Raw genomic sequence first — 72,089 nt, 5'->3', positions numbered from 1 at the left:
GGAGGGATTCGTCAGTGGAATGGATTGAGCCTTTTTATTCAGTAGGAAATGCAAGACATGGATATTCCCTGCGAATTGAAAAGTCAGTTTTTACATCATATTGCTTCCTGAATGGAAGGTAGATGATACTCTTTTTTTGGTATCTTGTGTACGTCCTGTACGTGAATATGAATACCAATTAAACTTAGATGCAATCGTCGAGAAGATTAAATGATCTAGTTAACCTGTTTAGCATGTCGATGAGGTGTTAGTAAGTCGTATGGTCTCTCTTTTGTGAGTCCAAGACAATGATCTTGCTCAAGTCTGGGTGGATGACAAGGAGGATCCAATGAAAACTGCAGAATATGTCACCATAGCAAATTAGTACTAGAATCGAGTTGCCCATAAAATGAGGACACCCTGGCACGCAAACACGTACTCGTAATTTTAGGGTAAGAGTATGAATTTCTTATATTGGTGGTGAAGCAGAGACTTCAATCAGTAGTCCTCGATGAAGTCTGGATTCTCCCTTATAAGTTTCTTGTTCACAAGCCCAGGATCGATGAATCCTACTTACTTATCTAAGTCTTGTCCACATGCTTGGATCTCCATTCTATGAAAGAGAGAAGTTAGCTATGCAATTTCACGGTACAAGATCATATAACATGAATTATATGCATAAGTCACTTACAGAGTCCACACGCCGATTATAGCCACGTCGAGGGCATCTGTCTTATACAATTCATACAAGTCCTTGAAATACACTGAGAAGGAGCCATCCCTGTTGAGGAATAATCATCTGTATATCTTACGGGGAACGCCTGAAAACCCTGTCTGGAATGCTCCAAGTACCATTGATGTAATCAGCGTATTTGAGTTGTAAGGTTTCTTTCTATATTTGGTTTGACCAAAGGTTTGGTCAACTCAAACGACCATGTAACATCCATCTTTTGGATATCCGCTCCCACAGTAAGCCATGCTAGTTCCTCTGCTGTTATTCTTGATTAAGCTAGGAAGTCCGCATTGCTTGGAGCATGCTTAATGATTGGGCCTAACTTGCTCTTAGACTACTTCTTACTGATGCGTTCATAGAAAGTCAGTGGCTTTCTTGAAGCCACCCCCATCTGTTTAACTTTGGCCACCATTTTCGTGAAAAATTTCACGGCATCTTCAGGCACAACAGGCTTCGGTGGAGGTGGTGGAGGATGGAAATGAGACGTGACACTGGCATCCACAATCTTTTTGGTTTCCTCAGCAGTGAGTGAATAGACATCTTTGGGTTCCACCAACTTCTTAGATGCCACCGACTTTTTAGATAATGTCGTCTGCTTGGATACTACGGAACCTGATCGTGTTTTCCAAGCTGGTGGCTGGGTTCTTGATGAGCTTCTTGAGCGGTAGAATTTTTTGAGGCGATGGCTGACGAGGTAGACTTCTTCTAGGAGATGGGTGAGGAGACGGAGATCTAAGAGGCGACGATGGCCCGAGATGTACTGGAGAGTAGAAGTTCTTGGGAGTTGTCCATGGTGGAAACACTATGTAGGTCTTCTCCCACGTGATGAATGTGTGCTCGTTCTCTCCTATAGTGTTCGCCCCCTCCTCTGCGAGGTAGTCCATCTCAACATGGCGGTACTGGTCAACTGCCTTGTCTTCTTTGATGATAGCGTAGCCCTCCGGTATCGGACGTCCGTGCAATTGTTCATGGGAGCCATGGGGATAAGCAACGCCGGAAGCCACCTTGATGGTAATGTTCCTAGTACCAATGTGTAGTTCACATGGTGTCCGTGCTGTGATGAGGTCCATAAGATAAGTGATGGAGTCAGCTCCCGGAACTCCCATAGACGCACAACTACTCTGATGACCACCGGGGCTGGAGCGCACACCATCAATAGACGCTTTCGGCCGTTCCTATTCGCTCACCATGGCACCCTATTGACGCATGAGGGCTTGGGACACTTCTTGTGCTTTTGTTTTTTTGTATGTTCCCTCTCCTTTTTTAGCGCTTGTTCAAGAATTTCCATCATCCTAGCTTGTTTTGGCGCTCGTTCTGCATTTTGCACTGCTTGGGATCTCTTTCGACTCTTGTAACAATTGATGTCACCTGGGAATCCAAATTACCAACCCATCACCCCAACGCCTCATGTGCGACCACCGTGCTCCTTGTTTCCCAGGGCCAAGGTGAGCTCGTCCCTATCCCTGTCTGGCTTGAAAGAGCCTTGTGAAGACTGCTCGTGGGCTTCCGGAAGCTATTTTTGCAAGATCTTGCGTCGCTTCCAGATCTTTGGAGGTTGTAAAGGATAAGCTTCCATCAGATGAGTAAGAAGCACCCCTCCCAAGAATGAAGTGTGTCGATTGTTTGCTCTAGCCCTCCGTCTCAGGTGTGACACCTCTCTCTCGCGGTTCATCTAGCTGTTGTTGCCACTGCCTTTCTTTCATCACGTACCCACGGCTGCCGACTCTGTGGGGGTACAGGTTCTTCTTCGAGTTTGCTTTGTTCACCTCAACCTCTGTGCTTCTTTCGACAACTTGTACTCCATAAAGGCTTGCCAATGATCTTCCAGTTGTGGCTATTTGCGTAAATCTGGCATTGTACCTTTCTGCACATACGTTCTGTCCAGTGTCCCCTTCTAATTTTTAAATGAAAGGCCCATAATCATTAGCGTCTTACGCTTAACTACTTCCATATCTATCTCTTTAGGGAAGTCGAACTTCTCTAATATCTTGGGCCACAAGATGTCATTCTTGATCAAATAAGAAACCACGTGCAGATCACCTTGTTCACCAGTCCACAATCTGTAGTTGATGGTACGTGATCCATAACAGCAATCCCATAGACTGACTTGTATGGCCCTAGAACTCTCTCTGGTGCAGTTGTCTCCCATGCTGGTGAGACCTCCGTGATCATCAATTATCCCGTAGGCATCTTTGAGGGACCTCAGACATGATGCCACTCCTAGGATTGCTCATTGTCGTGACCTTCCGGAGCATCATGCATCTGCGCATAAGCGAAAAAACTATTGAGAACCTATATGATAATATGTACAACAGATGCATTCATCTACTTATGAATTACATCATCGCCTCCACATGCGTCTATTTGGTCCTGGTTGAGGTAGAGGCTAGGGCTACCTTCTTCAATGTTTGATGGCTATTGGGGGTCGTTATCAAGGACCCCCGAAGGCCCTTGGCTTAATCAACCCAGCCTCCTAAAGGCTCGGCCTCTCTAAGCCTCCATCTTCCGAAGCCCTGGCCTTCCGGAGCTGTGCTTTCCGAAGGCTCAGCCCCCCAAAGGCTCGGTCTCCCAAAGCCTCCGCCTTTCGGAGCCCCGTCCTTCCTGAGCCCTGCCTCCCGAAGGCTCAGCCTTCCAAAGGCTCAGTCTCTAAGGCCTCGGCCTCCTGAGGCCCCGGCTTTCTGGAGTCCCATCTCTTGGAGGCTCAGCCTCCCAAAGGCTCGGTCTCCCAAGGCCTTGGCCTCCCACTGCCCGGGCCGGCTTCCAGGATGTTACTAGGTGAGTCATTAGGCCTCATGAAAGATCTGCCAAAAGGGAAGCACCGGTCGTACATTGCATGCGAGGAGGTGACCAGCATTAAATACCTTGGCTAGTGGACGCCGCCCTGACACCCCTGACAGTGCGGTGCCAGGAGGCAGTTGGCGACCGGCTCGCCCCCTTCTGGGGCAGGCACCACGATAATTACCATGGTGGATATTTATCTCCCCGATAGGGAAGAAGGTAGTTATTCGGAATAAGGCCCAGTAATTTGGTCAGATTCCGAATATTTGTACATTATGATAACTTGTACACTAAGCTACGCACAACCCTATAAATAGGAGGCCATGGTCCTCTGGGGAGGAAAAGCAAGATAGTAAAAAAAGGCACAAAAGGTGAAAACACACCAAGTCACGCTGTGATACTCCTCCCAGAGTGATACATTTTTCTACCATCAATACATAGTGGTGTTCCTTCCTCTTAAACTTTATCTCCAAGCTTAAGTCTCCTCCTTAGAAGAAACTCTCACAGTACTTGTTGGGGCAAGAAGAACTCTTGCTCCAACAGTGTGCCGTCTGTGGGGACTCGAACACAGAAGTGCTAAGAGAGGTAGGATGCCGCCCAAGAAGAAGACCACCAAGGCCGCATTGGCAGCGGCGACTCCTCAGTCACGCTTGCTATACGTAGCCAACACCGACAATGGCCCCCCAGCCGGGGGGAACGAGAACCTTACGGCCACCACCGACTCAACCATAACTACAATTGTGGGCGACACCAAAGGGTTCTCTACCCCGGAGACCCAGCAGCAGCGAGGTGAGGCCCGCATAGCGCCCCTAGGGGCTGCGGCCGGCACTGCCACCAAAAAAACCGTTTTGCCCGAGCAGCAATCACGCATGGTGGCGGTCCTGGCGCAGATGGAGGAGCTACGGATGGCCCTGCAGGTCGAATAGGAAGCTGCCCACACCTTCGCTGCCGCTCCCGGGACTGTCGGCACGTTTCTGACCCAGGCTCCACAAACAGACGAGCCCCTCGGCGCAAAGACCCAACCCGTTCGGTCCCCAGAGCCTCGGGGCCGGTGTTGTGAGAACCCCCTGCAGGACCACGACTCTCCCTTGCGGGCCGACCTACAGGCCATGCCCTTCCCAGAGGGTTTTCGGACCCTGAAGTTGCTCAAGTTTAAAGGCGATTCAGACCCCGACGAGTTCGCCCTATCCTACGCCCTAGCCATAGAGGCCAGTGGGGGCGGACCGGCCACCATGGCTAAATGCTTCCCCCTCGCCCTAGAAGGGGTGGCCATACGCTGGTTCTGGGCGCTGGACCCCAACACCATTCACGCCTGGTCCCAACTTCGAGACCTCTTCCGTAGCAACTTCCAGGGCACCTTCGTCGAACCAATAACCTCCAGCAACCTATTCACTATCACGCAGGGGCTAGACGAAACCCTCCGGGACTACTTTCGAAGGTTCTCCCAGACCAAAGCCCAGATTAGGGGTATATCAGACTCTTCGGTCATCGATGCTGCAACCTAGAGCCTGGCTGAAGGCCCCCTATATGATCGGCTGAATCGACGCCCAATACGCATGGTAGAAGTCCTCATGAGCAAGTTCGAGGAATATGTGCGTGCGGAGGAGGAAAAACTTCACCGGAGACACTCACAAGCTAGCGAGGCTTCCCGTGCCAATTCCAAGAGACCACGCTCGCAGGCTGGATCGTCACATGCCCCTGCTCCCCCAGCAAAAAGGAGCTTCGAGGAGGCCCTTACCATCGGGTCCCAAAGGAGGTGGCAACGACAACGCCAAAATGTTAGCAATATCAGCCCAAGCCGCGGGTCTCCGAGCCAAAGACACTCTAGGGGACACGGTTGTGGGCGCTCCGGAGGCCTCCCGGAGTGAAGCCACGCCCCAAACCGGCGTTCTAAGGAAGAATCCTGGTGCACTCTACACGGCGCGGGACGAGGACATAATACCGAGAACTACCGAACCCTCACCACATTCAAGAGGAGTACCTCGGGAGGCAGGCGGCCTTCGCCTCAACTGATGGGGCCCCCTAGGGGCGGCCTGAAGATCACAGGCCATCGGCCAATCGACAGGTCGACCATCTGGCCCTATAGAATCCTCCGCAGATGGCCCTACCTTCACCACCCCAGTCATCCCTAGAGCGGTACAGTGACAAAGGGGCGTGGGGTAAATAAATCGTCCTCACCATTACCGGTGGAGAGAGCTCCGGTTGCACTTCAAAATGACGCGGCGAGACTAGGCACGTGGGGTACACCACATCGGAGCGACTAGCATCCATTGACATGCCCTCGACTTGGCCGACGCCCCCATGACGTTTGCCGTTGACGACTCTGAAGGGGTAAAATTTCCCCACTCCGATGCCTTGGTCATCTCAGCCAACATCGCTGAAGTCGAGGTCTGAAGAATACTAGTCGATAGAGGCAGCTCAGTGGACCTCCTTTTCGTGCATGCCTTCGACCAGCTCCGAATCCCACGAAGCCGACTCTCACCAAGCAGCAGACCCCTCCAGGGATTCAATGGGGTCTCCCTCAATGCCCTAGGACAGATAGAACTCCTGATCATCTTCGGCGAAGGCTCTGCATGAGGTCATCACCTTCGACGTCGTGGATGTACCGTACGGCTACAATGCCATCCTTGGACAGGGAACTTTGAACAGATTCGGAGCCGTACCCCATCACAATTACCTCTACCTGAAGATGCCTGGACCCCAAGTGCTAATAACCGTCCACGACGACCAAGATCTGGCTAGATGCATTGAGTATGGGCACCCTGCTCCGCTGCCTAGTCTCCATATCCACACGATGACACAAGAGGACTCGAAGGACCCTCCGTCGGTGGATATGGGGACCAGCTTTATGTCCCCCTCCCGGGCACCGCTGCCCTCCGAGGCCACAACCGGAGGGGGACATAAAGCTGGTCCCCATACACCAAGACCAACCTAACTGGACCTTCCGAATAGGGGCAGACCTCACGTCTGGGCAAGAAGCCTAACTTCTGGCCGTCTTGCGCAGTAATCTCGACATCTTTGCATGGTCCCCACAGGACCTCCCAGGAGTTGACTGCAGCATCATCGAGCACTCGCTTCAGGTCAACCCGAAGGCAAGGCCCGTACGCTAGGGGCTTCGCAAGCTCTCTCCGAAGTGGGCAGAAGCCACAAAGGAAGAGGTCTAGAAGCTATTGAAAGCCGGTGTTATCCGAGAAGTCATCCACTATGATTGGCTCTCCAACATTGTCCTACTCAAGAAACATAGCGGAAATGGCGTATGTGCATAAATTTCATGTCATTAAACAAAGTATGCCCCCGGGATTTGTACCCCCTTCCCCGCATCGACCAGCTGGTGGATTCCACAGGCAGCTGTGAAATGCTGAGCTTCCTCGATGCCTACTCTAGGTACCACCAGGTGCGGTGGCAATGGAGGATGAGAACAAGACTAGCTTCATTACTCCCTTCGGAGTATACTGCTATGTCCGGATGCCCTTCGCTCTTCGAAACGCTGGGGCCACGTTCTCTCGCCTAGTACACAAGGTGCTGCAGCAGCACCATGGTCTGAGGTGAAATTGGTCCTGGTCCATAAAACGAAAGGTGCTGGGCAAGCGCAGAGAAGTTGTCTCCCACTTCCAGTTATTATGTCAATGGGGTTTGGACTTTTTCTTATTCTGCTTCCTGGCTAGCGACTCGACTGTAACTCCTCTCCATCCACTCCTTTCTTTATCACGAATAAAACCCCTTGTCGAAGCCCTTTATGATAAGCTTCCCTGGATCTGGGAATTGGGCCGCAACATCGAGGCCTACGTGGACGATATTGTGGTAAAAAGCCAACTAGAAGCCAACCATGTTGCCGACCTACAAGAAACATTCAACAGCATTCGAGCCGCTGGCATGCGGGTGAACCCAGAAAAATACGTATTTGGCACTAGGGGTGGAAAGATTCTAGGATATCTCGTCTCCCGAAGAGGCCTTGAGGCCAATCCGGGAAAGATTCGTTCCATCGTAGAAATGTCGCCTCCCACCAATCCAAAAGAAGTACAATGCCTAGCTGGCCGCCTCGCGGCCCTCAGCCGCTTTCTCGCAAAATCTGCTGAGCACAACCTCCCTTTCTTTAAAACGCAAAGGGGCTCCGAGCCATTTAGCTGGACGATGGACTGCTAGGCGGCGTTCAAGGCGCTAAAAGCACACCTTTCCCACCTCGAAACACTTGCGGTGCCCCTCCCTGACAAAGGACTACTCCTGTACCTATCCGTCTCTGCGTCCACTGTCAGCACCACCCTGGCACGGGAGGAAAAAAGTAATAGTCGCCCCACTCAAAGGGTTGTATACTACATCTCGGAGGCCTTAGCCGGGCCCAAGACACACTACATTGAGCTCGAAAAAATAGCCTACGCCCTGTTGATGGCCTCACGAAAGTTCCGGCACTAGTTCCTTGCCAACGACATCACTGTCCTAACCTCATACCCACTTGGCGACATGTTTCGCAACCGAGCGGCAACGGGACGCATCGAAAAGTGGGCAGTAGAGTTAGCCCCCTTCGTGGTTAGGTTTGTGGCCTGCACCACCATCAAATCCCAAATCTTGGCAGAATTCATCGCCAAATGAACCCCGGCACCCACCGAACCTAGCACTACACCCACCCAAGACATCTAGACCATCTACACTGACGGAGCATACTGCTCCATGGGCGCCAGAGCTAGCGTGGTCCTCATCTCTCCCACAGGCCAGCAGATACAATACGCTGCTTGCCTGGATTTCAAGACGACCAACAATATAGCCGAATACGAGGCTGTCCTCTTAGGCCTCCGAAAGGCCCAAGCCTTGGGAGCAGCCAGAGTCATCATCCGTTCTGACTCTCAGATCATCGCCGGTCACGTCAATAAGAACTTCCAAGTCTGGCATCCAGACATGACAACATACCTTGAGGCCATTCACAAGGCCGAGGCACACTTTCGTGGTGTATCAATACGAAGCATACCGTGGGCAGACAATAATCAGGTAGATGCCTTAGCAAAAGCCGCAGCCACGGGTAAAGACCCACCGATAGGCACCTTCTTCGAGACCCTACACTAGCCGACCGCCACAGCTCTTGACGAGACGGCTATTGCCATCCTCCCCATCAAAGCTGCGGACTGGAGGCTCCCCCTCCTATCCTTTGTGAGAGGAATAGAAGAACCAGATGACCCAATTGCACTCCACTACATCCAGCATCATGCCAGGGGCTACCATCTCATAAATGGCGCCCTTTACAAGACAGGTGTCTATGCTCCCCTCGTTCGATGCATTACTAAACAAGGAGCTGACCTCCTTTGGGAAATACACGAAGACCTTTGCGGCGATCACTGGCGCCTCGTGCCCTAGCTGGTAAGGCACTCCGCTAGGGGCTCCATTGGCCTACGATCATGTCCGCTGCAGAAGAACTCGTCTGCACCTGCCAAGGATGTTAATGGATGAGACACCGAAGCCACCGACCTCCAACCCCCTTGCAACCAATCGCCCCTGTCTGGTCCATGGCTCGTTGGGGTATCGACCTCATTGGTCCATTTCCCCATGCCAAAGGAAACCTTCAGTATGCAGTGGTAGCATTGGAGTACTTCTCCAAATGGGTCGAGCCTGAACCCCTCACTGCAATCACATCAAAAAATGTCTAGAAATTCTTCTAGAAGAACATAATCTACCACTTCGGCGTCCCACGATAGCTCACGATGGACAACGACACACAATTCGACTCTGGGCCTTTTAGATAGTTCTACCACGACCTCGACATCGAATTATGCTTCGCAACAGTTCGACACCCTTAGTCCAATGGAGCCATCGAAAGGGCCAACGACAACATCCTATCTTGTCTAAACCGCCGCCTCATCGGCTTAGCTCGAGGCCTATGGGTCGATGAACTTCCCAAGGTTTTATGGTCCCTCCGCACCACTATCACGCGGGCCACCAGTTCCACACCCTTCTGCCTCCTGTACGGAGACGAGGCCATGACCCCCACCGAGGTCAAGGCCTGCTCACTCAGGGTACAACTTCCACAAACTGACGGAGAAAGGGAGCTCTCCCTCGACCTTATCGAAGGCACACGGCTCCATGCCATTCAAAACCTCAATCACTACATTAAGAAAACTAAGGCCTAGTATGATCCAAGGGTTGCGCAACGAAACTTCAAACCCGGCAAACTAGTTCTTCGACGCACCCTAGCCCTAGGAAAGCTATGCAACGAATGAGAAGGCTCATACCTAGTCCTCAAGTCTAAACAGGCCTAGCTCCTACCGCCTGGCCGATACAGAAGGGACTTTCCTCGAACACAGTTGGAATGCGGAGACCCTCTGCAAGTACTATGTATAGAGAACCCTAGGCTCAGTCCTCTTCGAAGATACCAAAAAAGAAGACCCCCAGCATCTTGAAGGCACAAGCCTCCGTGCTGGATGGGCATTCCGTCCACCATCTTTAAGGTCTCACCATCCTACATGGCAGATAGGCAAAGATCGCTCCAGCATCTTGAAGGCATAAGCCTCCGTGCTGGACAGGCATTCCGTCCACCATCATTAAGGTCTCGCTAACCTACGTGGTGGATACGCAAAGACCGCTCCAGCATCTTGAAGGCATAAGTCTCCGTGCTAGACAGGCATTCTGCCCACCATCTTTAAGGTCTAGCTAACCTACGTGGCAGATAGGCAAAGACCGTTCCAGCATCTTGAAGACGTAAGTCTCTGTGCTAGACATGCATTCCGTCTGTCATCGTTTGGGCCTAGCAAACCTAAAATGGAGGATAGGCAAAGACCGCTTTAGCATTTTGAAGGTAGTGCCTTCATATCGCACAGGCACAACACCCTCCGTCATTTCTAAGGCCAGGCTAGCCTAACATCGCGAAGGGATAAACACCCCAGCACCAACATGACTAAAAGTCTCCATCACCCGACCCTTCTGATGCCCCTCGAAGTCTTGCACCCCGTGGCTGCTGAGCAGCCACAGGATGCGAAGGGGCTGGGATTGGGGGCACAGGCGAAGCGTCAGTGCGATCAATCATAAAAAGAGAGAGAAAAAGAAACAAAAACAACAAGCTAACACAACGCAAGGTGTACACACATAACATACAAAGAGCCTTTTTTATACGATTAACCGTTGTACATCGAATCTATGCCCAGCAAACTGGCTAGCCTACTATGCCTCCCTGCACTACAATGGGAAGACGAGGGTGCCCAACTGCCATGCCCCCCAGAAACACCGCGGGACATGGAGAGTCATCCACGACAACTACGCACAAGAGGCCAACACGAGCCCCCTCCACAAGAAGAGCTACTGCCCAAAATGGAGACTTGGCCTCGGGGAAGACGAAGGATCCATCATGAAAGGATACGAGTTGAAGGCTGAGAAGTCCAGCTCTTCCTCCTCCTGCCTCGCCAGCGAGGCCTCCGTGGCCTGTACCTCCTCCACCTTCACCTCGCCCAAGATAGACTCGAGAATTTCTGAGGGCACCCTTTCGTCAGAACCTCGGGGAAGGATGAAGCGTTGTAAGAAGCGTGAGCTAACAACCTCCCGAGCTATTTGGGCCGCACACCAGTCATCTCTTGCAGCAAAACATACATCCAGAGCAGACACTAGGGGATCCTCCGACTTGACCTTAACCAAGACATCATCGGCCACCTGCGGATCAATACGCCCCTTGGAATCATGGGGCATAACGAAACGACTCCATCGATGAATGAACAGAGTAGCCCTCGATGCTTCGGATGCACTCGATCCCTCCTAGAGGCACTATCCAAGGTACGAAAGTGGCCTCCTCCAGCCTCGGGCTACCATACCTATACACGTAGATCGGACTCCGGTTAAAATTCAATGGCACAAACACTACAGAAATAACACAGGTAAACCACAAGAAGATAGACGCGGTTCCATCAAATAAAGGAAAGATTGTATATATGAAGTAGAAGGAGGCAGTCAACATGCTAGAACTCGACCCCCCTCCTCGGGAAAGAAAAGAAAACAAAGATAGCCTGTGGTAGAGCTACACCTCCGGGGCATCAACGCTCGGTTTCGGTGGGGCAACAACGCCAGATGAAGCTCCCCTAGAGGGCCATGAAGCGCCCGTAGACTCCGAGTGAAGGACCGGACCACCTAACGAAGAACTCGAGTGAAGGCCCCCCGAGGCACCCAAAGTCCCCTGACCGACCATGAAGCGCAACGTCACGCTCTGGCCATGCTACGCCCATACACCACGATGGAAGCTCTCCAAGGCTACGTAATCTTCGCCAGAGGTGCCTCTGGCTGGAAGGCCTTGACCACGGAGTTTGGCACTTTTGCTCCAGTGCTTCAAAGGGACCAACCCTCGCCTGGTGCAGTTGGGTCAGTTGAAGCACAGCGGCCACACGAGTGCTGGACCTCGCTTTGACATCTGCGGCCCTAACCAAGACCTTCGCGGCAGACCGAAGCTAGAAGAGCGACAACACCGATGCCTCCAAGTAGGAGGGCAGTGGTGGGCACTGAGCCCTAGGCCGCTCAAGGCATTAGAGGTAATCCGGGACACCTCTGATGCAAGTACCATTAACCAGCTGACACTCCGAATGCAGTGCCCTATTCGATGCACGAGCCTCCTCCAGCTCTCGCTGCATATTTACCACTACTGCCCGAAGGGTGTCAATCTTGCTCTCGGCGGGCACACGGGTTGTGTTGGCCACATCGGCAACCTCCCTCGCCTCCCGTAGGTCTTCGACAGCCTTCCATGCCTCAGCCTCTTCACGCTTGCGAAGCGCCAACTCCTCCCGAAGATGACCCTCCGCAGACTCCGCCCGCTTCTGGGCCTCTTCCAAGGCCTGGCGATGGCCCTCAACCTCGTCAAGGGCCGTAGCAAAAGCCTGCCGCCCTCCACCTTCCAGCGCCCTCGTCAAAATTACTTGCTACAAGGCACCACGAAAGATGGGAAAAAACAGAATGAGCTACTCAAGACCCAACACCGGACTGGCAAATCATGACCAATACTACCGACCTAAAGGGCCACCTCTACCAACCACGCCTCCAGCTCCTCTAGAGGACCCTGGGCCAATGATCGCTTGACCTCTCCACTCCGAAGAAGAGAGGAGGTAGCAGCAAAGGCCCTTGATGCCTCCAGGCACAGCGCAAAGTCGTCTAGGGTCAAGACCCCGAGGCCAGGGCTCCCCTCAACCGCTCCAAAGGGACCCTCGGAGGAGGGCACAGTGCCTCTGGCACCAGCTGCCACGGGTAGATCACCAGCTGGCTCGGGGCCCCGCAGAAACGAAGCCACGTCCCCCGGGATGGCCTTCAGAGACCCCTCGAGAGGAGTCCCCGATCTTCGCTGGGCCTCTGGGGCCTCGGGGGGTAAAACAGGATATAACTAACAAAGCAAATCACACCTAGATCCTCTGAACCACTTACAGGAGGGCCCGTAGCATCTTCAACGTCCGAGCCAACGATACTGAAGTCGTAGTCCACGAAGTCCACGCCTCTCCGTTGCCTCTAGCCATGACCCGCAATATTCAGGGAGGCCCGGCCCTTTCCCTGGTCATCGCTGCCACCTTGGCCCTCGCCTTTGAACTGGTCGCTCACGCTCTCAACCCCCCTCAGACGCTTCTTGTGAACCAAGGGCACCTCCGACGACTCGGCCGTTGAACCGGTATGCCGCCTGGCCTGGAGCATCCTCGCACGGATGTGGGGCCCTACACATCCTCATTTTCTAGCAGCCTTAGGCTCTGGAGGATCCCGCCATGTTGGAGCCCCCACGCTGAGGTATATGCAAACACAGTTGTACCGCTCCCAGCTCCGTGCTAGGGCCACCCACCACTCCCGCTCCGCGGGAGTAGGGGGGCCCAGGATCACCTCCGTGATCTCCACCGCACACTCCAGCAGGAGGTAGCTCTCTGGAAGAAAAACGATAGCTCACATCGGTAAAGCAAACTACAAAGGGAACTCACCAGTACTGACGGGCGGGGCGGAATACACCTTCGGCCACTCTTTTGCACCATGCTCAAAGACCCAGTTCCAGCCTATTTGAAGGGGCCGAACACGCAACATGGTGAAATCCTCCATGAGGTCACGCATGCTCATCTTTTCGGCCACCCTCCGGAGAAGGGCCAGCCATGAGGCAAATTTGTCGTTTGTAATCCCTGTCTTTGACTCCAGAACATACGCGATATCCCAGTTCGTGGAACGAAGGGGTGATGAAGGGCCAACGTTGTAGTAGAACCACCGCTGCAACCAGCTGGTATACCACCGGCCATTAATGGCCTTCGTCGGGAAGTCATCATGATACCACAGCTGTATCTGGAAGTTGACACTCTCGAAGCTAAGGGGCCTCTTTGTCCCCTCGACCTTGATCAGCTTTGGCTGGTAGCTGGAAAAGTGGAGGGCCGCGAAGAAATCCGCCCTCCCTTTGCACCCCTCCACCCACATGGTCCACTCAAAGGTGTCCAGGTGAGCAATGGCGTTGACGTGGAGCTGCAGAAGCTCCATGTAGAAGTGGTGGAGCACCTCCTCAAGTAACGGGACTGAGGGAAAACCCAGGCCCACCTCGAAGAAGGCCTCAAACACCACAATCTCATGGGCCAGAGGCTTTGGGACCTCCTCGCCCAGCAGAGCCTGAGCGACAGCTCAAGAGGGAATCTTCCCCTCCCTAACCATCCGATCGAGCTCCTCGTCACCAATGACAGATGCCCCCAGCACGATGGTTTGCTGGGAGTGGCTTTTACTGGCACGCCGGAGCTCCACTCCTAGTGACAGCCCCATCAGCGACGGGGAAGCTAGCGCCACCTGAGGGTCCCCCGCCGCGGCTACTCCAGCCGTCTCCCCTGATGCCCGAGTTCTAGCTTCACTCGGGGTACTCAAGCTCGCCATACAAACCCCAGGAGGATGGCGAAAGGCACTGGATTATGAGAGAGAGAAAAGTAGGGATCAAAGGATGACTTGCGCAAAGCAAAATACGCCAAAGACAAAGGCAGATGAGGACTAGGAGTTGGCAAAAAGGTCGCTCTGGGCAATCCTCCTCCTGCTACAAATAGGGAGCAACTTGCCCCCCCCAGGCGGTGGGCGCATGCGCCATCCTTTCACCTACCAGGCCAAAATCATGGGGGAGCAAAACTGACTCCCTTGAATCCTCAATGACAAGACGACATGCGTCCAACGCCCCTCCTAACAGGGCAGGATTTCACCTCTCCCCAGGGCGCATTCAATGCCTCCTATCGCCAACATCATCCAGCATGTCGTTCTGTTACCTGGGTCAAACGGTCCCAGACAAGCCAAGCAATACTTGAACCATGAGCCATCAACCACAAGCCAGGGCCCACCGGAGGCCTTGCTCCAAAGGAACCGAGGGACCAACCGCTCCGCTGGCCACCCTCGCGAGGGGCTATTGTTGGGGGTCATTATCAAGTACCCCCGATGGCCCCTTGGCTTAATCAGCTTGGCCTCCCAAAGGCTCGACCTCTCAAAGCGTCCACCTTCCGAAGCCCCGACCTTCCGGAGCCCTGCCTCCCAAATTGGACCGGCCTATAGGCAGGGCCCTGGGCCAGCTCGACGGGAGCAGCTTCGGGCCTTCTTCTCTTTTTCTTTTCCCGCCTGTCGGAGCGGGAAGAACTTGGTTGGTCGGCGGCGGGGCGCTCGGGGCGCGGAGCGTGCCAAGCTCGCGCCTCCGCCGCCTTGGCGCACTTGTCGACCAGCGCGAAGAGTTCCGCAGTGGTCTCGATCTCGTGCGTACCTAGCTTCTCGAGCATCCGCTCATCGCAAACGCCCTGCCAGAAGGCGACGATAACAGCGTGGGGGGCTATCCGTGGGATAGTGTTGCGGACCTGGCTGAAGCGCTGAATAAAGCGCCGCAGCATCTCCCCCTCCTGCTGCTTGACGGCGTGGAGGTCGCACTCCAAGCCGGGGCGCGTGAACGTGCCCTGAAAATTAGCCACGAACTGGTGGCAAAGATCATCCCAGGAGCTAATAGACCCTGGGGGTAAGTTCATGAGCCAAGAATGGGCAGAGCCCCTCAAGGCAACATGGAAATAATTAGCCATCACCTTCTCACTACCACCAGCCGCCTGAACGGCCGTAGTGTATATCTGGAGGAACTCAACGGGGTCGATGGACCCATCGTACTTCTCCGGCAACTCAGGGCGGAACTTGGATGGCCATTTGACCCGGCGGACCTCGCTAGTTAAGGCACGGTAGCCGGTGCCATATCATGTGGCACGGGTGGCGTTCCTTGGCGATGAACGCTGACGAGCCGGGGAATCCTGGCAATCATGGGCCGGCAAAGAGGAAGCCTGGTCCACAGCTTCGGCCTCCTGCTGGGTCTCCCGCTAGCGCTCGAGAGTGACACGCGCATCTTCAACGCCCCTCCGCTCGTTGAGACGTAAGCGGAGGTCCTGGGCTTCGGACGCGGCCAGGGGGGCGGCGCTCCGCCTGGAGGCCCCCCGGCCTATGCGAACATTACCCGACGATGGGCTGGTTCTGGCGGCGCCACGCTGGGTGGTGGCACGAGAACTCTCGGCCAACACCTGGCGGCGAGCAGTGCCGACCAGGGCAGCGACTTCTTGGAGCCAGCGGCCTTCTGGGGTTTTCGCCGTCACCTAGACAGGCGGATGCCTGAGGAGAGCGTGCGCCACAAGCAGCGCGCTCCCGGGGCTGGCCTCGCCGAAGGAGAGCCTACTCCGGAGAGGCGCCCGGTGCTGTCCAGATGCGGACCTGGCGGCCGGAGTCTCGACCACCAGCTGGGGGTCGGATGGTGCACCAGCGGCGGTGGCGGCGCTGCTGGGCCCAGCGCCTTGGTCCCCTTGGGAGGGGAACGCCATGCGTGCAGATCGCGGCTGCTGCTGGGACGCAGCAGCGGCTGGGGCCTCCTGTGCGAGGGGCTGCATTTCCCCGCTGGAACTGGAGCCGGAACGCTGGAGGCGGTGACCACGGGCCATTTTTTCTGTGGAAGAAAACAAACAAACAGATTCAGGGATGCTTCCCCCCTACCTGGTGCGCCAGCTATCGGAGGATTAACTCCTGTTGCAGGGATCCCGAGAGACCCCTTTTTAGAGATTCGGCCGGGGGGATGATCCTGAATAAGTTCGTCGGAGAAATAAATGGAAATGAATGCAACGGCCGGTGGTGGGGGTGTTGACCTAGTGCAAGAAGAAGTAAATGCACTGGAATTTAGACAGGTTCGGGCCGCACGGGGGCGTAATACCCTACTCCTGTATGGATGCTATAACTGTCCTGAGGAAGTCCCTCAAGGATGTTGCAGGTTACAAGAATATTGGCCTAACTAAGAGCTTGGAGCTCCTTGTTCTTCGGCTGGAACTGGGCTCAGCCTTCCTCATAGTGTTTCTCTTGCGCTGTGTTCTTCGTGTCTGCTCTTGGTCTCTATTTTGCTATTCTTCATCTCTTATTCTGCCGCCCTTGCTTCTGTGCCGCCGGCTGTTTTAAGTACTCGCCGGCCGCGACATGCCCCGAACGGAAGGAGGGGGCTCGAGTTCCGAGACGCCATAAATGGAAGGGATGTCATCATTTCTTCTGGGCGAAGTGACCGGGGGTGGAAAATGCGTCGCACACCCGGTCGCCCGTCACCATAAATGCCCTGGCAACGGGCGCCGTGGAGAGGGCCCACCGGGCAGCCATAGAGCAACCCGGCGTGCCCGCCCTGTCTTGTTCCCCTGCCACAGCAGCGTGGCAAACGGAATGCCTTGATCCTTACGACGTTATATTGAGACAAGCCGGATGGCACGGGACGGGACCCGTGCAATTAATGACCCCACGCCTCTCTGCCAAAACATGGCAGGGACTGACGCTGAGCGCGGCGGGAGCAGTTGGAGGCGTCAGGTCACGCACGCTCATTAAATGCGGCCTCGGGCCTTTGACTAGTTGACACCTCATCGGTAGTCCCCTCGGGGGTCTTTTTGGGTCGTCGGGGTACCGAGTGCTTGGGGGTACTGTTCACATCCCCGAGCACTCTCTCCCGAGAATGCCTATCCTTTCCTCGGGGTGCCAGGTGCTTGGGGGTACTATTCACCTCCCCGAGCACTTTCTCCCGAGCACTCTTGCACGGACCCTCGGGGAACCGAGTGCTCGGGGGCTGCCGTGTGCAGCCCCGAGCACTCTCTCCCGAGCACTCTTGTACGGATCCTCGGGGAACCGAGTGCTCGGGAGCTGCCGCACTCGGCCCCAAGCACTCTCTCCCGGAACTTAGCTATTCTGATCGTCGGGGGACTAGGGTGCTCGGGGGTGACCGTACACCTCCCCGAGCACTTTCTTCCCGGTACTTGGATTCCGTGGATCATCGGGAAACTAGGGTACTCGGGGGCTACCAACCGTGACCCCGAGCACCTTCTCCCGGGACTTGACCTTTTCTCATCCTACAGGAGAGACCTCGCGAGATGGCGCCATATGGCAGATGGCTGGCCTGGCCTCAGGATTCGAGGACCCCTGGTTCCTGATACACCGACAGTAGCCCCCGGGCCCATTGGCAGGCGATGGCCCAAAGACTGCGGATGGGCCCTTCATCGCGAACGAGGCCGAAGCTGGCATGGACGCCACGTGGCAAGCTTTCAGAAGGTGGCCCCTTTGGTCCGGGCCTTTGGTACGGCCCAATCGGGGAGATGAATGGACACGCGTCCACACAACTCCCGAAGGGCATGACAACGGGACGGGCGGTGTGTGATGACAGAGCAGGCGGCACGCACGGCAACCGCGCAGATCGAGGAAAATACGCCTAGCAACCGCTGACACCGCACGACCTGTGGGAGACTCGCCTGGCAGTTGCGTCTATCGAGGAAATCGTCCTGCCGAGTGTGCTGTGGCAGGAGACGTTTGAATTCCCTGAGGTATAAAAGGGGGAGGGGAGCGAACCGCCCTCCTCTTTACGCCATCCCGTGATCCAGCCCTTGCTTCCTTCACGCTCTTGAGCCCTTAGAATCTCCCTAGGCGATCAGAACACATCTCCTTCTCCACCATCCAGACCATCTCCCCCCCCCCCCGACGAAATGCCGAGAGCTGGAGGAAGCCACCGCGACAGGACTCCAGACGGCGTGTTGCCGGAGTCTCGCCTGACGAACAAAGAGGCGGCAGGGAAGATCAGGAAGTTGTTGGTCCCCGAGGGCCAGCAGGGGGCCCTGGTGGTGATGCCGGCGAGCTTCCCGCCGGCGACAACCCGCCCAGGGTGCATCGTCCTATTCACCTCTTTCGTGGCGGCCGGGCTGGTGCCGCCGTTCTCCACGTTTTTTCTTCAAATCCTCGACACCTACAGGATTCAGCTGGTGCACCTGAGCCCCAATTCGGTCATCATCCTGGCGGTCTTCGCCCACTTCTGCGAGATGTTCGTAGGAGTGCCGCCATCGGTGACACTCTTCCGGCATTTCTTCGCGCTGCGATCTGCCGGGAAGAAGAGGGGTTTCTCCACCGCGGACATCGAGGGGTGCCTGGGGGAGCGATACATCCCCCAGGTGCTGCGAAGCAAGTGGGAGGAGTGGCGGCACGATTGGTTCTACGTCGACGTCGACCCCCACGACCTTCTCACCCTGCCGGAGGTGGCGGCGGAGCCAAAGAAGGCGACTTGGGAGGTCTCGCCACCAATGGACGCGCGACTGGAGCCAATCTTGGAGCGCATCGGGTTCCTGCGTGACGCCGGGCTCACCTCGGTGATGGTGGTGGCGGACTTTCTGCGCCGGAACGGGCGTCGTGGAGAGGGCCCACCGGGCAGCCGCAGAGCAACCCGGCGTGCCCACCCTGTCTTGTTCCCCTGCCACAGCAGCGCGGCAGACGGAACGCCTTGATCCTTACGACGTTATCCTGAGACAAGCCGGATGGCATGGGACGGGACCCGTGCAATTAATGACCCCACGCCTCTCTGCCAAAACATGGTAGGGACTGACGCTGAGCGCAGCGAGAGCAGTTGGAGGCGTCAGGCCATGCACGCTCATTAAATGCGGCCTCGGGCCTTTGACTGGTTAACACCTCATCGGTAGGCCCCTCGGGGGTCTTTCTAGGTCGTCGGGGTACCGAGTGCTCGGGGGTACTGTTCACATCCCCGAGCACTCTCTCCCGAGAATGCCTATCCTTATCCTTGGGGTGCCGAGTGCTTGGGGGTACTATTCACCTCCCCGAGCACTTTCTCACGAGCACTCTTGCACGGACCTTCGGGGAACCGAGTGCTCGGGGGCTGCCGCGTGCAGCCCCGAGCACTCTTGTACGGATCCTCGGGGAACCGAGTGCTCGGGAGCTGCCGCACTCGACCCCGAGCACTCTCTCCTGGAACTTAGCTCTTCTAATCGTCGGGGGACTAGGGTGCTCGGGGGTGACCGTACACCTCCCCGAGCACTTTCTTCCCGGTACTTGGATTTCGTGGATCATCGGGAAACTGGGGTACTCGGGGGGCCACCAACCGTGACCCCGAGCACCTTCTCTCGGGACTTGACCTTTTCTCATCCTACAGGAGAGACCTCGCGGGATGACGCCATGTGGTGGATGGCTGGCCTGGCCTCGGGATTCGGGGCCCCTGCTTCCTGATACACCGACAGGCGGCGAAACCCTAGCACCCCCTAACCTGAATCTGACGTGCTCCTCACCGGCTCACCGCACCTCACCTACGCGTTCCGGGGGTGGCAGGGGGCTTTGGTCGGTGCTATTTTGGCGAAGCTTGACCAACGTGAGAGATCGGGAGGAGGGGGCACTCGGCGGCTGGAAAGACAGAGAAGGGCGAGAGAGAGAAAGGGGAGGGGCAGCCCGAGCGGGAGAGCGGACGTGCGGGCAAAGGCACGGGCGTGATTAAACTTTAAGGTACTTAAAGTTTTCTTAGAAATTCTTTACAAACGATGCCATGGCACATCGTGATTAAATTCTGAATTGTCTTAACTTCCCCTTTAATAATTCTAGATGTTGAGAGATTGTTTGTACTAATTATTTTAGAATACGTGTAATCAAATTTTAGAAACTTTGATCACTAATATACACAAAATTATTAGAATTGATACTTGAAAATGATAATTGTGCATTTATCATGAAAAATACTTTGATATTATCTAATTTTTATCAACTTTTACCAAGAGATAATTGTCAAAAGTAATAGTTAACATGTTTGTTGAAGACCGTGTCGATGTCTTAAATGACAAGTAAAAGAAAACAGATGTAGTTGCATTTTTGTAAAGGAAACTGGGACGTTATTACTGAACATTAAGTGGCATAACACCCGTTACAATTCCAGCAATGCAAGCTGGCACATCAAGGTCCCAAGAACACGGAGAAATTACTTCTAAGTTTGTACATACCTGGGCCAAAATATGAGCAGCAGAATTGCATACGCGACTTACATACTGGATTTCACATCTTTGGAAGCATTAGCAACTTTGTTTCTTCTATGATCACAGCACCCTCCGAAGCATCTACCTCTCTTCTCCTCAGAGCTTGCACAAGAAGTTGAGCACCAGATTGAACAATTAGAAAATCAATTCCCAACCCTAGAGCCAGGTTGATTGCTTCCATGACCGTCGTCATCTCAGCATGAACAACATTAGCATGTTTTCAAACTCGTCCTCTGCTTTAGCTGCCATAACTTTGCCATTGCTATCTCTGATGACCACTCCCCCTCCATCATGATTCGCACCATTTTTAAAAACTCCATCAACATTTGCTTTCAGATAATCTCGTTGAGGTGGTGACCACTTGTGCACTACTCGGAGCTGCTCCTCTTCTCCTGGTCTGAACAGCTGCAAGTATTCCTGAGTATAGCACTGCACTCGATACACCAAGTATGCCCTATAGAAAACAAGCTCTCCCTCCTTGATTTTTTCCTGTGCTCCCACACCACTTCCACCACAAACAACTATCAGGAGCTACTTTTCAACCGGTAACAGCCAAATATATGCCATGACCTCAACAACTGATGTATACTCAGCAAATTCGCATCTGGTTTTGTCGAATCGATTACATGCACAATATGCAATCAGATAGGAGTGAATGATCGTGAAAGCCAAATTTAAATTTTAATTCTCCTTAATCAAATATTCAATTTAATCTCAAAATCAGTTTGGAACATACAGCTATCATGTCACTAAAAATGATGTACATAAAGATCCGATAGTCCAATTGCCCTTAAATTTTAATTGTAGTAACTAAACAATGATAATAAATTGTTATAATAATAATTAAGTCAATTAGATCTTTAGATCAAGAGTTATAAATTTTGCAAACATACTCTAACAAATGGTGACAAAAATAGATTAAATCATAACTTCTTGATTATGGAAGAGTTATGAAAATTCAACCAAACAACCTTTTCAAAACTTTACCTTGGTGCTCTAGGATATTTTAAATGAATCAAACAAAGATAAATTATGTTGAATGAAGGATTCACCGAAAAATCAACATGAGACGACAAAAACAAAAAAGTGCGGAGAAGGAACAAAATTACCAACTCATCAACTTACCAAATTTCGTCTTCATTGCATAGATTAGTTCACATGATGCATCTCCAAAACATTCCTAGAAGATTTCCACAAAATCCTAAAATTCTAGATGAATTTTCTTTTTTAAAATGAAACTCTCCAGAACTCTCTCTGGTCTATTGTTCCCCGTGGTCACCTGTACACCTTTATTACTTGGTGAACAATCGTCTGACACAAACACCAGCCAACTCACGTGCCCGCATGGACCTTGGTGTGCTCCCGCTCCTCGACTACTCTCACCACCTGGGTCGGCGCTCCTGCCTGCGTGTGCTTCGATCCCATCCGCCGACCTACTCGCGCTCCAACGCACTACTTAGGCCTTAGCCATGAGCACCTGGGCCTCACACCCTTACACACACGTCTTGTGCTCTAGGGAAACCACCATAGCACCCGCATGGGCCACCACGTGCGCCTCGGCTATTGTTCCTCACCTCGCACCTTTTGGGCCACGCCCTGACCTGCTTCCTTGCCCCGCCTTAGCCACGCGCCCATCGCTCTCCTCTATCCACTTCATAGCCGCCAGCTCGAGTTGCCCTCCAGGACGCCCTGATAGACACAGTGCTATGCACACCACAAAGTGTCATGCAAACCTTGTTTTTTTTCTTTATTCCATTGCGCACATATGTATACACATGAAATAAAACTTTCGCGTCATACACTATATGACGCTCCGCACCATAGACCTGATGTTGCTTAGACATTTCCATGGAAAAGGTGGTTGGTCGTAGATTAGGCGTATTCATAACGATATGGATGAATCTAAAGTTGGCGGCCCTGTGAGGAGGTGCAGTGAGTGTGATGAGTATGGTCACAAGGAAAAGGATTGCCCACACTCTAACCGTAGTTATGCTAGAGTAGGATCATCCACCGATAGTCAACGTGGGAGAGTTTGCACGTGGAGAACAAGAAGTGCACGGGACTGGGGCAGACCATAACGGATATGCTATCTATGAACTATGTGTTTCTTTAGTTATTTGTGTATTTTTTATATTCTTGATGTAAATATTTATTTGTGTATTATTTATGTTCTCTTTATCATATGAAGTTGTTTGTGTATGGTTTATGTTGTTGACGTATGAATTATGTAGTCATCAATTTACAATAACTAAGTGTTATATTTTGTTCTGTTTTCACATAGATGGAGGCATCGTACGAGCTTCTCGACCGTTCTGTGGACAAGTATCACCGTGGCTTCTTAAGGCCACACGTGACACTTCGAGTATGCCTATGTTACGGATTCGTGCGCCAAAGATGTCTTGGCAACTGCACCCGGACTAGTTCGATAGGTTGTACAGATGGTTCAATTTACATGCAGAAACATTTAAATTATTGTAACTAATAAGCTCATGTATTGGTAGGTTGGGTTACGCAGGACTTCTTCAGCTTGCACGGATGATTCAGGCCATAATGAGGACATGGGTCCACATCAGGTGGTTAAGGGTCAAGAGGATGAGGACTAGCTAGAGTGGTCACATCGGTTCCCGTTTGACCGTTCCCTTATTTCGGCTTTGGTGGACCGATGGAGGCCGGAGACACACACATGTTCCACATGCTATTTGGGGAGATGGCAGTCACACTGGAAGACGTCTCCATGCTGACTGGGTTACTGACTGGGTTGGTAGCAGGACTTGTTTGAGAGGTTTCAAGGAGTTCTACCTGAGCCACTAAACGTCTTGCCCATTGCAGTGCATCAGAAGCACGGGCCCAGGAAGCAGTGTTTGGAGTAGTTTAGAATTAGTAATTTTTTACGTTGCTTCTCTAATTTCATATTGTACGTGCTTTGTCCATTTATTATCGGTAATAACAATCAATGGAATTATGCATGTGGATAGGATGGATGAGGATCCCACGGATTACCAGGTTGCTCGACACCTAGAGGCTTACCGGTTGTGGTTGTTTGGTTGGGTGATGTTCACCTCTAGCCGTGGTAACACTGTGGACGCACATTGGATAGCCTATGCCCGGGCTATTGCTGATGCAGCAGTCGCCGACGTGCCTGAGGTGTCTTAGGGTTCAGCGGTTCTTTGTGCCACCTATCGCGTCATGTGTGATACCTGCGTGAGGACATGCAACGCGCCCAATTTAATGGGTATGCCTCTACTACTTCAGATGTGGTCCTCCAAGCACTTTTAGGTTGGATGACCCCTTGTGGTGCCTATGCATTACACCTCAGAGATGTACGCTGGCGACAACATCGACAATCCAACGATAGGATCACTTTGGACATGCCGACGGGTATGCCCTTCATAGTACCATTCAAATTTTACTGTTGCAACATTGATAACCTAACTTAGATGGATTGTAATTTTGCTAATGCAGTGGGTGGGAGTTCAAGTTCGTTCAGTGTATGAGGCTTTCACTGAGGAGTTCGACCACTTGAGGGTTGATATCGTCATTTGGGAGCCGTACACCTCTGACTTGGTGCTGCGATGATTCGCTGGCCGTGTGATCTCCAAATTGTGCTTCAGGGACTCGGCATTTTGGATGATGAGGAAAAAACTGGTGTTCGACGTATTCATCGAAGACTATGCCTTCTTTGTGTGATGCGCCAGTTTGGATAGCACCAAGAGGTCCCGGTCTTATTGAGAGACTATGTTCCTGCTACCGTACACACGTGAGTTCTAATGTCACAAACCTCATTTTATTATGTGTATTGAATTTCTCTAATCGACACTCCGTTGTAGGTTGTTGACAAAGGGGCCACCAAGGAGCATGGCTGACTTGACCATCAAGATGCAGCCCTGGGTGCAGCAGTGGGGCCACGCTCTTCCAAACATGATCGAGTTTGGTGTGCCTTACGATGACTACAGTTATCAGTAGTACCTGCAGTGGTACACTACACGAACTCGCACAAGTCTCCTTCGTGTCGTGGACCCCCACATCATCCCTCTGCTAGCACCACTGCCCTGTACCCAGGACACGCAGGAGTGGTGCTACACCTTACGATACGTGAAATGTTCAAATTCTTATGGCATTTTACATCACATTACTACTAGTGCTAATGATTACTCGTCTACTGCAGTCTGATGTCGCGAGAGAGATTCATGAGGAGGCGATGAGTTCAACTATAAGACTACGTGAGCAAGGCACATGCCGTATGGCGATTGATGATATCATTGTAGTGTTCTGCTTTTCCACCAAGGCCCAACATATCGTGGAGTGCACATCGTGCCGGTAGTCTGACGTTGTTATACGTGAGCCGTCGGCTACACATTCCACGTAAAGGCCCCTTCACCTTCCTCCGCCTTCGGTCACCAACAATATGCTAATCCTCAACCTCCACTCCCTGATCAGGTAATTTTTTTACTCTAAGAATTTTTTATTTAGTCTAATTTTTTATTTCGTTGAAAATTATGTCACATCATAGATATGTCAAACGCTATAAGTCTTAGAGTAAAATAAATATTTTGTATGTATTTTTTCTTTGTATATTGTTGTACATTTATGTAATCTTAGCAATATGTTGTTTTAGATCTATGTAAGGTTAATTAACTAGGTATTTTGTTTGATACATTATTTTATGCTGTAATTATGTCAAATGCTAGAAATCTTGGAGTTTTCTATGCAAATGGTTAAATTCATAACGGTCCATATGGTGTCAATTTGAGTAATTGTGCAGGCAGGAGGCTCTGGATGGGCCGCCCCCCAGTTCACAGGAGCCTTTGGATATGGCCACCCCCTAGTTCACAGGAAACCTTGGATGGACAGGGCATGGCTATGATACTCCTCAACCTCCGTAACCTGTCCATGTAGGAGGCTCTGGTTTTGCCACGCCTATGTGTATTCCTGCGCCAGGTATGTCACGACTCTTTATTCCATAATATTTGATTTATTACGCATTCTCCTCCAATACTCACTTTTTTGCATGATATAAATGCAGGTGTGATCTGCATCAATACAACCACACAGGTTTCCAGCAGTACGCTGCACTCTAGCAGGAACCCATTCTTTGACTATGTAGGGGCCTCAGAAGTGTTGGGCTCATTACAGTTGTATGGTGCACCTCTACCCACTCAGACTACGCAGCAGGAGGCAAAAGGAAGCTATGGTCCCCAGTTGCCCAGACATGAGCGCTATGCGCCTGATTGTTACACACCTTCCGCCTACGAGCATCCTCGAGAGGAGGTGGATGCCGACGTTCCAAAGTCAGCACGTAGGCGAAAGCGTGCAGAGGCAGAGCCCAAGGAAGGGGTTGGGGAGGGGTTAGGAGTTTTCTGTGTTGCTTTTATGCTTAATAAATATCATTTGTTCAGCTTTCCATTTCATTAGTTCAGACTGCTAGTTTATGGAGTATTTTAGTTACTGTGATGCTATTATCTTATGATGTTACTATCTTATTTTGCTATCTTATTCTACTATGTTATTATGCTAGGAACAGCCGATAGGAATATCAGGATGTGAAACCTCCATCTTTTCTACTAACCCAGTAGATATTTTCTTGCACTCGGCAATCTGTCTTTCCATAACCCATGCTTCGTTTAGCGATGGAGTACTATATGCTATTGTATCTTGTCGAAGATTATGTACGAGTAAGGTACGAGTTGGTGCATATTACCTTACATACTGTAGCCATAGACAAGCAATAAATGCTTAGGATAACCCTTATATGTGATGTACTTTACTTTCTTCAATAAAAAGATCGAGATTTATCATTCTACCAATACATTTTTTCTAAGCCCAATAATTTCATTGGATTCTCTGCCTTACATGCAGAGGCAATAATAACCACATGCTGAACTTTTGCAGAATAAAATGATCACATCAAGCAATAGCTTTCACAGGGAATCTCTCCCAAGCATCAATGTCACAACTTTTTCAGCTTTCACAGGGAATCCTATACTCCAGCCCCCAGCCAAGTTCGTGCACTCAGTCCATGCACCAGCCCCAATCCATTATAAATAACTTGACTCTAATCCATGGATAGACCACTCATTTCTCAGCTCTCTCAACTGCAATGTCATCCTCATCTCCACCAAGCCCACCCAAGAAACATTAGGGTATTTTTATCCCCCAAGGGGTCAACCGCCGATGTGCTTCTGTGGCAACCCTTGTAGGCTTGACGTGTCCAAGAATATATCCTACACATATGGCCTACACTTCTTCATGTGTGCCAACTACTAGTACGATAAGTCTCGATATGGACCGTATGAGTACCCACTGGTATAGCGACATAGGTCACTCATGTGGCACTTTTCATACGATTTCATACAATGTCTTACTAATATCCCCTCTTGTTTTATTTGTCCTGTCTCCTACACCTATCTGTGACTTCATGGAATGGCTCGACTTGGAGACAAATGAGCACTAGAAGCGGTGGGTCGACATGAGCATGCGGTGAGGGAAGGAAGCATACGAATGCCGGTAGTATGAGCAACAGCATGAGGAACTACGGCTGAAGCGTTAGGAGGATGAGTGCATGAGGAAGGCCGTAGTTGAGAGTGCCGCAACTGAAGCACACAAAGCAGAGAGGGAAAGGAAGCGAGAGAGGGTCCGTCATGCTAGGACAGCGAGCACCAATGCCCTAAGGAAGGGCAAGTATCCTAGAGGCACTCAGTAGAGAGCATCTATTGTAACCCGACCATATTTTTTCCCCTAAGGCATGTAATGTTCATCAGCATATGTAACATCTATACTGGGTTCTATACTACTTATGCTTTACAACTACTATTGTAGCCTCCCATGTAATTTTTCATTAGCTACGTCCCATTGTCAGATAAGCGATTCTACTGTTTATTTTACATCTTTACATTCCGTATAAGAAATAAGTTCAATCACAAAATTAAAAAGCGATATAATATATTGTCAACAGAAGAAAATTTTTGGCCATTCTGACGCAGCAGATAGTGTTCACGTTGAGCGCACGGGGATTTTTCGTTCAACCATTTGGTGAAAACAAGTTTTCTGTTAACGGTTTGGTGAAAATTAATTTTCGTGTACTATTTGGCGATAATTAGTTTTCGCCAATGGTTTGATGAAAATAGTGTTTTCACCATATGGTAGGGTGAAAAGTTGTTTTCGTGAAACTGTTGGATGAATATGTATTAATTTTAGAATTTCTTCGTAAGTAATATTAAATTTTTTTAGGGGACGATGTAGTCAGGAGAAGCGAGACAGAGCAACACCAGGAACCGCACGTAAGTGAGGAGGGTAGGAGGACCCAATTGCAAGTGTTAGCCGTGTTGGAAATAGGGAGGGAGAGAGATGTGCAGTGTGCATTCGCCAGCAAGTTATAAGCTGGCAGGAGAAAACAATAGGGACCATGGATGTACTAACAAAAGACGAAAGAAGAAAGAAGCAACGAGACTCCAGTGTTCATAGCTATCTTGTTCCCTCAATTCCCCTTTTCTCTCTGATTTCCCCAAATCGACTCCCGAAAAGCTTGTAGGTTCAAAATAAAATCAATGCATTCCCAACACCCATATGACGTATTAGTAGGGCTGGAAATAAAGCTTAGGCTCATGAGCCAGCTCTTTGGCTCAAAAATGCTTGGTTCGGCTTGGTGGCCAAATGAGCCAAGTCCATGCTAGCTCGCGAGCTGCTCTCTGGCTTGGTCGCCGACCTAGTCCATAGAGCCCAACGCTCTTTTAGGGTTCCAACTCTCCAAGTCCAAGCCAATTAATCTCAATCTGAGCAACTATCTAAGCGTCGCTGCCCTCACATCCTACAATCCCGTTTCTCCGTGACTTCGCCCACCTCTTCAACCTGCCCCCACCTCTGCCCCTCCATGACTCTGCCTCCCGTACCTCCTTGTTCTTAGCATCGACGTGGCCCTAGAGGAATCTGGCCCGCTTGACGGTGAAGACAAGCAACTCGGCAACGTGGAGTTGGACTAAGTTGGAGATAGCGCGGTCGAAGGAGGCTGTGGCACAGAGAAAGGCCTCCTGGTAGGTGACACTTGTAGGACCTCAATCCCGGTATCTTCTGTACCGATTAAATCAGTCCCTGGATCAAGTAGCTGATATGTATAGTACAACAGTTGTAATATCACAGTCAAACTTTGTACATAATTACTAAGGTTTAGAGTACAAAAAGTTATAACACATACTGTATTAATCCTAGTCGAGAGGCCAACAAAACACAGTGGAAAGCAAAAGCCCAAGCCACAATAAGCTTAGGGTGTGGACGTGACTTCTAAGACTATTCTTCATCCTTGCCTTTACCTCTAGCAAACTCAGCATCGACTTCCTCATTTGAATGACAGCAAGAATGAGTACGAAAGGTACTTAGCAAGCCCAATACTACTTCAATGTGTTGATAGATGCATAAAGGGGTAATTCAAGGATAATGCTTAACGGTTTAGTTTTAAGCATAAAACAATTTATGCAGGTATCCAATTGTATCATCTAGGATTTACTTAAACAGTTCAAAACCAGGTAACAAGCTATATTCGAAGGATTTTTGGTCCAGGGAGGGGCTACACTGTCACGTCCTAAAATCCGTAATTGTGTGTTTTAATCCTAAAAACATGCAATTTCAGCTTCATGTTCCAGTTTGGGTCACTGGAGCACCTCACTTTTAATCAATGAGGTGGGAGAAGGAAAAACTAAGAGAAATAAAAGAGCTAGAAGCAAGTCTGGACTTTCCTCTAGGTAAATGGGGCCCACTTGGGTGGAAAATATCTCTCTATAGGTGGGCAACAACACTCTCTCTCCCCCTAAAAAGCTTGCCCATACGTACTACTCACCCACTCCACCAGATAAGGCTTTTTGAAGAAGCAAGTTGGAGTTGGCTGTCTCTCACTCTCTCTCTTAGGCTCCCTTTTTCCCCTTTTGGATCCCTACCTCTGGGAGCAAGATCAAGGTACGTATGTGGTACTCACGTGACCACCAGCTCAAGGATTACTCGTCCATCCAATTCATTTTCAGTTTCCCCGAAAGAATTCGAGCTGGTTCTGAACTTGTTTGGTGTTCTTTGGGAGAAGCAAGGAAGCAGCAGTTTTTCCTCTCTTCTCCAAGCCATTTTCCGTCGTTTCCTCCTTCAACTGGCGGTCACCAACCTCAGCAAAGGACCTTGGGTGAGTCTGCTAGGCTCCCATGGCAAGTATGCTCATTTTTGGTTGGATAGATCTTGAATCTGGAACTAGGGTTGTAAAGTTCTTAAAGTTCTGCAGTCTGGGAACAAATGAGGATTTATGTGGAATTGAGTTAGGAATCATGTTGCTAGGCGGTTGAGCAAAGTCTAGACCCTGTACACCCTTCTAGGTATTTTTACTTTTGATTTAGAGAGACTCCCAGGTTAGTTTAGCCCAGTTTTTCCCTTCGTAATGGCTGCTGTTCTAGAGCTGCGCGAGGCTGATTTTACTGTAGCGCCGAGACTGTTCACACCGAGCGCCCTGGTACTGTTCACCGAGCAGCCGGATACTGTTCACCTAGCCGGGGGGTACTGTTCACCCGAGCACTCCGGTACTGTTCACCGAGCACCGGGGGTACTGTTCACCCGAGCACGAGCACAGTTCACCCCGAGCACTCCCGAGCACTCCGGGTACTGTTCACCCGAGGTCCCGGGGGTACTGTTCACCCGAGCACTCCCGAGCACCCCGGGTACTGTTCACTCCGAGCACCCCGGGTACTGTTCACCCCGAGCACCCGGGTACTGTTTATCCCGGGTACCCGCGAGTACTGTTCATCCCGGGCACATCGAGCACGGTTTATCAGGCTTTCCTGATAGCTGATAGCTTGTAAAATTCGTAGTTAATTCGTAGGGACTCCAAACTTTTTGAGACCACTTGGAAAATTCTGGTTTGGACAGTACGATCTTGGAATAATGTTGTCATGTATTGTGGAGCATATTTTTCTTACATGGTCGCATTTCATACATGCTCATTACATTGCACGCATTGCTTTCTGTAGTGAACGCCGATCCGTCGATCCCGGAGGCCGTGGGCGATCGTGAGGCGTCCCACCTTTCTGATCCAGGGCAGCAAGGCAAGCCTCGTTCATATTGCACCGTGTATACTTGAAAATTTAATATGTTATCTACGCTTATGTATACATTGCATGTGTCGGGTACTGAGTTGGGTAGAACCTATGCCGATGCATTATCCCATTTCGGTCACATGTCATGTGTTGTTCCTAGGAGCCTAGTGGTGTCATCGAGGTCTAATTTTAGTTCGCTATGCTTAGTGGTACTTAGGCTTTCCGGTAGAAGTCGACGACGGCGTCCACCATTGTCGCGAGCCTAGGACTTATTACTTGTTCACACTTATGGTTGTGTTGATGATGAGTCGGTTTGGTGAGTGGTGAGTTGAGACGAGGTGTGGGCGGTGTTAGGGGTGTCATCTGCTCACGAGGAGTCCTCAGGCAGTTCGGGGAGGGAACCCGGACACCGTAGACCGCTTGCACCGGTTAAGCACCGATCATCGGTGTAGTCGGCTTTAGCACATACCTTACTCACCACATGCTGATATAATGGTAGGCGAGCCGATTACCTTCGCAGACGTGGTCATGTGGGCCTCGTCATAGACGGTGTGAGTCCGGTTTGAGTCCGGGCTTTTAGCGGTATTAGTTTGCTCGGGGAGTAGTTCTAATACCGCCGTGCCGAGCTATGGTTGATCCACATGGTTGGGCCTGGTTGGGAAAGGTTGTCACGGGTACCCCCTTGTGCGCATCTTAGCGGGTGGCACAAGCCGTATGGTCCCTGTGTCGTGTGGGTCCAGGAGTATCCCCCTGCAGGGTGTATAATCAGTTCGAACTGCCGCGCTCTCGGTTATGAGCATCGCTATCGCTTATCTCCACCGAGCGACCATATTTTGGTCGTAGAGTTTCGATGTGGGTTGTGGCATGGTTGGATTGGGGTGGTTTGGTCGGTATGTGGTTGGTGGTTTGGTGGGAATGGTTTGCTTTTATACACTTGTTGTTATATATCTGTTTTGATCAGTTGGTTGGCAGGGTTTGAGTCGGTGGTTGGTTAAGTCAGTTGCTTACACCTAGAGTCTAGGTTGCTTACCGCTTAATGAACTTAAACATGTCTTAATCCTTGCTACAGCTTCAAATGCATGATCCTTGGAGTCGAGAATATATATACTCATACTGTGTAAGACTTGCTACTACCTTCGTACTAAGGGGTGCTGCCCTTAAGTTGCTTTCAGGTTCGCAGGTTGGCGAGGGAGAGGCAGTGTTCGGCTACTTTGTGCCTGCCGATCAGGGTGGCGGGCAGGAGTAGCACCTTCTACTCCGAACTCCGGCGCTTGTGGTATGGAGCCTAAGGGCATACGGCTCCATATTCTTTTGTTGTATAGGTTTATCTTCCACTGCGTAGTTGTTGTTGTTCCTCTTTTGTTGTAAATTGTGGAAGCAGTTGCATGTTTAATAATGGTAATCCAGTTTAATTATTTGCTCTCTATTAAACTGTGTTGTGATATTTGAGTTGGAAGGCATGTGTTCCGATCCTGGGCACAAAACACGTGCCGGGACTACCGGAATGGTATTCTGGTTAATCATCGAGGTTGTGATTATGAATAATGATCCTCCTGATGATTAATTAGAATACTATTTGGACGGTTCCTCACATACACCTCATTCCGTAGTACCTTTTATCACATCTAGTGTACCTCTAGTACCACACAGATCCTGACAGATTTAGCCAACAACCACATAACACAAATGTCTAGTCTACACACTCACTCATCAAGACACACGCACCCAGAGTCGAGTCAACACAATTGTTGCTTTCACATGTCCATGACTGTGGACATGGCTATTCCAATAGGTTTACACTCTGCAGAGGTCATACATCTTTTACCCATACGATATGCTCAGCCTCCAATCGTTGCAAGCGGGGAAGCGAATCATACTGAGACACTCCAATCATCTTTCCTGCCGGGCTTTTCTATGAGATTTACCCCCAAGCACCAGAGTCCATGTACTAAAGGCCAGTCCCCTTTTTAATCCTGAGCCGGTACTAGAAACCTCCAAACATAGGGACAGATAGCCACTTGACTGCTCGCTGCTCTCAGCCTCCTAGTATGATGCCCAACTCAGTCTGGTGAAGGAGAAATCAAGTACTGCCCATTTAGGACTTATGGTTGCACAGGGTGGCTAGGCTAGATGGTGCAATGACTCGGTCCTTAAGCTGTCAAGGCATGTATCTTTTGGCAATGAATACCACAGAGGTGACTCAAGCCCTCAGGAAAAAGTTTTCACCTATTTTTACACATCATCCACATGATATCAACCATCAAGGATTTATGGTATATGAGTTATCATTGATAACAATAAATCTTACCTCTGATGAGAGGTGTTTTAAAAGCAACGTCTCCGAAGAGACGTATTCAATCCTAAGCATGCTAGATATCAAGTCGTCGTATGTCATTAATATAGATAACAATAGGTAATCCTAGGGTGATATGTATTTTGGATGATAACATTTATGGCATAGAAAGTGTTGATAGGATTAACTACTACAAGCAGTTTGTAAAAGCGCTGACGCTTCCCGAGCAGCACTCATAGAATTCTGGCGGTTCTACGAATTGTGACTACGATCATTAACGGGCTATACTAAAGAAGAATCAAATAATACCAAATGGAAAGTCAATGAGACTTAATGAATATCACACTATGATAGATAGGTAGATCTCAAATTTAGATGAATTTCAATGAAAGAATCGCCAGAATCTGAGCTAAAACAGAGAAGTTATGGCTCTTGAAAGATTAAATCTAAATTTAAATTGAGAAATTACAAAATGATACTATTCAAAGGTGGGACCCACGAGTGGGGCACACTGAACAATAGCTTAGGCCCACATGAACAGTACCAGGTGGGCCGAGATGGGTTCTGATTGGTTCGGGCTTTGGGCTACATAGTATTGGGCTGCATAGTACTGGCCCGCTTGTGTTTGGGCCAAGCGGCTTAGCGACCTACGGGAGCTAGACCGCCCATGGGGGCGTGGCCTGTGGGTGGGTTTGGCTGGCATGGCAGGTCAGTCGCTACTGGGCCGAGCCAGGCCGAGCAGCACACGGGCGAGTCCGATCATGCTGGCGCGCGATGGAGAAGGGGGAGAGAATAGCGGCGGCGAGGGATTGAGGCGGGGGTCACCGGTAGGCTTGCCAACAATGTGTTTCGGCCAGGGTTTCGTAAGGGGAATTCCATGTTGGGGATCTACACAACACGGCGAACTTTGTGGTGGGCTCAACATCAGCAGCCGACGGCAGGAGCTATACCAGACAGTGGCCAGAGAGGGGACAGTAGTGTGGGAAAAATTAGGCAGCACCTCCCCTACACTGGGAGGTGCCAACCTACAAAGAAAGGGGGCATGAGGCCCCTAGGTATCACAGCATGATGGACGTCCACAGACATGGAGCATCAGCACACCGGCGATGAGTAAAAGCATGGCGACAAAAGGCAAACACACGGCAGTGTGTGATAACCGGCCAAGAGAGAGCACGGGGTCGATGGCTTGCTACCTAGGAGTGGCGCTAAGGGGTTTAGGGAGGCTCATCGTGCTTAGAGACGGTGAGAATGGGATGGAGGTTGATGGAACGATGGTGCCAAAGTAGGAGACGGCTCAGCTTTGGCTCGGATGGTCTCCTATCGAGCTTCTGACGAACGAACGGTAGCATAAGGACCGCGGCGGCTCCCTGGAGATCCTCGGTGGCTTGTGGATAGCGTACTTGCGACGGCGGAGGTGCGGTGGTGTGAATGGCGATGGCGGTGAGGTAGCGTGGTGAATGGAGAAAGAGAGAGAGGGAAACCAGGGGCCCTATTTATAGAGGTGAGGGAGGCACAGTGGCAAGGTGGCAGGGCGGCGCCCACTACGTTTCCCGTGGCGTGGGCACTCTGCACCGTCCACGTGCAGGCAGGGCATGAAAGTCACATGGCATGGGCGCGCAGGCATGGGAGGAGAGAGAGCGAGAGAGAAAGAAGAGAGCGGGAGAAGGGCGGAGGCCGGTTGGGAATTTCCCAGAGAGGGGAAAATGGTGGCCGGCGTCATGGTGAGGTGGAGGAGGGAAGAGAAGGGAGAAGGTGCACGATCACGTGGTGGATGGCTGACATGCGAACAACCGAGGTGCACGAGGCACAGGAGGCGAGGCAGTTCAGCACGAGGGCGAGTAGGCCGAGTGAGCCGAGTGGTGTGATCGTGACCCAGCGCGGGGAAGGAAGAAGGGGGGAAGGAAGGCCGGGCCGGTTGTCATGGGCTGCGCTAGAGAGAAGGGAAAGTGGTTCGGCCCAGGAAGAGAGAAAAAGGAAAATGGAATAAGGAATTAGATTTCAATTGAAATTGGGGTATTTGAATTTGGATTTGACTTTGGATTAAAATCAATGCAAATAAACATATTTTAATTGTGATTTGGACTTGGATCTTGATTCTTGAGGGAGGATTTGAATTTAATTTGGATTTGGGTTGAATAAAAACTAAGAATAGATTCGAATTTAATTTGGATTTGGTCAACTTAATATATTTACTATATGAATGTATATGTACTGGTATATATACATTCATATACATACCTCCTTGATTTTAGTTAGCCTAATCAATCATAAAAAGTTTTAATTTGGGGCAAAATTTGTAATTAATTAACATTTTAAACTTAGGATGTTACAACACTGATCTGGCACGCGATGAGGTCTTCCATGGTCATCTTCCTGATGTCTTCCAAAGGAGCCCACGATGGAGAGTGCCTTGGGTGGTGATAGGCAGGCGGAGCGCATGTTGGGCAGGTAGGAGAGGTAAACGAAGGCGCTATTGTTGAGGCAGAGTGAGGAGAGTAGAGTGGCCGGGTCAGAGAGCAGGGGACGATGGCATAGGGATTAGGGAGGATGAGGATGGTATCGAAGGATAGGTGTTAGGTGTGAACACAAGAGCATTAGGCCCTAGCTCATGAGCCAGCTGTGCTGGCTCGAGCCTCCACCAAGCTCATGCCGAGCCTGATTTTCAGAAAGTTTCCTGAGCTGAGCTTGGCTTGGCTCGTTTCCACCCCTATGGATTAGATCAGCTAAAATTTGCTCCTCGCTTTGAATTTCAGTCCACAAAAGACCCAAAAAAATTCCTCAATCTGGCGTTGTCCAAGGAAGCTAACACAAACACATACCTTAGACCTCGCTACACATCTCATCAGAAGAATCATCTGGAAGAGATGGATGAGCAGATCGCTCAGCTTAATCATTTCATGAAATGACTCGAGGAAGATAAAGTGAAGCAGGAGGAGGATCATGCAGAGCAGAAGGCTTACAACCAGCTCATGCAGGAACGACTTGAAGAAATTCAACATTCGTTTGATGCAAGATCTCAAGACTCATGTCCATGAACTACACTAGGCGATCGAGGATCTTTACATTCAAGTCAAGCAAATCGAAGAGCATCCGATTCTGACCGGTGCCTCCACGATTTTACCTACAAGTGTCACATCGATGACCACCAGGGCGTAGCCATCCATGCTAGGGGTAGCACCTAGGGACATGCGCGTCGGGCCAGATGGCCACCACGAGTATCGCGATCACCGGAGGTTGGCTCATGGGTGTGTTGTCACCTACACACTGCCTCCGGTCACAGGTGCGCAGCAACAACCTGATTTTGACCTCTTCGCATTTCACACTATTGATTATCCTGGTTTGTCAGATTTTACTGTTCCACATATCGGTCAATATTTTAAACTGGAGTCCCCTATTTTTTATGGTATGAATCCACACTTCTGACACACTAGTTGCGAAGATTACTTCAAGTTGTATGGCGTACCAAGAAAATAATGGATGTCAATCGCTTCATACCATTTTACTAGTTCGGCAGCAGTATGGCTTCAAGCTCAAAGTCGTACATGGTGATGAGTACATCGCTATTGCGGACACACGCACTACCAGTAATCGTCTAGAACAAATTTTTGTTGCGCCATTGCAAGGTCCTATGACACAAGCTCATTCATGTCAATTAAATCATGAGGTGAGCTCGTTCCTCTGTGTTCATAACCATACCTATGAGGATAGGATGCAACTAAGTAATTCTTGTGATGTCTTATTACTCAAAAATATGAGGGAAGATAACTCAAGTGAACCCTTGTCAGGGATTGTCAAAGCTTATCGGGACCTTGCCAGAGCTTATCGGACTTCAAGTCAAGTTCCTACTCATGGGAAGGATGGAATCCCAAGTAGGAATAAGCTAGTTAGGTTCCAAGGCAATTCCTACTTGAACACCAAATTCATCTCGGATTCAACAAACAGCTGTGCAACAAAGGAAGATATCTCTTTTATACGAAGTCCAATGGAAGTGTTTAGCCACATGATTGAAAGACTACATCGTGATTTTTCCAACGGATCCAACCCTATCAACAAATTCCTCGTGAGTGACTCGAAACCTCAAAACAAGTTGGCATTGTAATAGATACAGTTAGAGTCCGAATTTGTTTCCTTGGTTTCTTAGGTAGCGTCTAGAGGGCTTGCATGCCCAAAAATAGAGCCCAGGTGCGGCCAAGATTAGTGGAGTTTTGTTGAAGCATTGTTTTCTCCTATGTGTGTCTTGCGACGATCTAGTTGACTACTTTGCATAACTCCACCTTTATCAATGCATCGTTTTTCATCTAGGTTCACAATTTCATATTGTCTTCAATTATTCTTGCTTATTCTTCTGTTGCTTGCAGGAATAAGAACTTCATGTTTAGACTAATTGTGCCTATGGCCAGGTCAATAACCTCCAGGAGTTAGTTTAGTGATTGCCAAGGCGCTTCATCGTCATAAGAGTACTAATCATGATGTGGAACACATCCACACCGATGATGCTGACCAGTGTTTGAGCATTATAGCAGAATGAGTGGTTAGTGCTCAACCAGCCCATGCGGAGCAAAATCAGCGACACAATATATTCCAAATCAAAGGTGTCAGCAAGGAACATTTGATTCGCATCATTATCGATGGAGGAAGTCGCAACAACTTGGCCAACATCGATTTAGTAGAGAAGCTAGCGCTGCCTGCATGACAACACCCACATCAATACTACATTAAATGGTTCAACAGCAGTGGTATGATTAAGGTAACACGAACGGTGAGAGTACACTTCGCTTTGGGTTCATATCATGATTTTGTTGACTGCGATGTTGTGCCTATGCAAGCTTGTTCTATGCTATTAGGAAGGCCATGGTAGTATGATACATATTTTTTGCATCATGGTAAGACTAATCAATACTCTCTTATGCATCAAGGAAAGAAAATTGTGTTACATCCTATGACTCCTGAACAAATTGTTAAAGATGATCTTGTTAGAGCTACTAGAGAGAAGAAACATGAGTCATCTTAAAGTGAAAATTAGATTATAGCAAAGAATTTGAGAAACATAAGAAGAAAGATAAACCTGCTACAACTAGGAAAGAAGAGATTAAACTAAAATGGTTGAGTTTCCTTGCTACCAAATCTGATATGCATGAATTTGATGCTAGTAATTATGTTTGCTATGCTTTCGTGTGCAAAGAAGCTTTGTTTTCATTTGAGGATATGATTCCTTCTTTGCCTCCTACTATCACTAACATTTTGCAGGAGTACACTGATGTTTTTCCGAAGGATGCACGACCAGGATTACCACTGCATTCGATTGAGCACCAAATTGATCTAATCTCTGGCATCTCTTGCCCAACCTTGCACCATACCGAACCAATCTAGAGGAGACTAAGGAGATTCAGCGCCACTTAGCCCATGTGTTGTTCCTATTATTCTTGTTCCTAAAAAAGATGGTTCATGGCATGTGTGTAGACTGTAAAACTATCAATAATATTACTATTGTTATCATCATCCTATTCCTAGGTTAGATGATATGCTTGACGAATTGAGTGGCTCTGTTGTGTTCTCTGAGGTTGATTCGCGTAGTGGCTATCACCAAATTTGCATGAAATTAGGGGATGAATGGAAAACAACGTTCAAAATGAAGTTTGGGTTATATGAGTGGTTGGTTATGCAGTTTGGTTTGACTAACGCCCTTGGTACCGTGATGAGGTTGATGAACGAGGTTTTGCATGATTTCATTGGCAATTGTGTGGTAGTATACTTTGATGATAGTCTGATATATAGCACAGCTATAAACAAGCATGTTGAACATTTATGTGTTGTTTTTTATGATCTACGAGATGCACGTTTGTTTAGTAACCTCGAGAAGTGCATCTATTGCACCAATCGAGTATCGTTTCTTGTCAATGTTGTGACCCCGCAGGGAACTGAAGTTGATAAAGCTAAGATTAAAGCTATCTAGAGTTGGCTGACGCCAACAACAATCACTCAGGTGCGAAGCTTTTTAGGACTTGCTGGATTCTACCATCGCTTTGTGAAGGATTTCCGCACAATTGTAGTGCCTATGATTGAGCTCATGAAGAAGGATGTTCCGTTTGTCTAGAGTGACACACAAGAAGTCTTCACGGTATTGAACGATAAGTTGACACATGCTCCTTTGCTGCAGCTTCCAAATTTTAATAAGATGTTTGAGCTTGAATGTGACGCTAGTGGCATAGGACTTGGTGGTGTTTTATTGCAAGAAGGCAAACCAGTAGCATATTTCATTGAAAAATTAAGTGGGCCTAGTTTGAACTATTCAACTTATGACAAGGAATTATATGCTTTAATTTGAGCTTTGAAAACATGACAACATTATCTTTGGCCTAAACGATTTGTGATACACTGTGATCATGAGTATTTGAAACATATTAGAAGTCAAAGCAAATTGAACCATAGACATGTTTAGTGGGTTAAATTCATTAAGTCTTTTTCCTATGTCATTAAACACAAAAAGGGTAAAGAAAATGTGATTACAGATGCCTTGTCTCGTCGATATACCATGCTTTCACAACTTGACTTCAAGATTTTTGGACCTAAAACGATTAAAGATCAATATGCTCATGATGCTTATTTCAATGATATCTTGCTGAATTACAAAGATAGAAGGATCTGGAACAAGTTCTTCATCAATAAAGGATTTGTGTTTCGCGCTAACAAGCTATGCATCCCAGATAGCTCCGTCTTTTGTTGTTACAGGATGCGTATGGTGGCACGCTAATGGGACACTTTGGTGTCAAGAAGACCGAGGACATACTTGTTGAACACTTCTTCTGGCCGAAGATGAGGCGGGACGTCGAGCAACTCATTGCTCACTGCACTACATGTCAAAAAGCTAAGTCATGACTTAATCCACATGGTTTATATATGCCTCTCCCTGTTCCTACTACTCCTTGGGAAGATATATCGATGGACTTTGTTTTAGGACTGCATAAAACCAAGAAGAGGAGGGACATTATCTTTGTGGTTGTGGATTGATTTTCTAAGATGACACATTTTATTCCATGTCATAAGAGCGATAATGTTACACATATTGCTGATTTATTCTTTCATGAAATTGTTCGCTTGCATGGTGTGCCTAATACTATAGTTTCAGATCATGATGCTAAATTAATTAGTCACTTTTGGAGAACCTTATGGATAAAATCAGGGACTAAGCTATTATTTTCTATTACTTGTCATACATAAATTGATGAACAAACTGAAGTTGTTAATAGAACATTATCTACAATGCTTAGGGTTGTGTTAAAAAAGAATTACAAAATGTGGGAAGAATGCTTACTTCATATTGAATTTGCGTATAATCGTCCATTGCATTGTAATACAAATATGTACTCTTTTCAAATCATTTATGGTTTTGTACCTCATGCTCCAATTGATTTATTACCTATTTCATCTTTGGAGAAGGTAAATTTTGATGCTAAGCAATGCGTTGAGTTGATTTTAAGAATGCACAAGACAACTAAGGAAAACATAGATAAGCAGACAATCAAGGAAGAAAACATGTTACTTTTGAACCTGGTGATCTTATGTGGTTGCATTTGAGAAAGGATAGATTCCCTAATTTCATAAAATCTAAATTGATGCCTCGAGCTGATGGTCCTTTTGAAGTTATTGAGAAGATTAATGATAATGCAAGCTTGAGTTACTTGCAGATTTTAGGGTTAGCCCCATGTTTAATGTTACAGATTTAAAGCCATATTTAGGAAAAGAAGATGAATTACTATCGAGGATGACTTCAATTCAAGAAGAGGAGGATGATGAGGACATCATAGCTATGGATACGCGCACTACAAGTAGTCATCCAGAATTGGTTGTTGCTGCGCCATTGCAAGGTCCTATGACATAAGCTTGTGCAGATCAATTAAATCATGAGGTGATATAATTCTCTGTGTTCACCATACTTATGAGGATGGGATTCTACTAAATAATTATTGTGATGTCTTATTACTCAGAAATATGGGAGAAGAGAGCTCGAGTCGAACCCTTGTCAAGGATTATTAGAGCTTATCGGGATCTTGCCGGATCTTGTCGAAGCTTATCGGGAGCTTGCCGGATCTTGTCGGAGCTTATCGGTAGCTTGCCGGACTTCAAGTCAAGTTCCTATTCATGGGAAGGACGGAATCCCATGTAGGACCAAGCTAGTAGGGTTCCAAGGAGATTCCTACTCAGACTCCAAATTCATCTTGGATTCAACAACAGTTGTGCAACAAAACAAAGATATCTCTGTTATACGGAGTACAATGGAAGTGTTTAGCTATAGGTTGGAAAGACTACATCGTGATCTTTCCAATGGATCCAACCTCATCAATAGATTCCTCATGAGCGACTCAAAAACCTCAAAATGAGTCGACATTATAACAAATAGAGTTAGAGTCCAATTTTGTTTCCTTATTTTGTTAGGTAGCGTTTAGGGGGCTTGCATGCCCATAAATAAAGGCAATGTGCGACCATAATTAGTGAAGTTTTGTTGAAACATTGATTTCGCCTAAGGCCAAACAACACTATCTCTATGTGTGTCTTGCAACCACCTAGTTGACTACTTTGCAGAACTCCACCTTTACAATACATCATTCTTCATCTAGATTCATAATTTCATATTGCCTTAAATTATTCTTGCTTGTTCTTCGTTTGCTTGCAAGAATAAGAACTTCATGTTTAGGTTGATCGTGCCTACATCACGGGTAGTAACCTCCAGGAGTTGGTTTAACGATTTATAAAGAGCTTCGTCATCGTACAAGTGTAGCCAGGTCGTCAAAGTTATCTCCACCAAACCGACAAGTGTTTCTCATTGAAAGATTAGGACACCCAACCCCATATCTGAGTGTTTCTCCACGAGTGATATGAGGTATATCACATGGTCGTGGGAAGAATTTTGTACTCGCCTCTATGATCGGTTCAGCCGTGAACAATACGGAGACCAAATCAGGAAACTATTCAAGATCAGGCAAACGCATTCAGTAACAGAGTACCAAGAACAATTTGAGCCACACATGCATATGATTCTGGTGTACAATCGAGCCTTTGACACGATCTTCTTCACCACACGCTTCATTGATGGACTTCGGGATAACATCTACTTGGTGATTTTGCTGCATTGACCTAAACATTTGGACAACGCCTGCTCACTGGCCACACTGCAAGAGAGCATGGAAACATCTTTTCACTCACAGGGGGACCGTACAGGGAGCCTGATAGCTTTGATGTGTCCTACGATTTGCATGCCAATCATGTTTGTGCCATCAGTTCGATCAAGTGGTGAAGCCCCAGCAACTGATTCGTGTGGGATTAAGGGTACTCATGCCATCGACCGTCGCCTAATAGATGATCGATTGGTAGCTTTGCGAGCATATCGGCAGGTGTGTGGTCTATGCTTCAAGTGTGGTGAGCATTGGAATCCACAAAACCAATGTGCACCTCAAGTACAGCTTCATGCCATCGAAGAGCTACTGGAGATATTGCAGGGCCCGGAACAAAACAATCAAGACCTCAATGGATGCTGACTTAGATGATGACACATAGACGTCAATTTCTAAGACAACTATTCACAGGACTAAAGGCCCTCGTACAATCAGACTGTGGGGCATGATAGAAGACAAAGAAGTTCTGATTTCAGTCAACTCTGAGAGCTCAACTTCATCAATGCTCCATTGGTAACCTTACTGCATCAGAAGAATATTTCAATCCCTCCTAGCTCTGTTGGGATTGTAGATGGAGGTATGTTGACATGTACATCTGAACTAGCTGGATGTCATTGGTGGGTTCAAGGGATATCGTTCGTGAAGACTTCAAAACTCTTAACTTTGGCTACTATGACACGATTCTAAGCATAGAGTGGATTGAACAACATGACCCAATGATCACTGAAGGGAAGAACAAACATCTTCGTTTCAGTACAAAGGCTCAATGATCTATCTTCAGGGTGTTCAACCTGCATTACAGAAGTTCCCAAGTCCCTCTGGTGCTCAGTTGCAGAAGCTTCTGAAGCAAAATGTTGTACATCATTTGGTGCACATCAGTGAGGTGACCATAGGTGATCATCAACACCAGCATGTATACAAGCACTACTTAACCAATATGCTGAAGTTTTTGAGGAGCCTAAGCAACTACCTCCACATAGGTCATGGGACTGTCAAATTCCTCTGATACCAGGCACTAAACCAGTCAGTGTGTGACCTTATTGGTATACACCAGGACAAAACACTAAAATTGAACAACAAGTGACACAAATGCTCCAATCAGGATTAATCAGATTGAGTTTCCAGTCCATTTCCATCCCAGTACCGTTAGTCAAGAAGATGGGTCATGGCAAATTTGTGTATACCCAGGCATCTCAATGCTATAACAGTGAAGAATAAACATCCCATACCTATCATTGATGAGCTGCTCTATGAACTGACCGAAGCCAAATGGTTTACCAAGCTAGAGCTTAGAGCAGGTTACCGCCAATTTCAATTGGATGGGCAAAATGAGCACAATACAACTTTTCAAACTCATCACGACCACTTCGAGTTTAGAGTCATGATGTATGGCCTTTGCAATGCACCAGTAACACTTCAAGGCACAATGAACAAAATCTTGGGACCACTGTTGCGGGTCTGTGTTTTGGTCTTCATCAATGATATCTTAATTTATAGGCCGTCCTTGAAATAGCATGAGAAGCATGTCAAGGCTATGTTGGAATTACTCAAACATCATGGTTTGGAAAACCAAGTTGTCTAAATGCTCTTTTGCTCTTCAGCGCATTGCATATCTTGGTCATCTTATTTTAGCTGAAGGGTTTATCCAGATGACAAAATTGATGATATTGGGGATTGGCCAACACCAGTAAATGTAAAAGTACTACATAGTTTCCTGGAGCTAGCAGGTTACTACCGCAAATTTATAAAGGATTATAGGCTCATTAGCAAGCCACTGATAGACTTACTCAGAAAATAGTCTGTTTTCGTATGGACAATAGTGAAGGCTGCAGCATTTCAGGAATTAAAGTCTCGGTTAACTCAGGCTCTCATCTTAGCATTGCCGAACTTCAACAAAAGATTTGTCATTGAAACCAATGCAAGTGACAAAGGTATTGGCATAATATTGATGTAGGATGGTCATATGATTACTTACTTAAGCAAAGCACTATGTGCCAAGAATCAGGGGATTGCGGTACTGAAAGGACAATGATGTCGCCTACAGGGGGTGAATATGTGATTTTATAAAATTTGTACCCTTTTACTATTGGCCTAAACTTGTAGCGAAAATAAACCAATGGAGTTTTCACAAATGAAATCTTAAATATGCTAGGCTCAACTAGTGCACAAGTATGTAAAAGTTATAATCCTAGAGTGACAAAGATTAATCAATTCTAGAAAGATATATGCAAGAAAACTATAAATGAAAAACCATAAAAACACTATTTGTCAGATACTCTGGGTTGACCCATACTCTGGGTTTAGATCTGATTGTACAGAATCCAGAGTATTTGGGTTAAATCTGGAACCTCTGGGTTCAGCAGAGAATGAACTTGAAACTGAAATTAAACTACGTCTAAAGAGTTCTAGCCCAAACCAAATGAAGTTGTGTGTTCCAAGTGATGATTTCAAGTAGATTCATGGAGTACCTCTAATCAATTTCACACGAATAAGTAGATCGAGCAATATGCATAAATATTGAGGAAGAACACAAGAACAAGGTAACAAAAGACCGTTGCAGTTAGTACATGGAAATCGACTATGTATTTTCCATCTATGATAATTTGATTTTACACTATATACATATCAATATCACCACTGCAGTGTACATTAATTGATCCTCATAGAAAATTAAGGATCCATATTAGGTATAATTCTTCATAAATCACATTATACCTCAAGACCCTAACATGGGACTTATTCACAGCTCGATACACTGATGAGGACAATTTTTTGGTATTAGAGGGGACATCAAATGTATCACAAAGAATGGTAGAAAATATATTAGAATGTTATATGCATTTAATCCTTAGATATAAGCATTTAGTCCTTAGATTCACGTACTAAAGAATCTGAACAAAAAATTCATAAATTCATAAATTTGCAACAAATAATATCAATATGTCACTAAATCATATCCCCATAATCAATGTGCCAGAAAGAGTGAAGGTACCTAATAAAATCAAATCACTCAACTCCCAAATGCAAATAAGATAGAGAGAAGCATGGTCACAGGGGATAATACTTTTTAAAAGGATCCATGGAAATAAAGAAAGTTAACTTTCAAAATAGTAAATGCAAATTAACCTGAAGTTAATATACACCTTATAGATACTCAATATCCAAGGTCTACATATGCTCAGCATCCAAGACCCAGCATAAATGTGCACACTAACTCCATTGTTATGGGAGTCATGAGGAGTTAGAAAGAATAAATGAAATATCCACAATGTATATTGATTTAAGAGAATCGTACAATAAAAATACTACAATTGTCAACATGTATTTCTCCTCAAAAATTATTAAAGACCTTCAATTGGATCCATGCCAAAGTCTGTGGCCATGGCAGAGTGCCCAAAGCATTCAGACTGAACAAAATGAATGAAAACAATTGAGGCAGAATTGTACTTACTCAATAAAAGAGAGGTATTTACCTCAGTAATATCTACTCCTCAAAATATTCTCCATGTGGGATCAAAAGGGGTTTTTTGTTGTTTGGAAGCAGAATGAAAACAATAAGTGATGTGATAGAAAGCGAGGCTTGTAGCACAATGGCTTACACAAAGACCTGTCATCAATTTCGATGAATCACACTCTCCGATTATGAGTGGAATAACATTCCGATATTTAATATCATTGACATAATTTATCCATACAGTTGATAGATGTAGTGAACATATACTCAAATGAGTCACTTGATTTGGATATCTATGAAAATCCTTAAAGGATTTAAAATTCTGAATCCTAAAATAAATCACAACATATATTATGTAAAATTAAAAAAATCACTCTATGGCTTAACACAGTTGAATAAAATGTGGTACAAACCAACTAAGTGAGCTCCTTCTACCTAACGGTTACTCAATTAATGACGATTACCTAGTATGATTATAAAGAAATCATCAACTGGATTTTGTATCATCTAAGTGTATATTGATTATCTTAATATCATTAGAAATGCATAAGACATAAATAAAGCATGCAATCATCTTAAGATGAAAGATTTAGGTAAAACCAAATATTGCTTAGGTTGGCAACTTAAGCATGTTCTCTTATGAATACTTGTATACCAGTTTGTATATATCCAGAAGATATTGAAGTAATTAAATAAGGATAAATCACATTCATTAAAACACGTATGGTCGTTCGATTCCTTGATATTGATAAAGATATTCCTTGATATTGATAAAGATTAATTCATACCTCGAGCTGATGATAAAGAGATATCGGGACCTGAAGTTCCATCTCAGTACCATTGGAGCGTTAATGTATCTTGCATAGTTTAAGGGGTAAAGTCCTAAATAATAATCTATTAATGATCATCGGATTATATATTGTAATATTTTCCTTTATGAATTTTTTCTATTAAGATTTCTCATATAAGATTTTTAGTGAGACACTATTAATACAATCATTTATGTATGTCACATCATTTTTTCTAGTATTTTTTCAATGGGTTTTTAAGGATTTTTTATAGCATATTACAATTATATTTTTTCTCATATTTTTCTCACAGTGTTTTAGGATAAATCTTCAATTTGATGTATACATATTGATAAAAGGGAGTGTTACAAACCAAATAATTAACAAATGCCAAATGTCTATTGTACGAGCCCATTAGGGAAGGTGTGTGTCCCCAACAAATACACATATATTCACATTGTATAAATATATATCAATAATCAATGAAAGAATTCCCACAAAAAAATATCAATGAAAGAATTCCCAAAAAAAAATATCAATGAAAGAACGGATCCATTTATTCTCTACTTTATATTTATATTCTTTGACTATTACATTTCAATTCTAAACCGTTCCATACACCCGTCCAAACACTGCCTACCAACTTGCCGGAAGCTCGACCACCGGCCCACGGACTCGACCCACTCCTCGGTCCTTGTTCAACTTTCCGAGCGCCTCTCTCCTCTGTGATCTTCCCTCGCCCGCTCGCCCCACCGCGCGCCTCCCCCTCCTCCTCCGCTGCTGCCACCTTCTCCTCTCTCTGCTCACCGAAGAGAACTCTCACCCTCCCCGGCTCCCTGTCCCCAGCCCCTAGCCCCAAGAAACCGGCTGAAAAGAGAGTGAGAGGGACCCATAGGAGGGGCGGGCAAGATGATCGGCGTGGGGAAGGCGAAGCAGTACGCCAACGTGCTCGACATGCCCCTCAGCCGCGGAAGGCAGGAGGTACGCGCCCTCCCCGCCTCGAATTCCCTTCGGATCTGTGCGCGCTCGGTCTCCCTGGATCCGTGCTCACGATGTAGATCTTGTTTGGGCAAGCATCTCACTGCACTGGTGATCCCCTCCAGTTCTTTCCTCTTCCTGAGGTTCCGTTAGGAAGGCAGTAGGGCTGCAGCCTGTAATCTGTAGGCAAGGTTCACAGGTTCTGGGAGCAATTACGCGAGATGTAGTTGCGCCAGACGTGTTTGATGAAATGCGTCATTGCTCTTGATCAGTTTAGTTCAAGCAGTGGCCAATTCACGGAGCCTCAATTGTGCGCGAATTTTTTGTACCTTATTTCTGCTGTGTTTTCTCCAAACTTGTTGCAAGAGAATGCTTGGCACTGGTAGAAATGTGCTGAAATGTTGCACATACCAATAAAACATATATTCCCTAACATTGCATGCAAAGGAGAGACATAGTTGACCAACATGTGAAATTGTGAAGTTAATGATACTATGTACCTTAGGTTTAGTGCAAGTTTGGATTGTACTTTGGTGAACATCTTGGAAGTTATAGGAAGACATCATTGTTTTTAGACTTGATGTTGATCATAGTTTCAGATATAGAGTTAAAACTTAAAGTTAAATCACACTGATTACAATATGCAAATGTTGGAGTTAATAAGTATGGAAGGATGTAAACGTAGACTTAGTTGGGAATTCCCTTTCTGAAAATAAATCGAAGCTTTTTGCAGGAACCACTCTCAATTCGTTTTTACTCCTCTTGTCACAAATAAATGTTGGTTTTGAAAGTAGCATGTCTTCATAACATTTGAACCCCAACTTCTACCATAATGAATTTGTAAACCTAATAAAGTTATAATATGATTGAATTATTATTTTTAGACAAATCTGCTCATAACATTTTCATCTTGGTTATCTAATTACTCAGATAGACAATTTTAGTTGAAGAGTTCGACTGCATGCATTCTAAAACGATCCTTACTTTTGACTAGAGGGAGTACATTCGTACTAGTTACTAAATAGAAAAACTCAAATCTTCTTTTACTTCAGTTATTTTTTGAAGTTCATTGAAGTGGACCTAAACTATAATCTTTTTCGTTACAAGCAATAAAAGGGTATTATGTCTGCTTTTATTTGTCATTGTAGAAGGACCAAATTCAATTGCAACCAGAGCTCTTACGTTGGGAAGGAAAAATATAATCTCAATTTTCAATGGATGTTTTCCAAATTTGAACAAATGAGCACTCATCACTACTGTCACGGTCTTTATGCTTGGGGGTGGATTGGATCGGATGGGGTACTGGTGTGAGACAAGAGGCCGTGGCCTTGGACCTCGGCGGCGCGGTGGAGGAGCCGTGATCGGCTCGCCGTGCCAGCGAGGCAGGAACTAGCAGAGAGGGAGGATGAAGGTAACTTGCTGCTTGTTTATTTCGTGACGCCTACTCCCTTTTATAGCACAAGGGTAGCACTAATCCAATTGCCTAACAACTGATACTAATCCAATTGCCTAACAAACCGATAGTAATCCAAACAAATCCTAATGCAGCAAACTAACAAACTAGCTAATTTGTCTTGTAAACTAGACACTGGTCGAGGCCATCTTCCTGTCGCGCCTGCTGTAGGTATGGCCTACCATGACATTTCTCCCCTCCTCCGCAGGCAGCTCGTCCTCGAGCTAAAAATTGGGATACCGACGCTTGAACCTCGAGCAATTCCCATGAGGCTTCAGATGGCGCCAATCCGTCCCAATGCACTAGTAGCTCCTTGCGACCCCTGGCCAACCGCGACTTGGTTACTTTAGCCGGCTGTGGGGTGATACGGCCATGGAGCAAGGGTGGTAGTGCTGGCAGCTCTGTGGGCGGCTTGCCATGGAGTGGCTTGAGGACGCCCACATGGAAAACGTTGTGTATGAGGGCATTAGCCGGAAGACGAAGGCGGTATGCCACCTTGTTGACGCGTCCAATCACCTCATACGGTCCAAAGTAGTGAGGCCCAAGCTTGGTGCGACCTTTGATGAAGAGCGATGACCCATGGCGATGAAGCAGGCGCAACCACACCCATTGGCCGACGGCGTACTCGCATTCCTAATGACCGGCGTCATAATGTTGTTTGTGGAACTACTGTGCCTGCTCCAGGCGGTCCCAGACCTCGGACAGGAACTAATCGCGGTCGGCCAGAAGCTGGTTTACGGCCAGCAGGTTGGCGGAGCTGGTCGTGTACGTGCGGAGGGATGGTGATGGACGCCCGTAGACCACCGCGATCGGCGAGGTCTGCAGAGACGATTGGTACGACATATTGTACATGAACTCTGCCCAAGGGAGCCAACGAAGCCACTCACGCGACCTATCTCCTGTCAAGCACCGCAAGTACATCGTGATGATCTTGTTCACAACCTCTGACTGCCCATCAGACTGCGGGTGGAAGGCGGAGCTGAGGTTGAGCTTTACGCCAACCAACTTGAAGAGCTCCGTCCAGAACCCACTCGTGAAAATTGGGTCCCTATCACTGACTATCGATGTTGGGACGCCGTGGAGCCGAACGATCACGTCGAAGAATACGCGCGCCACCAAGTGACCCGTGTACGGGTGCGCGAGCAGCAAGAAGTGTGCCATCTTGGAGAACCGATCGACGACTGTCAGGATGACAATTTTGTTGTGGATGCGAGGCAGCCCTTCCACAAAGTCCATCGATATGTCGGACCAAGTGGTCGTCGGAACGCCTAGTGGCTGAAGAAGACCTGCTGGGTGAAGGTGCTCTCCTTTGTTCCGCTGGCACGTCGGGCAAGCGCGCACGTGATCCTGCACCACTGTCCGGGCATTGGGGACATGGAAATCAGCCCGTAGACGGTGGAGCGTCTTCTGAACACCTTCATGGCCGGTGTTGTGGATGGCAGCGAGGACGACCCGTAGATACGGTGAGGTGGGCGGGACGTAGACACACCCTTTGAACATGATGAGGCCGTCGTGGACAACCCACGGTTCTCGTTGTTGTCCCGCCACAATGGAGTCGCGGAGCGCCTGTAATTCCTTGTTCGTCGCCACTTCTTGATGGAGATCTTCAAAGATGGTGAAGTGGGCTGCCGTCATGGTCATGGACATCACCTGCACGTCCGTGTTGCAGCGCGACAATGCATCGGCCACTATATTGGTGTTCCCTGGCTTGTACTCGACGCGGAAGTCGTAGCCCAGGAGCCCCAATGGTGTTGGGGAATCGTCGACAGCTGCTGATCAAGCAAGAATTTCAAGCTGTAATGGTCAGTACGTACCAAGAAATGACGACCCCAGACATACGGACGCCAGTGGCGCACTGCTTGGACGAGTCCGATCAGTTCTCGTTCATATGCCGCCAATTTGGCGTGGCGCGCGGCAATGGCTCTACTGAAGAATGCGACGGCCCTGGAGCCCTAATGCAGGACCGCACCAATCCCCTGGCCCGATGCGTCGCACTTGACGATGAACTCGGCGGAGAAATCGGGCCGCTGCAGCACTGGAGCCGCCGTGATGGCCATCTTGAGATTGTAGAATGCGAGTTGCGTAGCTTCTGTCCATGTGAATGCTTCCTTCTTCAGCAGCTGCGTCATGGGTGCAGCGATGGCCCCGTAGTCCCGGATGAACTTGCGATAGTATCCCGTGAGGTTGAGGAACTCGCGTACCGCCCGGACTGAGCACGGACTTGGCCACTCCCTCACGGCGCGAACCTTCTGTTCATCCATGGCCACACCCGAGGCGGAGATAACGTGCCCCAAGTAAGCCACTGACTCGTCGCCGAAGAAGCATTTGGAGCGTTTAAGGAAGAGCTGGTGTTGTTGTAGGACCTGGAACACGGAGCGCACGTGTTGGAGATGTGCGGACTAGGACATGCTGAAAATCAGGATGTTGTCGAAAAACACGAGCACGAAACGGCGCAGGAACAGCCGAAGAATGTCGTTCATCAGTGCCTGGAAGGTTGCTGGCACATTGGTGAGGCCGAACGGCATCACCAGGAATTCGAACAACCCCTGGTGCGTGCGGAACGCCGTCTTGGCGATGTCGTCAGGGTGGATTAGCACCTGGTGGTACCCTGACTATAAATCCAGCTTGGTGAAGAATTTGGCGCCGCGCAGTTCGTCGAGGAGCTTGTCCACAACAGGGATGGGGAACTTGTCCTTAATGGTGCTCGCATTCAATGCGCGATAGTCCACACAGAAGCGCCACGAGCCATCGCTCTTCTTGACTAGCAGTATCGGCGATGAGAATGCCGAAGAGCTGCGTCGGATAGTACCTTGGCGGAGCATCTTGTCACACTGCCGCTCTAGCTCGTCTTTTTGGAGCTGTGCATACCGGTATGGCCGCACCGCAATGGCGTCTCTCCCGGCCTTAAGGTGGATGCGGTGGGTGTAGGCACGGGTCGGTGGCAGGCCATGTGGTTCGGCGAATATGTCGGAGTAGTTGTCGCACAATGTCTCCATCAACTCCCGACCTGTGCACACCATGGCTTGAAAGGAGTTACGCACTCGTGGAATGCCATGCCAGAGGACGCGGCGGCCATGCCAGAAGAACGCCATTGTTCGGGCAATGAAGTCCCACGTGATTGGCCCGAGTGTGCATAGCCACTGCACGCCCAAGCCGATGTTGAAACCGGCGAGGGGAATGGCGAAGAAGTCGAGTATGAAATCGTCCCCGTCAATCCCCATGGTAACGCTACGGCAGAGCCCCAGGCCGGTGACCCGGTCGCCATTTGCGACCGTGACGTTGATGTCCGCGCGCCCCCTGTGCGGAATGCCTGCCGTTGCCAGCACCTGCTCGGCGACGAAGTTATGTGTTGACCTCGAGTCGAGGAGGGCGGTGAACGTGACGCCATTCACCCGTGAGGCAACGCAGAGTGTCTGGGCTGAGCGAGGCTCAATGCCAGTCAGCGCCGCGAGGGAGATAGCCGGTGTCTCGTTGGTGTTGTCTGGCCCAATGTCGTCGACCTCTGCTGGGTGCACCACCAGGACGAAGAGTTGTTTGCACTTGTGGCCGTGGCAAAACTTTTCTTCGCAATTGAAGCAGAGGCCAAGCTTCCGACGTTCGCCCATCTCTGTCGGTGTGAGGATTTTACGTGGTAGGGTGCGTGTGGCGGTCGAGATGGCCGCCGGTGTTACAACTCCGGCGGACGTGCTCCCCATGGGTGGGCGTGACGAGGACCGCGGCGCAGTAGTCTTGGCGACCAACTGACCCCCGCACTGACCGCGCCGCTCGAACGCACACTCGAAGCTCATGGCCTTGTCGAGTGTCGGAGGCTCCTGGAGTTCAACGTTGATCTATAGTGGCTCGCCCAGACTAGCGGTGAAGATGTTGATCTGCTGACGCCCCATGAGCGGCCCAGCGTGGCAGAGTAAAGCGAGGAACTGCTCGCAGTAATCCGCCATAGAGCCAGTGCGCCTGAGGGCCGTCAATTCCCTAAGCTGGTTGCTCCGCATCGGTGGCCCGAACCTGGTGTCGACGAGCTTGACGAAGTGGGTCCAGGAAGGTTGGTCGATCTCTTGATCAATGCGGTAGTACCACATCTGCTCAAGCCCATTCATGTGGAACAACGCGAGCCATACCTTGTCGGTCTTTGGTGTTTGTTGGCCGCGAAAGTAGTGCTTGCATCGGTGTAGCCATGGTAGCGGGTCTTCCCGGCCGTCGTAGGAGGGGAAATTCAGTTTGTGGAGTTTGGGAATGCCACCGTACCGAGGCTGCGGGTGCTCTACCCGGATCGCACTCTGGTCGCAAGGCTCACGTGGTCGGTGTCGCTCGGATGGCCACCCAGGAGGCCCTTCTTCTTCCACTCGGCGTCGGCTGCTGTCGTGGCACCGGTGATATCATCCAAAGACCGGCCTCGGCCATGTTCCAGGCGGTTGATAGCGTTGTGGTGTGCTGACTGCTGTTTATCGAAATCCTTGTGGGTGGAGGTGAGAGAGTCGAGCTTGTCGTGGATGCTCTTGTTATCCAGCGACAATTGCTCGAGAAGACCCTGGATGGCCTTGAGGGCGGCGTCATTGCCGTCTCCGCTCATGGTTGAAGGTGCAGTGGAAGTCCCTGGCGTCTCTGATACCAAAGATGTCATGGTCTTTATGCTTGGGGGTGAATTGGATCAGATGGGGTACTGGTGGAAGACAGGAGGCCGTGGCCTTGGACCTCGGCGGCACGGTGGAGGAGCTGTGATCGGCTCGCTGTGCCAGCGAGGCAAGAACTAGCATAGAGGGAGGATGAAGGTAACTTGCTGCTTGTTTATTCCGTGATGCCTACTCCCTTTTATAGCACAAGGGCAGCACTAATCCAATTGCCTAACAACTGATACTAATCCAATTGCCTAACAAACCGATAGTAATCCAAACAAATCCTAAAGCAACAAACTAACAAACTAGCTAATCTGTCTTGCAAACTAGCCACTGGTCGAGGCCATCTTCCTGCCGCGCCCGCTGTAGGTATGGCCTACCATGACAACTACTTTCTGGAACCTTCTGTGGAACAATACCATGATTGTGTATTTTGCTGAATGTGGGATGTGTTCTAGAATAATCATATAAGCACTAAGTCATCATCTTGTACTTGAACTGGCGGGCAATGATGAGGTCTAACAGGCTGAGTACTCGGCTTGGTAACCGGTTAAGCCGATTAATTGGCCTGTTATGCCAAGTAAACCTGTTAAGCACCCGGTTTTGCATACTCGTAACAGGTTGGGCCACCTGTTACTAGTATACGGCTGAGTACTCGGTCTGTTAGACCTGTTTTCAAAACACTTGCAAAAAATGTGAATCCCAGAAGGGTGGAGCTAATGAGAGTGAACTGAAGAAAAGTAAAAGGAATGGAAGGGGTTGAAAGTAAATTCTCCTAGTTTCTGCAAATCTAATATGCTTAACAACTGCAACGCCGTTGTTAAGGGTATTACATCGATGCAGGTCGTTGGTCCTTATTAAATTGCTCCAAAACCTGCATATGGACCACTATTGACAGTGTGGCTTGGGATTTTAGGCTCTCAAAGCCACCAAGATACGATATCAGATCATTTTGGTATGGACATAAAGCTTTCTAACTGGGCAATGGTATTATGGTCTCAGTGCCCAAACTCATGGTGGAGGATACAGTAGGAATAGGCATGAAAAGAAGGGTAAGTGAACACGTTAGAGAACCATCAAAACTATCATATACTTGGGGGACAAAACACAGGACCCTCAAAAGTGTCATTTAACCAACTGCACCAAGTTCAAATATGTAAATACCTGATACCCTGCTAACTTTTGCATTGCATCCAATGTTTAAAGTTTGATCACTATAGTTCAACAGAAGATTTTATTGCATAAAATTTTCTTTTCATTGTTCTTTGTAGCATTGGGTTTATTGGTCATGATCTTATTAGTGGTCACGTAGTTGCTTATTTCTTCGGTAGAACACTCATTAGTTATTGACAAATTTTTGCGATGAGAAGTCAAAGACTATGATAAGCTTTCCTCATGTTTTGGGTATCTCTAGGGTTTCTAGTTTATAACTTCATCAGCTTGCTTCCTATCGTGGCCTGTTTCTTTACCATATATGCTCAGTGAATATTTTGTCATTTGTAGGTCAGTTTGAGTGCATTTGCATTCTTGTTCTCAGAGTTGGTTCAGTACAACCAGACACAAGTTGACAACATTGCTGAGCTGGAACGGAGGTAGCTTCTATTGTCATATTGTGTATATACTTGTCTTTGTCTGATGAATCTGTATTGAGGCTAATTGACTATTTTCTATCATGTGCCTTTTGTTTTCAACCTTGTCTTGATTGATATGTGGTACAACCTTCTCAGTTACCACATGTTTCTATCCTATACCCAGATCACATAAATTCATTCAACAATTTTTATCCATCGAATTATAAACTCATCTGGGCTACATCTGTTTCTTTTGTCTTATGAACAGACTGGAGGATGCTGGTTATGCTGTCGGTGCAAGGATGCTTGAACTTCTTTGTCACAGAGAGAAGGTTCGGTACCAGTTTCTTTGCTTGGTTTATATATTTAGCATTGTAGAAATCTGAAATAGAACTTTTTCCTTGCTCCATATTTGCAAATGACATTTTTACAAAAAATAGTTTTGTTTGGATACAGAACTAACTCTATGTAGCCCAATATCTGATATATCATATATGAATATTCAAGCAGTGTACATTAGTATAAACCATAGTAATGCATTTTCCTGGACTAGTTGAATAATAACTGTAGTGTCACTGTGTCAGCTCGTTGTTTTTAATGAACTTTATAGGATGAAATGCTCATATGCTATACTATCCGAGTATCTGATTTAAAGACTTAATCTCCATGTTATTATATATATGCTTTGAGTTTCTTTTCCTAGCCTTTTCCTTTTGAGGTAGTCATATGTTCGGAAAGATAATTAGGTTGTTACTTCAGGGGAATAGGCGAGAGACACAACTTCTGGGGATTTTATCATTCATTCACAGCACTGTATGGAAAGTCTTGTTTGGAAAGGTATTTATGTTCCGCCTGTGTGTCCTTCTGATTCCTATTCAATCTCACAATGGAGTGATTACAATATTTTATATTCCTTAAGCTTTATTATTGGTGAGATGATTCTTAGATTACAAAAGAAGTGTAGATATAAGCAGGGAGAAGTCTGCAGACTAAGTAACCTTTGTTAGTTTCTTCTTCCTTGATATTGGTAACATTTACCTCCTTATATTGCTGCGGTAGAGCCTAAAAACAGAAACTTTTCGAGAGCAGACCTAAAAGGTAGCAGGTACCCAAAAGGAAATAACAAACATTGAAAGTGATAAACCTATTCCCTGTTTTATTGCAAGCTGTCACATGCGCACCACTATAGCAACTGCTTGAAGTTGGACATTGTCGATGCTACAGTACTGCATGTGAAAATTACCCTTGTACTGCTGCAGATGACAACTTATCCCTCCCTTGTTTTACAGCTTGTCCTGAGCTGTAGTGGCAAGCATGGCTGTAGCCATTTGTAGCCCCTGTTGAGGAGCTGCAGTGCCCATGACTCGTCACGCGAGAGAATAGTGAGACCATTAAGACTATTGGCTGTGATGGCATCCATGCTTTGTGGTGCAATTCCTGCCACGCGCTGCAGCCAATGTGTGAGAAATGTGAATACGGTGTGATCCCCTCTATGGCACCCACATCACATGGCACTGCCGATGTCTCGGTGTTAACCAATTGCGTGGAGAAGGAAGGTGGGAAGCAGCAACGAGCTTCTTGGTAAAGGCACCAATTATGCAGCCTAGGACAGCAAGGCCAGGAGAGGAGATGTTGCTTGCATAACTAGCGCACCGACATGTTATGCCTCCCACTCCATGCAGACTGCCCAATAGCCAGTTCCCTTTCCAAGTGCCATGGTTTCAAAAGCTTACAACTGGTCTTCATTTAATTACATGCCTAATAGTGACTATTCGGCCTAACCAGAAAGATCATGCCACTTAACCAGCAATCGTACGTTAACAGTTGACACTTAACATTTAGGGCACCATTTTTGAAACATTGCCCAGCATGCAAGTGCCACTTTCAGAATGTTTATCTTGTCAAGATGAGACCGGTACAGGATGTACGGTTGGGTTTGTGGTAGTCTTGCTCAAATCTAAAGACCGATTCGTGAAGCAATCATTCTGAGATAACAGTACAACCACAAGCTTGGAATAGGACAGGTCTAACCGATTAATTTGTTTTACTCTCAGCATGGTGTAGACCATTTGGTGGTACCGGAAACGGAAGGGTGTACTTCATGGGATTCATAAAGCGCAAGAGGGGGCTTTCGTTGTTGACGTGTATTCACGTGACGGTGAAACCTTAGCAGGTATGCACGTGCTGAGAGGGACATTGTAAAGGTTTTGTAATAATTTCCTGGTCGTATACCTCTGAAGTGTGTAAGTGTCTTGCGAACACGGGCATAACGGATCATGACTTGTGAGTAAAGTGTATAACATCTGTAGAGTTAAAACTGAATATTCAGCCGTGCTCACGATCACAAGCGACGATGAACCCTCACATGATTAGAACTTGATGGTATGGTTGGTATGGTCAACTGTGGTGGTGGGAACCATAGTTGAGGTGTGGTCAATCACGATAGTGGGAATTGTGGTTGAGGTTGGGTTATAGTTGTTCAACCTTGACGATTGGAGTCCTATTTGAGGTGTTGGTTGGTCAATCTTGGTGGTGAGAACCTTGGTTAAGGCGATCAATGGGTTGTTGGGTCAAGATGGTTGAAATCTTGAGGTTAGGTGTTTATTTACTGATATTCACTTAATTCATTACTCGCTTTTCGATTGCGGTTGAAGTACATGTTGCTTTTCTGCAAAAGAGCCAAATCAGCCTTACTTTTGTTCAAACCTTCATATGAATATTAATTCCTCATAATTTGCTAAGTACGATATGTGTTCACTCTTGCTATAATCAAACACTCAATTGGGAAAGATTTTATAGACTTCATGGAAGAAGGTACACTCTAAGGAGGTGTTCTCTGTCGATTGCTCGTGGAGTTATTAGTCATGAAGACTATGTTTAGGATCCGCTGTAGTTTTATTTGATTATTTGACCTTTGAAGGTCTCATTTGTAAGATGTTTATTGTAATATTTATCGTCAATGAAGTCATTATGTGTTGAGATTGATTCCTGAGCTCAGCACATAGATGAGATTGGTCTTTTCCTTGGACCTATCTCGACAATCACACTGTTCACACTGCATTAGCATTCGCGAGCAGTACACTTGTACCGCTAACATGCCACTTAAAAGTTAAACATGGGTGGTTGCATGTTTTTTAAACACGTGGGATAAGTTAGTCGATTCTCGATCACCTCCTTAGAGACTTTGGGCATATTGGACGGTTGCCATGCAAACACATATTTTTGTTTGCCTAGATGAAAGTGATGAGCTCGAGTTTTATTTGGGGTCAAGGTTGGCTCCTATCTTGACCGTCTTGATCGGCTTAGACAGGTCGATGGGCACTGTCTTGATATCACCGTCAGTCTTCTTGTCCTTAGCATCGTCATTGGTCTCACACTTGGCGGAGTCATCAGACTTGGAAGTATCAGTGACACTTATGAGCTTGGAGTCCTTGACACTGTCCTTACCCTTGGCGACAGCTTGATGCCTCTGACGTTTAGACTCTATGTCTCTTGAGGTAGTCGTCGTTCGGTGGAAGTGCTCGACCATCTTTAGGCTCTACTTGTCGTATTTGATTGTTGCACGTTGATCTTCCTTGACGGTTATGATCTCTTTGGGATCTGGGATTTTGAGCGCCTGATATACATAATGCACCACGACCATGAACTTGTCTAGCATTGGGCAACCTAGGATCACATTGTACACCGTCTCAAAGTCCGTAACATAGAAGGTCAACTTCTCTGTACGGAAGTTGTCGAGCGCGTCGAACGTGACCGGTGACTCGATCTGACCAAGAGGTATTGTTGATTAGTTTGGAGTTATACCATAGAAAGGCTTAACTTCTGCCTTGAGCTCCGACCTTAAGATTTCCATCTTTTCTAACGTCTTAGCGAAGATGAGGTTGAATGAGTTACCCCTGTTAACCAATGTTCAAAAGACCTTGATGTTGAGGATAGTAGGTTGGACTACAATCGGGTATTGACCTGGGTGTGGAACCGCGGTTAGGTGGTCGGCTTGATCGAATGTGATCGGAACCTCCGACCACTTGTATATCGGGGAGGCCCAGTTAGAGCAGGTTAATCTCTCATTCGATCGCCTTGTATTGCCTCTTAGATTCATACGTGGTGGATCCTTCGAAGATGTGTGTCAAGTTCTTATCAGCCCCGCAGAATTCGGGCTCGTCATCATCAACGCCTAGCTTTGGCCTGTTTGCTATGATAGTCAGCAGTAGTAGCCTTGAGCTTATCTTTAAGCTTCTTGTTGACAACTTGACACTCGTCAAAGTCACGCTGGTTGGACCGATGAACAGGACACTACTTACCGCCATCAAGACTCTGGCCCTTATTGTCTCTAGTGTTGTGTGACTTGCTCCTCTCGATCGCGGCTACGGTCGTATCTGGACTCTTACGCTTGTCACCAGATTTGCTCTTCCTCCCCTCATTGTTTGAAGACTCGGGCTTGTCTTTGCCAAACTTAGGGGTTTTGGTGTGTTCTTGGGCTTCAGCATGCTTCTCAAACTTGTCGGTTGGCTCGAAGAGTTCCTTGACTGTCTGGATTTTTCGGGTGGCCAGCTTCCCGACCAAATCTCTGTCCTTGACGCCCCTCTTGAAGGCGATGATGATCGACTCGTCGGAGATATCCGAGATCGTATTACGCTTTTCTATGAACCTCCAGATGGAGTCTCGAAGAGATTAGTCCTTACCTTGGTTCAACTGATGGAGATCGTCTTCTATTCCCGTACGCTCGAACATACTCTGGAAGTTGGCGATGAACTGGGCCTTCAACTTGGCCCATGATCAGATCGAGTTGGATGGCAAGTTCAGTAACCAGGACCTTGCAGGTTCATTGAGTGCGGTTAGTAGGTAACTGGCCATTACCTTGTTGTTATCGCCAGTTGCTCTAATAACAATAGTGTAAATCTATAACCACTCATTGGAGTTAAGCTTCATGTCGTACTTCTGGATCGGTTCTGCTTTGTACTTCTCAGGCCATTGTATCAACCAAAACTCGGGTGTGAAGGCTTCGCAGCCTCTGTCGAATCTTTAGGAGATGGGGTGGACTATCACACATGTTCCTTCGAACAGGGGAATCATGTCGACCATCCCATCCTGGAGATATGCAGTTGTTATGACGACGATCGTCTTCGCGATGCTCCTCACGACGATTATCGATCACCTCCCGTAAGTAGTGCCTGTCGTGAGAGATGTGGTTTCTTAGGTCTTCCTGATTCCTACGTCTATGGATGGAGCAGCTGCAGTTCGACCTGCAAGGTTGTGCTCGACCTCGACCATCCGAGCTTCCTGTTTGCAATCCCGCTACTCGGGGATGTCCGCATTCGTGGCTCCTCGAACTAGTGTCTTACCAACTGGGGTGTCTATAATCGCTAGGGTTGTTCACTCGAACAATATGGATCTGAGCCGCATCAAGCAGAGTCTTTAGCTGGTTGACCATTGGGTTAGGATTCGTCAGATCCAACTCGAGGAAGAATCTTAGAATTAGATAGGCACCATGGACGTTGGCCTCCAGAGTGCTGAAGATACCACTGACGAGCTGACGTTGCCCCGTGATTGCTATTCTGAGAGAGTTCGTTCCCTGATCTTGGAGCCGTTGTCAGTGGAAGCATCACCTGACCAAGAGGTGTCTTTGTAACAAGTCGATGTTGAATATCAGGGTTCACCTGATTCTTCGTAGCCCGTCGATGGCGGGTGGTGTTAGGGACTTGCAAGGCTCCGACTGCAGATGTCCCTAGCGGTAATCCTCCGGCGATATCGGTATTTTGGGCGGCGGCCACTGCTGCTGGATCCTAAGGGATTCTTGCACCATTGTTTACCATGACGTTCGGATCTTTCGTGTTCTGGTCAACAGGTAAACTCTTGAGTCCTCCAGCTATGAACACGAATTGATATGTTCGGCTGCTCTGGCCGTTGATGGAGTTGTCGTCGCTACTCTCCAGATCGTCACCATCGTTGTCGGTGTCTATGAACGGAAGAACGCTAGGCTACTCTGCCACCTCGCGGTATGCATCAAATGGGCTAGAGTCGAGGATACTGGTGTGGATCAGTCCACCTTGATCATCCCAACAGTACGCCATAGTTTCAAAAGTGATCTCAGATCCGATAGGAGGCAATGCAAAGATGACTACCGTCGACTCAAAGTGATCATAGAAGCCGGTGTCAGAGAATCTAACGCGGATACGTACTTAGACATAATTGATCCTGAAAAACAAATGAAGGCTCCTACTTGACACGCGAACTATCGCGATTAGTGTCCGGCAAGATCTCCGAGTATACCGGGTTTGCAAGTATATGTCTTCGAGATCTTCGAGTATATCGGGTCCTACAGATCTAGGTCCGCAATATCCTGAGTTATTATGATGTACTCCTTATGCGCATACAATCTATAGTTAGATATTCGACAATTTGTAATTCCAGTACTTGTTTTCTTATGTTACCAGGTGGCTGACTCACTTGAGAAGGGAACAGAACATGAGGATGAATACATGATTAGTGAAAAGGAGCTTCTTGTTAACCGGTTTGATGATCTTTTGTGGACTTCATAACGTGTTTCTTTTCCTACAAGTCAAAATGTGATATTTTCTCTGATTGGACAGGTTCATTTCCGTGCCAAAAGACATGGGAGCATTCAACTGCGGAGCTTTTGTTGCGGGCATTGTAAAGGTAGGAATTCCAGTTTTAATGTCCAACCACTGATCTTATCATTTTACCTGAGCAGTGTTTCAACATTAATTTGTAACTTTTTGTAGGGTGTGTTAGATAATGCTGGCTTTCCTGCGGTAGTTACTGCACACTTTGTTCCAATTGAAGGCAATAGGTCAAGGACGACAATCTTGATTAAGTTTGCTGAAGAGGTAAAATAAGTTTGTATGGTTTTATGTTGTTAGTTCTGTTGCACATGAATGATGTGTATATTTTTTTTACTGCTGACTCATAAAAATATTAGTAAAAAGTTTGATAGTATTGCTAAATCCATAACACTGTAAATTATCTCTGTTCATATTGGAAACAACTATCTAACAAAGACCATACATTATCGGGAAATATACTGTTGGGCACCAATTATCGTATCACTAACTTAAATTCAGTTAACAAAATCTAATATTTCAGTATAAACAGGTGTGCATCTCATTAGACTTAATTTAGAAGACTAATGCGATATGTTTGTGTCAGACATATAAGATGGGAGTCTTAAAACTTCACTACGTTAAGTCTAAATTATTTCATTTATATATGATCCGCTAAATTTATTAGTCAACAGACCACAAATTTGATTGCATGCATTTTAAAATGACATCTATTGGTCTGGCTATATTAGAATATAAGGTGATGTATTTTTTTTCAGATTTTACACCGAGAAGCAAGACTTGGCTGAGTTTTATGCTATGTTTGTACACCAAACCTTTTTCTGGTCTATTTGTAAGTTGAATCTTTGTTTGATAGTTTGGTTGTTTCTGGTACTTGATTTATTTAATAGTGGTTTGAGAATAGAAGTGATGAAGGTGAGACTGCAGGGGCTTTATCATTCTTATTGGAATTGTAATTGTAAGACATTGCTTTATCTACCAAAACTGCTCCTGTATTAGAAACTTTTCCATGATTTTTTCCTTATAACAAAGGAATCTTTCAGTAGTCTTTTTTTAGCTGGCAGATTGTTCTGTTTTTGAAGAGCACTTGGTAGATTGTTCTACAGTTTTACGTTTCATTTTGACTTGTCAAATCTTTCTTACGCATCCATTTAAGTACGATGCATTAGAACGATATAGAAGTAATGGTGAACATGTATAATGGATTGATGGATTGAACCGTACCTTTTTTTCCTCTTGTTTTATCTCCATTCTAAAACGATTGGTTCTGTTTTCGCAAATTTTATTCTTTTTGGGAGGATTCAGAGTTTTTTTTTTCATACTGGTTTTGACCGATCGAGCGCAACAAATGATGTTTCTACCTCGTCTGAAGTAATGTTATGAAAATGAAACTTTACAAATGCTTGGACTCCCCTTCACTCAGTGTTGGCTACCTGGGCGACTCGCCAACTTCGTTAGGAGGCCTAACCATACTGTTCATCACTTTCTCCAATCGCACTGATGGGTTGCGCACTCATGGCGTCAAAAACACTTTACTTACCGCAGTTATTTTTGGCACTAGGTGTAGCTTTAGTTCAAATCCAATACATGGCATGTAATCTTATAGCAACCCTAACAATATAGTCAACTATTAGCTATAAAATCGTTCATGTTATCTATAGATAATAAAATAGATAACTATTTCAATAAACTAGCTATAATATTTTCTTCTAATTTAATAGATATCTACATGTAATAGGTATTAAAAGTCTATATATATCTTGAACATGCTATAGACTAACTACACATTAGCAGCTATATTTTCTCTCTTTATAGTAACTCATATTTACATAGAAGAAAATATAATGTGGACATCCTTATAGTTTGATGACATAATTGTTGGAGACATCCTTAATTGATCAATACAACTAAGTTACTTCATACGGATTGGCCAAAATTTGTTCTCTACCTTCAACTTTTGTCAAATGTGCATGAAAAACATTCTAGCGTGGCTCATTTGTCATCAAGTCGCACCCTTCGCGGGACATGGAATTGTTAAGTTGGCCGTACTATTATGGATATTTTCTATATTATTGGGATTTTTGGATTATGAAGGCGTCTAAGATTTTCCGGATCCAACATTTGATAAGGATTATACTGCAAATATAGTTACTCCCGGTTACTCCCTGTTTTTAAATTTTCCGGATCCAACATCTGATAAGGATTATATTGCAAACATTTTATCAAGACAATCAAATTGTTGCTAAGCATGTTCATTAGAAAGATCGGTAGGAGTAAGCGCCATGCTCCTGCATGACAGGTTCTAGTCGACATAAAATAATTAACCCTAAATCAAGAATTTTTTTGACTTGCTTCTATTTATTCTCGGCTTGAATTAAAGAAACATCAATTCGAGTTCAAAGTTCCCAACTTGATTACACCCACGATCATCTTGATTCAAAAGTTTCAACTCGAGCTATGGTTTTCTACTCAGTTCCACAATCCCCAATGCTGATTACAAAAGATATTCACCTCAAATCTACAAAAAAAAACTTGGTTGGAACAAAAAAATAATTAGGGACGCCTCACTGATCTACTTTTTTTTTTAAGAGAGAGGCAGTAGGGGCGGTAATGGTGCGGCAAAAGATATATTGGGCGAGCGCCTTCACGTTGGACCATTTAGCGAGTGATATCAAATAACCAAGAGAGTGTGAGGTAGATGCTATCTTAAGAGGAAGAAAACAGAATTATCAAAATTCGACAACTACCTAGAAGGTATTGTAGGACAACAATAACTGCCACTATGTCTCCCAAGTGGATACCACCATCACATAAACGTAGAAAAAGGGCCTGTTACAGGCCTTGATTTCTATGTTATATCATATAAGGAGAATCATTCTACAAGTTCACCAGCACACCCGAGTAAAAATACACTAATCATAATGACAAAAACATAACCGATGTGTGTTAGCCATTTCATTGATGTATTTTTTTCTCGTTAAAAACAAATCAAAGTTTGAGATTAAAAAATCGGTTTATTTTAGCTTATAGCTTCATTTTCTAGAGTAAAAGGCAAAAGTGATATATAACCTTTCGACAGCTTCTATGTCATGGTTGCATCTTTAAAATGCCAAAAAAAATCGTAAAAGCTTCATCGTCATGCTCAAAGTACTGTTTGGTGAGGTGTCGAGTAAATGAGATCCTGGATTGGGTTGACACCTCACACGATAAGCCCAAATCCACACAATTCACAAAGTAAACATCTCTAAAAGCCAACCAGACGTGACCAAGCAAAATTGAAATTGAAATGCCCATACACAACACCGACCAAGAGATGATCCACCGTTTGCTCCCTCCGCTGGGGCCACCACCACCCAAACCACACAGAGCCACTTATTCCACCGTCCTGTGAGTAAATGAACAATATTCTAAAGTTGAATACTTCAGCACAAACACGGTAATAATAGGGTGTACAATATTTTCTATTTCTAAAACTTTAACATCTAATACTATTTATCTATAATAAATTCAACATCTTACGATAAGTAAAGTCTGTGAAGTCAAACGATCAAGTCCCTCCTTTATCACCCCAGAGCCCCTTAACGTATTTTTTATATGTACTTGTCAGCTCTCCTCTTGTGACTTGATCATATTATAAGAATAAAAAAGTAAATTTTATAAGATTTTATTTAGAAAAAATTCATGATATATTAGTTGAGCTAAAGAGAAGAGAGAGATTGAGAATATCTTTATAGAACAGAGAGGTGCCACCGCCGTTGTAACGATCGAATCTTGGACGGCGCAGGGGTCCCTCCTCTTAGGACGTCACCGATCCCTTCATATGCGTTGTTGAAGCCACCATAGGTACAATCCCATCCTGCCACCTGCTGATTGTTGTGAATTGCGCCATTGCAGATCTATGATAGAAATAAGGTTGTGCTATCAGTTACACAGATTGAAGCAATGAAAACCTAACAAATTCTAACTAAACTGCGAAGGGGACCATATGATACTCATTTCGATGCGGGGAAAGGGATTTTGTTGCCACCAAGATCTCACTTCTCTGACGATCATGGCAAGTGAGGATGCTTCTTAGTGTTGTGGAACACTTAGATATGGAGAGTGAGAAAGAAGAATACTCTTCGTTGCTTTATATTGAGGGAAGACTGGAGGTTGTGTATATGAGAAGCTAAAAGACCATAGGGAGATGAGCGGGTTGTGTGTGTGGGAAGTCAAGAGCCAAGAAATACGAGCAGTTAAATTTGAAAATGTCCACGAGTCTTTAAATATAGACGGGTGCTTATAAAATTCGTATGTGTTTACCGAATACACATAGATCAATCTTACAAGAAACCGTCTATGACAATATCACAGACAGATTTTTCTAAAGCTGTCTTTGTTTGTACGATGATAAAACATACGGATTTATAAAAAATCGTTTGTGATTTCATTCACACCTAGACGTTCGTCTTGTTACAAACACGTCTGTCTTAGCAATCGTCTAAAAATATTTTATTTGTGAGAGGTCATAAGAAATCATCTGTGACATACTATCTACTTTCAATGATTCTATGCTAGTGAATATGTATAGTGTTTTACTTATGCTTGTGGGCTCAACATGCAAGTTATACATGCGAAACCACCAAAAGCCAGCACACTGTTGCTTGAACCCTCATGTATCCTCCATGTTACCAGTAGCAAACCAATCTCCTATCATGCAAACCAAACAACAACATTTCTTGGTCAACGTTTTGTATGGCACCACCAGATTATTAGGTCATACTCCATATTTTATTAACTACATGGTCCATCGTTAGTGAGATATCCAGCCCATACACCTATAGTTCGACAACTCCTGGAGTCATGCAGCTGATTAGCTTGACATGAGCATAAGGAGTGGATAATGCTTAGGCCACAAACTTGACGGGCGCAACAAGAAAGCAGCTAGCTAGCAACCAAAATAATTACCGTAACAACCAAGTTTCCTACATCTATAAATAAACCCATTGAGTCAACAGTTCTACTAGCACCTCCACTTAAGTCTTCCTCGTACAACACACACCTATACACGGATGCCATATATTAGTATTAGTCTAGATCATTAATGTACTATTAGTGTACTATAGCCTATAAGCTATAGTACGGGTATTATGTTGAGTTATAGTCTAGGTCTTCCACTACGATATTTATATATATACATCAAATTTTCAAGCGTCGACTTTGCCGAAGTTTCATATCAGGGCTAAGACGGTATATTGCTAGTCAACGAGGGAATTCTGGTTTTCTGAGTAAGAGACAAGCTGCGTTCACATCCATCTTAAAGTAACACTAGTACATGACTACGTAAGAAACCATTAAAAGAGGCATGCCATTAGTGAGGGTTTCTCAGTATGCGTCACTAATGCACTATTAGTGACGGATTCAGTACCGACCCATCACTAATGTGTGGCCCGTCATTAATGAGGGTTTATTAGTGAGGCGAGCGAACAGCCCGTCACTATAGATATTAGTGACAATTCATATTAATGCATGTCACTAATAATTCAGTCATTAGTGGCAGGTATATGGGACACACGTCACTAAATGTAGCCTACTCATTAGTGACGGATCGTTATGAGACATGTCACTAATATTAAAGTAATTAGTGATGGGTCGCAGTTGTTACAATCACTAATGACTGACTCATTAGTGATGGGTGTCCTTATCACCCGTCACTAATTTCTACTACTCCTATCTACTCGACCCTCCGCCCATTTCTCTCTCTCGTCCACTATCATCTCCGCTCATGTTCGCTCGCATCCTCCTCCTGCCGCCGCCGCCGCAGTTCGCACCTCACCACTGACGCTACCACCATCCTCCCCCCTTCACCACAGCTCGACGTACACCGCTGCCCCCCTCTACCCGCTAGGGTTAGGGCAATGGATCAAGGTAGTGACGGGGGCCATTGCCGTCGTCGTGGAGGACTTGGATGTATTCTGACAACTCCTCCATCGGCTCATGCATCAGGCGTACACTACCCTCCAGGAGTTCCCCCATCGGCGTTCCCCCACCAGCCACGATCGAGACCGATTACAGTAGCCTCTTTTCTTTTTCTCCCTCATTGTTAGCCTCATAGTAACACTCATTAGGACACAACAATTTTATTATGTTTATAGTACATTAGGCTCAATTGATATCATCCTATCATGTAGGTATTGAAACCGATCCTATGGCTTAAAGAGGTAATTATTGGGGAACGGGTAGGCTACGCTAGCACAAAATAAATTTTCTCTACCGCATTCAACCAGGAAGCCATGCGAGTAGGGGATCATGAATCGTTACCACTTGACGAGCAGTGCAGCGGAAGAAGAGTTGGAGCAGACCAATCCAACGTTGTGCGCGTCAAGTAGTCGATCGTCAACCTCGTCCCGAGCACCTTCCGAGTATTCGCGAGTACGTCCCGAGTACTCCCGAGCAGATCAGCACCGCAATAGTAGCAGCGCCTCTACGGTATCCACACGTACAAGGATGGAATCGCCGTGCACCGGTGTGCTAGCACCGCGCGCCCGGCTAGAGTTTCGAAGGGAGTTCGGGAATAGGAGGCGGCCAGGGTTTTTGGTGGCAAGATCTGTTTTTCTAAAAAAAAAACTCAATGCGCCTTGGCCCCTGTCTATTCTTATATAGAGCACGCTAATGGGCCTTTAATCAACATTAAAGCCCATTATGACTCTAAACCCTAATGGTCCTTTAATCAACATTAAAGCCCATTAGCAGATCCAATCCGCAAACTTGATCGCCTCTAGGGCACATCACCAACAATCTCCCACTTGCACTAGAGTCAGTACAAGTTTTATATTCCATCCCCTTAAGTGTGTGACCTGTTAGGTTCATGTGTAAACGGCCGCTATCCGGAAACCCTTTTCCAAATTGCAAGTCAATAGCGGTACCTAGCAGGACATATTGACTCCCGAATGCACACAAAGATCATATCGGCTGAACCTTGATATACTCATGCACCAATCCCTTTACCACACGATACCAGTCAAGCTCAAGACGAGATTCGTGCCACCCTTGTGATAGCTCGACCATTCACTCGATCAAGTAGTGGATTCACCATGATTAACTCTTTAATCACATTGGCATGGCCATGCACTTTCCAATCCAACTACCTCAAGGGGCCCAGAGATATATCTCCCGTTATTTAGGAGGGGTAAATTCCATCTTGATCACCCACATCCCACGACATGTTTCATAACATACCCGAAAGCAACCTTTATAACTACCCAGTTACGGAATAACGTTTGGAAGCCCCTAAGTGTGTTACTACACATTCTGGAATCAATGATGATCTCAGGTCAAAGGATTCTGTAGGTACACCATTTGAGATAACAACTGATGGCACATTAAAAATAACAATCCCAGTAGTATCTCAGGGCGGGTCTATCCAACATCATGTTCTCTAACATGTATCCACATTACTGATTTGATATCTCCATATCTATGATCCGTGAAACATGATCATCATTCAGTCAAATGTGCTAATCTATAAATCATTATTGTCCCACACAATGATATGAGATTAGGGACTATTTAGAATAACATCATAAAAACAAAGAGTTTCACAAACAAGTCACATACTTGCTGATCAATGTAAATGATAATTATTCATGGAACCAGATAACAATTATCCAAAAGTACATTAGCATAGACAGAACACATTCTCTCACATGCACTAGAGTCTATCCTGCAAGTATCTAATACCCATAGAGCTCAAGTGTGCCTCATGCTTGGGCTGTGGGAGAGGCTTCGTCAACGGATCAGCAATATTCGAATCCGTGTGCACCTTGCATATCTTTACATCACCTCTATCAATAATCTCTCGAATGAGGTGATAGCGCCGAAGTATGTGCTTGGACTTCTGGTGCGACCTAGGCTCCTTGGCTTGTGCAATGGCACCACTATTGTCACAATAGAGGTCCATTGGACTGGACGCACTAGGGACCACACCCAACTCAGAAACAAATTTTCTGATCCAAACAGCCTCTTTTGCAGCTTCCGAAGCTGTGATATACTCGGCCTCCGTTGTGGAATCAGTAACCGTTTCTTGCTTGGAACTCTTCCAACTCACCGCACCTCCATTAAGGCAAAACACAAAACCAGACTGCGATCTCGAGTCGTCCTTGTCGGTTTGGAAGCTAGCATCGGTGTAACCATTTACAACGAGCTCCTCCTCACCTCCATAGACTAGGAACATATCCTTAGTTCTTCTCATGTACTTGAGGATACTCTTTACTATAGCCCAGTGATATTCACCTGGGTTCGATTGATATCTGCTCGTAACACTTAGAGCATAGGAGATATCTGGGCGTGTACAAAACATAGCATACATGATGGACCCGATAGCAGAAGCATACGGGATCGCACTCATCCTCTCGAGCTCATCAGATGTCAAAGGACATTGATTCTTGCTGAGAGTGATGCCATGTGACATTGGCAAGAAACCTTTCTTGGAATCCTGCATATTGAACCGATTCAATACCTTGTCAATATACGTGCTCTGGCTTAATCCGATTAGCCTTCTCGACCTATCTCCATAGATCTTTATGCCCAATATGTATGCTGCATCTCCTAAATCTTTCACTGAAAAACTCTTTTGCAATGAAGATTTGACAGCATCGAGCATTGGAATATTATTTCCGATCAATAATATGTCATCCACATATAAGACCAGAAACACAAGTGCGCTCCCACTAGTCCTTTTGTAAACACAAGGCTCTTCTTCATTCTTGATGAAACCAAACCCTTTGATCACTTCATCAAAATGAAGATTCCAACTCCGAGAAGCTTGCTTTAGTCCATAGATGGACTTTTGCAGCTTGCAAATCTTCCCAGCATTTTTTGGATTGACAAAACCTTCAGGCTGTGTCATGTACACATCCTCACTTAGGTTTCCATTAAGGAAAGCCGTTTTGACATCCATTTGCCATATCTCATAGTCGAAATATGCAGCAATTGCTAGGAGAATCCGAATAGACTTTAGTATTACGACGGGTGAAAACGTTTCATCATAATCAACACCTTGAATTTTCCTGAAACCTTTCGCCACCAATCGTGCCTTATAGATGTGAACATTTCCATCAACGTCTATCTTTTTCTTAAAAACCCATTTACACTCGATAGTTTTCACACCATCAGGTGGATCGACCAAGTTCCAAACTTGGTTTTCTCGCATGGATTCTAACTCGGATCTCATGGCTCCAAGCCATTTTTTAGAGTCTGGTCCCACCATTGCTTCTGAGTAAGTCTTAGGTTCATCATTGTCCAACAATAATATGTCGTGCTGCTCCATGGTTAGGAACGCTCGGGTGCACGACTGAACCTTTCCGACCGACGTGGGGCTGGTGTCTCGACAACAGGTTCTGCAACATCTTGCATACCAAGTTGTGGTTCAATAGGAGCTGAAACACTTTCAAGTGGTTCCTGAATTTCTTCGAGTTGCACCGTGCTCCCACTAACTCTCTTCGCGAGAAACTCTTTCTCAAGAAAGACACCATTCCGGGCGACAAACACTTTGCCTTCTTCCTGGTTATAGAAATAATATCCTTTGGTTTCCCTATGATACCCCACAAGGAAGCATTTATCAGATTTGGGAGTGAACTTATCAGACGAAAAACGTTTTACATAAGCCTCACAACCCCATATCTTAAGGAAAGACAATCCGGGACGCTTCCCGGTCCATATCTCATATGGTGTCCTCTCTACAGCCTTAGATGGAACCCTGTTTAACGTGAAAGCAGCAGTTTCTAGAGCGTATCCCCAGAAGGACAATGGAAGATCAGATTGGCTCATCATCGACCGGACCATGTCTAACAAAGTTTGGTTCCTCCGCTCGGACACCCCATTCCATTGTGGCGTACCCGGTGGAGTCAATTGTGGAACGATTCCACATTGCCTTAGATGATCACCAAATTCATGGCTCAAATATTCACCTCCACGATCTGATCGCAGAAATTTAATTGTCTTGCCTATATGATTTTGTACTTCATTTTGGAACTCCTTGAACTTTTCAAAGGATTCAGACTTGTGCCTCATTAGGTAGATGTAACCATATCTACTAAAGTCATCGGTGAAAGTAATGAAATACTGAAAACCACCTCTAGCTGTAGAACTCATCGGTCCATATACATCTGTATGTACTAGGGCCAATAATTCATTTGTTCTCTCACTTCGACCAGTGAAAAGCGTCTTAGTCATCTTGCCAAGTAAACAAGACTCGCATGTAATCAAATGAATGTAGAAGACCATCTTTATGGAGCTTCTGCATACGCTTCTCATTTATATGACCTAATTGACAATGCCAAACAAAAGTGGGATTCAAATCATTAAGCCGAGGCTTCTTTGTATCAATGTTATAGATAGTTATATCCTCA

General features: G+C 46.8%; 1 protein-coding gene across 3 annotated transcripts; it reads left to right on the top strand.

The window, feature by feature from the left end:
* Positions 1 to 47,128: 47,128 nt before the first annotated feature.
* Positions 47,129 to 62,746, top strand: LOC133886780 (uncharacterized). 3 transcript variants are annotated; one of them, XM_062326613.1, is made up of 9 exons: positions 47,129 to 47,489; positions 48,635 to 48,897; positions 55,053 to 55,141; positions 55,389 to 55,452; positions 55,880 to 55,957; positions 61,555 to 61,631; positions 61,711 to 61,777; positions 61,864 to 61,968; positions 62,460 to 62,746. In XM_062326613.1, the coding sequence occupies exons 2-9, from the start codon at positions 48,892 to 48,894 to the stop codon at positions 62,487 to 62,489; spliced, it is 516 nt and encodes a 171-aa protein (XP_062182597.1). In that variant the 5' UTR covers positions 47,129 to 47,489; positions 48,635 to 48,891; the 3' UTR covers positions 62,490 to 62,746. The 3 variants fall into 3 exon arrangements, with proteins under 3 accessions (XP_062182597.1, XP_062182596.1, XP_062182598.1); XM_062326612.1 differs by lacking the exon at positions 48,635 to 48,897; XM_062326614.1 differs by lacking the exons at positions 47,129 to 47,489; positions 48,635 to 48,897 and adding an exon at positions 53,183 to 53,705.
* The last annotated feature ends 9,343 nt before the right edge of the window (positions 62,747 to 72,089 follow it).

This window comes from Phragmites australis, chromosome 12, assembly GCF_958298935.1.
Source record: "Phragmites australis chromosome 12, lpPhrAust1.1, whole genome shotgun sequence".
Classification (NCBI taxonomy): Eukaryota; Viridiplantae; Streptophyta; class Magnoliopsida; order Poales; family Poaceae; genus Phragmites; species Phragmites australis.
Note: the sequence above shows the minus strand (reverse complement) of the source record. Positions and strands in the feature narration are given on the sequence as shown.

Excerpts from the sequence above, each read along its gene's own strand:
- LOC133886780 (XM_062326612.1), top strand. The coding sequence starts at position 47,418 with ATGATCGGCGTGGGGAAGGCGAAGCAGTACGCCAACGTGCTCGACATG. Across the intron at positions 55,142-55,388 it reads ATTGCTGAGCTGGAACGGAG|ACTGGAGGATGCTGGTTATG; the intron begins GTAGCTTCTATT and ends TCTTATGAACAG. Across the intron at positions 55,958-61,554 it reads GGAAAGTCTTGTTTGGAAAG|GTGGCTGACTCACTTGAGAA; the intron begins GTATTTATGTTC and ends TTATGTTACCAG.